Source organism: Bombus affinis, chromosome 8 (genome assembly GCF_024516045.1).
Source record: "Bombus affinis isolate iyBomAffi1 chromosome 8, iyBomAffi1.2, whole genome shotgun sequence".
NCBI lineage: Eukaryota > Metazoa > Arthropoda > Insecta > Hymenoptera > Apidae > Bombus > Bombus affinis.
In genome coordinates, this window is record NC_066351.1 from 623,195 (window position 1) to 695,283 (window position 72,089).

The 72,089-nt window shown below is 39.4% G+C and overlaps 3 protein-coding genes and 2 long non-coding RNA genes across 12 annotated transcripts in view; 2 read left to right on the forward strand and 3 right to left on the reverse strand.

The window, feature by feature from the left end:
• Positions 1 to 2,693: 2,693 nt before the first annotated feature.
• LOC126919427 (homeobox protein orthopedia-like) lies at positions 2,694 to 29,023 on the forward strand. Of its 2 annotated transcripts, none has more exons than XM_050728726.1 (6): positions 2,694 to 3,176; positions 8,595 to 8,735; positions 9,579 to 9,760; positions 23,358 to 23,538; positions 24,039 to 24,233; positions 27,743 to 29,023. In XM_050728726.1, exons 1-6 carry the CDS (start codon positions 3,131 to 3,133, stop codon positions 28,069 to 28,071), a joined length of 1,074 nt encoding a protein of 357 aa, XP_050584683.1. In that variant the 5' UTR covers positions 2,694 to 3,130; the 3' UTR covers positions 28,072 to 29,023. The 2 variants fall into 2 exon arrangements, with proteins under 2 accessions (XP_050584683.1, XP_050584684.1); XM_050728727.1 differs by having other exon boundaries at positions 2,704 to 3,176; positions 24,054 to 24,233.
• A 2,016-nt stretch (positions 29,024 to 31,039) lies between these two features.
• LOC126919397 (peptidyl-alpha-hydroxyglycine alpha-amidating lyase 1-like) lies at positions 31,040 to 36,295 on the reverse strand. Of its 5 annotated transcripts, none has more exons than XM_050728599.1 (6): positions 35,990 to 36,295; positions 35,673 to 35,712; positions 34,943 to 35,512; positions 34,450 to 34,863; positions 34,153 to 34,362; positions 31,040 to 32,870 (listed from the first exon to the last, which is right to left on the reverse strand). In XM_050728599.1, the coding sequence occupies exons 1-6, from the start codon at positions 36,083 to 36,085 to the stop codon at positions 32,662 to 32,664; spliced, it is 1,539 nt and encodes a 512-aa protein (XP_050584556.1). In that variant the 5' UTR covers positions 36,086 to 36,295; the 3' UTR covers positions 31,040 to 32,661. The 5 variants fall into 5 exon arrangements, 4 of the variants coding, with proteins under 4 accessions (XP_050584556.1, XP_050584557.1, XP_050584555.1 ...); XM_050728600.1 differs by having other exon boundaries at positions 34,261 to 34,362; positions 35,589 to 35,712; XM_050728598.1 differs by having other exon boundaries at positions 34,186 to 34,362; positions 35,589 to 35,712.
• A 6,162-nt stretch (positions 36,296 to 42,457) lies between these two features.
• On the reverse strand, positions 42,458 to 44,098 carry LOC126919457 (uncharacterized). Its single transcript, XR_007711632.1, has 3 exons — positions 43,378 to 44,098; positions 42,800 to 42,961; positions 42,458 to 42,661 (listed from the first exon to the last, which is right to left on the reverse strand). It is a non-coding gene; the product is annotated as an uncharacterized LOC126919457 (long non-coding RNA).
• Positions 44,099 to 50,062: 5,964 nt separating this feature from the next.
• On the reverse strand, positions 50,063 to 53,451 carry LOC126919484 (uncharacterized). Its single transcript, XR_007711672.1, has 2 exons — positions 53,381 to 53,451; positions 50,063 to 50,699 (listed from the first exon to the last, which is right to left on the reverse strand). It is a non-coding gene; the product is annotated as an uncharacterized LOC126919484 (long non-coding RNA).
• A 6,453-nt stretch (positions 53,452 to 59,904) lies between these two features.
• Positions 59,905 to 72,089, forward strand: part of LOC126919370 (protein madd-4-like) — a 243,243-nt gene continuing 231,058 nt past the window's right edge. For all 3 annotated transcript variants that reach the window (XM_050728485.1, XM_050728487.1, XM_050728486.1), the window contains exon 1: positions 59,905 to 60,580. In XM_050728485.1, the coding sequence (XP_050584442.1) occupies positions 60,557 to 60,580 (24 nt within the window). In that variant the 5' untranslated portion in view covers positions 59,905 to 60,556. The remainder of the gene's footprint in view (positions 60,581 to 72,089) is intronic.

Sequence of the window (72,089 nt, forward strand, 5' to 3'; positions counted from 1 at the left end):
GGTTACACCATTTTCCATGGACAGTCAGCGTTTGTTCGACCAGGCACATCGCCGCGCGGCGCTCCAATATTTCTCACCGTTCTCGCTCCACTAGTGATCGAATACTATGGACCACCGACGTTAATTATCTTTAATACCATTATCCATGTATTTCCATGTGCTAACACGAATGAATTTTTAAAGAAAAAGAAAAATCTTTTTCTTTAAAAATCTCGCGGAATTAAGGTTTGTGCTCGCGCATTACTTCGCGAATTTAAAAAATTAGACAAACAGATTAATTTCAATGTCTAATTTCTGCCTGTGTGATTCGGCCTGTCGATGGACCACTTTGAAAGCAGTAGGTCTCGGATATTAACTCTACGCTGTAAATTATCTTCGTATTAATGCAAGAATGCCGAATAGTCGAACGATGAAGCGTTTCTGCCGTGTTTATTAAATTTCTTTGACATCCGCCCCTTCTGGAAGCAATATGGCTTCTTGGTATCTGCGCGTGGCATTTCTGCAAAATTTGCTTCTTCTTCGAAAGATCGTAATTCGTCTTTGAAATTTTTTATCGCGTTTAATTGTTTTTCCCACAGTGACCGTCTTTTTTTTTTTTTTAAATTGCAGCGCGCATCGATGGTAAGTTGCGCGTGCGATCGTCGACAAAGCAACAACGATTAACTGCATCGTTATTCTGACAAAAACGAATTTCGGTTATTTGTCGGCGCGTAGTATTTCAACGTTTATTACGAACTTATTTCTACACTGAAATAACCGTTCCCGGTGACGCACGCCGCTGGACAAGTATGAATTTTCGCTTCGACGTTCGGGAAATAAAGCGTTTCGATGTTTCTTTTTGCTCTACCATTTTTCATGCTGCATAAACGGTGCAATTGAATATTTTGAATAACATTTATAAGATAAAGAAACGAAGCATTCGTAGCGAAGAATAAAATAAGTTTAATTTTCATCTGCAAATTTTTTTTTTTTTTTATTTCAGCTTGCCTATCGGTAGTTGCACCTAACGTATTTTATCCCGAATATTTGTCGCGATAATCATAAATTAATTTCTATAACATGCTTATCGTGTAAAATCCAAGAAGCATAGTTGCATCAAAGTATCGTAGGACCTAACAGACACCTTATACTTACTATCGTAATCCTAGAGATAATAATGGTAATTCATCGACAAGAATACGTATGTAGATCGCGTAGGATCGTGTCACGCCATACCAGGAAGATGCGTGAGGATGCTAATCAATAAGTTAAACACACGACGACGTTGTAACGCCAGACTACAATAGTCTAGCATGAACGTACCAGAGTCTCGATCCACTGCCTTTTAACGCGCTTATAATCATCTCTGTGTACGCCCTTGCGCGTAACGATAAAATACACGATTCGATGCTCGTCGATGGTAATCGCTATCTTCCAAGCATTACGGTAAACATGTGCCTTGAATCCTGATAAACGGATGCAAATTTCAAAGTTCGCGTATTTAAAGGTAAGAAAAGTTCGAGAACAAGGTTGCGTCGATAGGCGAGTAAGCAAAGTGATCGCTGGCATATTGTCCCGTGGTTGACGTTGAAAGCGACGCGGCCGACTTCCGTCTTCGCTGGGCGGCCGCTACCTTATAAAAAGGGTAGCTATTGAATTAAAAGGACGTAGTGAATAAAGTGGCCGGGCTACGCGGCAGCGTACAGCCAGGCGAAAGAGGGAAAAAAGGCGAAAGAGGGAAAGGGATAAAATACACGGTGGCTGTCGTTGGTGGCGACGATAGAAACGAGGATAGAGGAAACGTGGAAAAAAAGTTGGAGGAAACGAGAAGGAATCCTGCTCTCTCCTTCGTTCCGTCTGGCCCCGATGCGCACCCTGCAACCCCCTGCATCCACCGGACGCCGTGCTTACCGGCCATAAAAATAAAATTTCAATAAATCTCCAGCAGAGGGTAAGCTAGTGGGGCATCCAGAGGGCGGGCTACTCGCTCATTGGAGCTGCGTCCGTGGCGGTTACCGCCTACCGCAAAACAGAGACAGCTAGACTACAGTAACCTGGATAGAGTTTACCTCGGATATGGACAGCCCCGCCAACCACCGTAGTCCGTGAGCAAAACTCTGCCACTACCGCTTCTCGATTTCCTTCTTTCCTTTTTTTTCTCCATTTCTACTCTTTTCCTTCATCCCCCTCTTCATCCGCCAGACTTTGTTCTTTTTTCCTTCGTCTTCTTCCTCTTCGTCGTCGTCGTCGTCGTCGTCGTCGTCGTCGTCGTTTCATATCGCTTTATCTTTTCTTATATATTCTTCTTCCCGCTTTTTGTCCTGACAATCTGTCTCTATCGGTTCTCCAGTCGCCTAACATTTCCCATAAAGCGTTACCGGAAGTACGCCGATCTCATTGGACCGCTTCACCGAACCTTTGCCCGTCTCTATGAACCCTCTTTTCACAACTTTTAGCCTTTCCAACTTCCTGCCAATGTTACGGATTAAACGTCCAACAGACCAAAAGTATCGAAAGTACCTTCCAATCTTGATCATAAACGGCAACGGTTTTTTGCTCCGGCAAACCATTCTTCCTCCCAAAATCCAGTTTTACATGCGAGAACGAGGCATTCTTAATTGCTTTAAATCGCCAAATCGTCATTCTCAGAACATTTCGCAAGTTCGAAACGCTGTTTCGTATTCAGGTATACGTATCGTTTGCAGGCTCTTCTTTCGACTAAGTACGTTCCTGGCGGCGACGACGAGTCTGAAGCACGGCAGCGATTTAATATCACGCCCACAAGCCGGCTACAGGAGTGAGAACGATCTGGCGCGTGCAACGGGCGAGAAGAAGAGGCCCGCAAAAGGGTGTTTCGCGCGACAGAGAGAGGCACATCGACGGCTATCCTCGGCGGTGGGGGAGCTCGGATATGGCAGCTAGGCAGTCCGCTGTTTGCCTTGCTGGGGCACGGGCCGTTCCATGAACACGTCTCGTCGTGTATACCGCATCTTGTCGCGTTCTATCCACGAGAAATATTCGCAATAAATATTCGCTTTGGTCGTATATAACGTTTCGTAGCACGGAACTTTCGAGGGTGGCTCGCGGTGACACGCGGATTTTCTGTAACCCCGTCCTATCTGTGTCGGGAGTTGCACTCCCTGGGAGCGGCATGCTCAACAACATCTCCGCCGGCGGTTCGGTACACGGTATTCCCGGTAAGTAATGACAGAGATGTGCGACCAAACGGTTTTTTATTCCTCGACGAATCCCGTGTGCTGTCGCTTTCGAAGTATATTTCAAGGAAATTTACGCGGCGAACTTTCTCTCGCGCGATTACACGTACGATAGCTTTCGAAATCGAATCTGTGAAGTTGCACAATTTTCCAGGATGCTTAGCTGCAGGATAACGTTAAGTAGAGATGTTCGAGACTCTGCTGAAATTATTTTCTCTTATGTTTTGTGCTTTGATTGTGAAAAGTGGGGAATAACGTCCTTTGTGCTGTGCAAAGCTCGACATTGATTTGATGACCATCTTTCGCTTTTTTTAGTCCTATGAAAGGGTATGGCATTGCTCGACTTGCGTGTTTATGGTAATTGAGCTTAAGATGGTATTTCGTCGTAGTCCTTGCCGTGAAATGCGAAGGATCAAAGATTTTTTATCGTTTTACGTACAAGTACTTTTCGGTTATTAAATGTTCTATTTGCGAGGACGATGATCTGTGGTGGCAGGTGAAAAAAATCACTTTTTTTTCTTCTCTTCTTTAAACGTGTACCGCAACAGTGTCGAAGCAGAATATTTTTATCGTACGAAAACGTCGAGTGGTTTTGAAAGTACGGCTTTGGAAACTTTGATTCTTAATTGTATAAGTTACGTTATATTCAATAACTTATTCGTGGAAAAGAATTGCCCAACCGAATTCCAGTTATCGGGAAACTTTTAATATCTAAGTAGGTTAAAAATGATATTTTAAGCGATAAACATTATTCTTTTGCATAAAACATATCTGAACTTAAAATCTCCTTTTATTAACGTTTAAAAAGTAACATTAGCCGAAAACATGGAAACGTCAAAAATAATACTGCCATTTACGTTTAAATTTACGGTTGTTAATTATGAAAGAACGATTCATATAATACTAACCACTAAAAATCTGTTAAAAAATAAGCAATTCCACGCTTCTGATACCGAGCGTCCTGAAACGTACACATTTGAGCAATTATACTTGCGAATTATATTTTATTCGTTACCTTAACTATCCCCGTTATAGTATAAAATATTCATAAACTTCGTGAACGATAATATATTCATTCGATTATTTATTTTTATTGTGTGTTGTCAAGCTACGCTCTGAGAAAGCTTTGTCCGACGGCGCGCCTTCCTTTACAACTACATATATGCAAAATATCCAATGTCAATTAAGAAGATATAATCTGAATATTTTAGCAATAATCTTCGTTAATAATTAGTCACCATGCCTCCTCCCAAGAAATATTTCCTACTGAAATTAATTTATTGTAATTATTAGTAATTGTAGTGATAATTAGTAACAAAAGTAGATGAAAATTATGCAAAATATTTCGCTCAGCGCCATTCGAATATGTTATCAAATTTTGTTTGTTCCTGCCAGATACGTCGTACGACATAAAAAATCTGGAATCGGGATGAAACATTTCTACGTATTCTATTCGATTTCTAATGGTTCGAACATCGGTCAATGTTTTTATATAAAGCTCTCAGATTTTGTAAAAAATTTTCCAGAAAATCCGAAAGATCGACGAAATACAATCGCCATTCCCATTCATCCCCATCAACGATCATGCAGAAATTATACGTCGCGTGCATCAAACGCCATAGTAGACTCTCAGGTTTTTGCCTGTCGAAAGTCGCGGTACACAGGCGAAACAGAAGGGAAAAGTTGGTCGAACGATAAAAAGGAAAACTTTGATTCGATAACACGTGGCGGACGCCTGTTCGCTTCTCTCCCGCCCAAGGAAACCGCTTCTCGAGTTTGATGACCTTAATTACTTCAACGCTGATTACATTAGGCGGGAAGTTAAGGAACGATTTAGAGTTGAGACTAGTGGTAGAAACCGAGCAAAAGCACGACGTGTCGGTTCAGTTAAAGAACAATTAACTGTCGATTTTTGTCGCCACGTATAACCTCCTTCGTCTTGGATTCATTTATCGACACATACAAATTTTTTCCACTAAAGATATCCAATATTTTTAACATGACGTGCAAAATATTTTTCCAACCTAGTTTTCCTTTTTTTTTTTTTTTTCTTTTTTTTTTAATCGTGACATTCTCTTTTCACAGAAACGTGACGACGATGAAACCGACTTCATTGAAAGCGTTAATCTCATTTAAATATTAGATCGGTGCATTAATAGTATATACTGTTCGTGATTTTTCGCGTCTAAATGAATATCAGTGAATCGAGTAACGCGATTTATAAATTTATTAATCGAACGTTGAAGAGGATTATACCGTGAATTATCAACTTTTTAAACTATCATTGGTGCACGCAAAATATCATTCCTACGACGCGTTGTTATATATTCGAGACTCATTTTGTCCTTTTCCTGATTTGTCAGTAAAGAAAAAGTAAAATACATGTATATTAGGTTGCCCGAAAAGTCATATTTCCATTATTATATTCGTGCATATTCAATAATTCGATAAACTAATATAAAAGAAAACGCACATTTATTTCCTTATAAAACGAAAGGAGCATTTCGGACAACCTAATATAAATGGAAAATAACCATACGCAAGTGGTTTCGTTGTCTTAGGATGCCATACTTTTAATTCGATTAAATAATCCGATAATCCGAACAGGTAGAATAGGATTAAACAATGATTCTTAGCGTTAATGAGAGGCGAACGGTTGCGAAGCAAACAAAAGGTTGCAGCACTAATCCTCGCGAAGCGGCACTTTCGCACTAATCATATCTTGTTTGCCAATTTTTATCAAAACTCGCCTCGACCAATTAAGCGAATTGAATTTCCCAACTCCCGTATAGATTTAATATTTATTTGCCCCTCTTTATTTTTTGTTTTAAATACCGTTTAAATTTAAAAGAATGGAAACTCTCGTTTATGATATTGCGTACCAAAGGACGAACGGTTCGCGACTTTTGCCACACATACTGTTTCATTCTTTATATAAAATATGCTTTTTTTTTTTTTGTCGCCGATTCAAATTGATCTTGATCGAGACGAATTAAATTACACGGGTCATGGCGCGGATCACATAGTGACAATTCAATTCAACGCGCTCTTTTTTAGTGCAAGCTTCGCAGCTGCGGCACAAAATTGTTGGAAAATTCATGGAAGAATCCAGTATCGGCGTTCCCTCTTTCTCCCGCTTTTTTCATCCGTCGTCGTCGTCGTCTCTCTCTCTCTCTCTCTCTCTCTCTCTCTCTGCCTCTTCATCTCTCTTCACCACTCTTTTCGCTGAAACAAAAATCCACGATGAAGAGATCAAAGGAACCTACCGAATTTTGGATGGGCGAGAGCGACGGTGCTCATAAATACCGGGTCTCGACCAGTAAAATCGAAATAAAATCATCAAGATCCATAAAAATAAAACGAAAATAAAGAACAGTCATAAAGTTCATTCATACGGAGTTCCCATTGAGTAAACGGTTGCTGCACGCTGGTGGTCGCCGAGGATCGTGCCCTTTCTCCGAACCATGCTCCTCGACACTTTCAGATTTCTTCCGCCGTTTCATGATCCTTTCGATTCGTCGACTGCTCCAACTTTTTCGATCATTTCTAATTCACGCACGTCGAGCATGAGATATTTTTATGAATCTAATTTTCGAATCTTATCGGATTTTTCATTACTTTCCTCTTTCTCTTTCTCTTCTTTCCTTTCTATGTTAAAACGATTTGCCGTCTGTATGACCTATAATTCAACGAAAAACCAAGTGAGAAATAAAAAAAAAAAGAAAAATAAAACTTTGGAGATATTCTATCTATTCTATATTCTATCTATTCTATTCTATCGCGAATAATGTGCACGATGGAACGGAAGAAATTTCCAAAGTCATGGCGGACGATTCACAGTTATGGTCAGTGAAACATTTTGCAGTCAATATTCATCGGATATACAAATTACATTAACACGATACGCGCATACGATGCACGAGATATCGGTGCGATAAAAACTGAGATTTGCATAACTTGGTAAAAAGAACGATGATCGTTCGATCTCTCGCGAAAATATGCGGTTCGATCGAAATTTTCCAACTATTGCCGCGATCTTTCCAACACCAGTTCAAATTCCACGCTATTTAACGTTATTATGCGTGTACAGTCGCATTAAGCATTTTGGATACACGCCGGCCCAAACGCGCCGTATGAATCACTATTAGCCGACCGGATTATAAAATATCGATGCAAAACTGCCGGGCCGGTCAGCGTGTTTATGAAACCAATAAAATTCCTTGGTTACTATATTATCGTTCCGGTGCAACGCGTGTGACTTCATAACGTTTGATGTACGATCCGACGCTTAATTAACAGCATCTGTGGTATCGAGAGCAATGTTGCTAACTGCGACGATGATCCTAATGCAGGCGACTTACCATCCAGTGATTTGAGAAATAACAGAATATTCGGGAAATCTTTATAATCAATTTTTGTGCTCCACATTATTGCAAGAATAATATTCGAGGAAACAGATGTTTGATTTATATAAATCTACCTTCCAACGGAGAGGATGTGGCTTTAATAATTCTTTCATTGTTATCCAATAGCATTCTTAGACTTGACGAATCGTTAAAATTTAACGTTCCACTGCCTACATAATATCGTTGGTTTGCTGAAAGATAACTAAAAAAAGCAGGCTAGCAAACGTTAAAGTCGAAAATGACGATCTATTCAAACACTTAATAACGAGAGCAAATATATCACCGTATATATATTTGCTTACTATTGAAAAATAATTAAAACGATCTTTTTCGAGACTGCATAATATAATATAATAGTGCTCTATTTGAACAAAATTGTCATACATCCAACAAAGAAAAATACTTCGCTTTTACGATTAATTTTGCAGATAGGTAACCCCTTGTGTGCCGTCTAAATTTCAACTTGCTGTACCGAACACGATTTTTCCACTTGCTCTCCATTGTTCCTCGAGCTCGTCACTTGCACCATTGTTTATTGATACTCTGAAAAAATCCCTAGATCAGCCTCTTGGAGGTTAGGAACTAGTTTAGTTGATTACGTAATCGGGTTTGACAAAGCACAACGACGCGCGATGGCCGCGCAATCACCGTGTCCCCTGTGCGGGTGTTTCAGTCGTTCTCCACCCACGCATTCTAGAAATTTCCTACAACCACGTAGCTGTGAGTGTCCGCGCGCGCGAACACGTGTCCATGTGCGATGGCAGATCTCGATGTGTGTGTTTGCTCGCCTAGAAGCCAGAGGCCGGTGACGATTCTCGCACCTTCGTGCTAAGTGGTCCGTGCTCCCCTCCCTACCGGCCACTCAGCTTCTGCTCCTATACAAATTTAAACTACATAGAGCAGAAAAGGGAGTGAGCACGACGAGGGGCCGGTGGCGGCCGCGAAGTAACAGAAAACTGTAATGGCTCGTTTTTTTCGCGTTTCGCGTTCGCAGGAGCGAAGGATCTTCATGCGCAGGACCTGAAGAGACACGAGAAGTTGGACGGCGTGCTGGGAGTGAATTTGGGCACCGGATTGTCTGCCGGCAGTGGCCTCACGCTTCATCAGGAATTAATCATGACGATGCCTGGCACGGGTAAGCGTTTTACCGTGTTCGAATCTGTATACCCGTTTCTTTTCTTCTCTTTCATTCGTTTTGTTCTTCGTCGACGGCCAAGCCCTGATACCGTTCCGCTGTAGAATAAATTCTAAATTTCGCTTTCTCCCGTGCAAACTATTCACGGTACACTTGGCCCGAAACCAATGGAAGATCGTATGAAAATCGGCGAATCCAGCCTCAAGCTGAAGAATTTGAAACAATAAGTCCGGAGGGGAAAGATTATGCCGATGATAATTGAAAATTTTAAATGATTCTTATTAACGGTGGACGACTAAAGCATGGAACTTCATTTGTTTGAACTTCTCAAGGGACAAATTTATGCATATAATTGAAATTCATGTAACAAGACTTCAGCGATTTTATTAAAAGATCATATAATAAAAGTTCTCGTTCGTATAAAGTAGATTCAACCATAAAGTAAAAGTTTATTTAATCAGACACTGACCAACGTTTCGTTTAAATAAACGCTGTCCACGTTTAAACGGAGTGCTACTGTCCCAAAAAATCAAAATGGGAAAGTATATAATGCAAGAAGAAGAACAAGATTTTATGCATATATTTTACAAATGATCATTCAGATTCCCCCAAATTCAACGAAAGCCTATACCATTTCTATCGTAAAATCATGTTCACTCTACTACCTTCAGTTAGAAGGTATCTTCAGTTAGAAGGTACCTTCAGTTAGAAGGTAGTAGAGTGAATAGAATTTCACGGATTCTTGATTAGTACACTTTCATTTAATCGAATTATTCATAAGCAAATGAAGGCAGATAAGTCTGATCGAATTGAACAGATTGAAAAATTTATTTCCTATCATAGGAAACGCGGCTGCGATTGGACAAGGTGATGACAAACCTGCCAAGCAGAAACGCCACCGAACGAGATTTACACCGGCCCAATTGAACGAACTGGAAAGGTGTTTCAATCGAACACACTACCCGGACATCTTCCTCAGGGAGGAGATAGCTGTGAAAATTGGCCTCACAGAAAGTCGAGTGCAAGTAAGTTTCGCAAACCATCCTTACAGTTTGACGATATAAACTTCTGATGAAAAAATGCTTCAGACAATATTTTCATTTTTGATCAAATGCTCGAATAATTCTGAGAAAACAGCCGAGGCTAACGAATTAAACACGATGAAATTCTTTCCCAACAATTTCTCATAATATCTCAACCAGGAATTCAAGCCGGTTGCTCGATTCTATGTCGTTGTTTGAACAACAAGAGACACGTTTAATAGGCATAACTAGGTGGTACCGCGAGTGTCTCAAAATCAATTTCGCTGGCCTACCGTGGCTTTTCGGATTAAACTGAAACTTGGAGTAGCGTTAAGCCTTCACCCTACGGGGTTTCGAATTTTGGTGGACTTGGACTTGCTGTGGGGTAGCCGCAAAACTTTCTCCAAACTTTCCGTATCTCTGTGCGTACACCAAATTCAAAGATCATTGGAATAACCGCGAGAAATTGCGCAAGAGATCACGTTACCGAAATTTCAATCATTTTTAAATACCATGCAAATTTATTCGTATTTATTTAACTTGTCCAGAAGGATATTGAAAAAGTATCTCAGAGGATCTAAATATTATAATATTCTATCGTGAGAATATAACGATGAATCCCTTGTACGTGTATAAGCAAGGTATCTGTTGCGCTAATGAGATATTTAAAGACATGGGAAGTATTTAAAGGTCAGATAAAAGACAATGAATCTCGAGAAAATTTATGATCGCTATTAAAGAATGAAGCGTGGACCGAAGCTTTAAAGCGGAAATTGATAAAACCGATACTCGAGTCTTGACCAACGAGATACGGTTCGCGCTCTTCCCTCTCAGCCAACAACTGGCTGCAGCTTTTTTAAGTCTCCGGGGCACGTCTAGAAAAACGAAGCTAATAGAAATTCATGAAAATTTTATTCGCAACTCGGAAGCGTCAGTCAAGCCGGGCGTCGTGCCGCATATCAAACAGTTTTTGCTCGTCTTCTTTTTCCCGTGTCCACATGCATGCATGTGGAAAACGACACTCCTACCGGAGTCTTGATATTTTTCATACGATGGTTATCAGGAAATTCGTTCGCGGTTATTACGAACGTTAATCTCGCGGTTCCATGACATTACGATCGACGTGCTCCAAATATACACGACGACAGCAGTTCGGATCGTTTAAATCCACAGATTATTTTCGTCTACTGATTTTCTTCGTTCCTCAGTCAAACGTTCACCCTGAACCCTCGCCCTCCCATCGGATCAACCGATGGCGTAATATATCCCCTAGAATTTCTTTCGTTCTTGCTCGAACGTCTTCTCTCTATATTCTTCGTCATCCCTCCACTCGAGAAACGTCACGATGCTTTCGAGCGTAGCGTAACTTCCTATTGTCGAGTCGTCGAGCCTCGAACATCCGGTATAATTATTAAAGAACGAAGGAAATCACTAAACGGACGACGAATCGTCGGGAAGGGGAGGGGGCAGAGTCGTCGATGCGAACGAGAACTCGTCGCAAAGCTATACCTCGAGACGCAGGTAGATACGCGTTGGGGAAGTACGGCGGACAAGCCGGAGAGTTGAGGGGAAAGGAGAGAAAAAGAGGGAAAAAGAGGGAAAAAGAGGGAAAAAGAGGGAAAAAGAGAGAGGGTGATCCGACGGTCGGTGCTCGGGGTTGCTGGCTGCCTAATTGAAAGAGGTTTTCCATGGGCGAGGGTAGACATCAGAGCGAACGAAGCGTTTCCAAGGAAACCCGGCGGCGGGCTCTCGTATGGAGAGGGCCTCAGGCACCAATGGGGCTGCTAGGGAAAGGCGCCGGCGCCCAGCGTCGCTATACTATCGAGCGTCGCTATCAAAGATTTCTTGACTCGCCATGGCGGACCGCCGTTCAACATTTTTACGAGAGCTAGGCCACCCCCGTTCATGTATCGGAGTGTGCCGCGTGCACACGTGGCTCTTTTGCGCCTTGTGCATCGCGAGCATTCATTACCTATCAGCGTTTTCGCATTTTATTCCTTTAAATGGAGATGCTTTTCGATTAATTGTCATTCTATGTCTGTTTCGCGAGAGAACGGTAAATATTTGCTTTCTTGTTTGCAATATTGACTCTTTTCAGTTCCAAAACTCTATACTTTTAACGGAATTGTTACTATTTAGCTGCGATAACAGTTGCCTCGAATTTTCTTGGATACAAGAGAATTCGATAGAACGATTGTTGTAATCTTTTAAAGCCGATATTTTTAGAGCAGTAATAGCTTTTACGTGTAGCGACATAAGCTACTTATTAAGTATTAAGAATTAAGAATTAAAGTGATCAACTCTATTGTCAGAGTTTTTTCATATTTTAATATAGAAACACGTAATTACCGTGTACTTGTTCGAGAATCAAACGATTAACCTCGGTGGCTTTATTTCTACTTGAATCGTGTATAGATCTTATCAAATATCGTTAGAAAATATAACAGTTTATGGATAAAGTAAGCAGAAAAAACGTGAATATTCGATATTGCGATAATACCAAAAAAGAAAAGGGTGCAGTTCCTACTTTCTAACCGGATAAGATTACTTCTAACCAATTGGAAAGAGGAAGAAATGCTTTGCAAGTAAAACTATCAACAATTTCACAAAATACACGTACTCGATTCGTATAACGAAGGAATGTTCGATTCAGCGTAAAGAAAGAGAGGGATAAGAACGATAGCGAGTCAAACAATTGGCGCGAGAATCGTGGAACGCGAGTCGCTATTAAATTATGTTCTTAACCAGGTAATTAGCGATACCGACAATCGCCGAAAGAATACTTCGCTTATGAAGTTTTTAGAATTTCCAGCGCGAACAATCGGCACTTTTTAATCGAGCGAAACAGAGTCGGAACATGAACGGTAGTTGCGAGGCTACGAAATGGATCAGGGGAACGGCGTCGGACGTAGCTAAAAATTAACCAACGACCGGTTTTAATGCGATGATAGCGTTGGCGGAGGAAGCGGAGGAAGAGTTTTCTAATTACCAACAAAATACTTGAAATAGTGTAATGAAATATTACGATTTATCGATCTGTTGTAATTTATTACTACTTGAAAAGAGATGTAATTGCCGTTTCGTCTCTAATTGCTGTTAATTAACAACTATTACATTGCTTGCACGATAACGCATTCGTCGGAACTGCTTTACAATCAACAATTACTTCGGTGCGGCATCACGTAGCCAATCCCCAGAATTATGCGATGCATTCAATTAGTCGTTAATATAATAACCTTTTCAATTGTGGCACTCGTTTAGCGTGACCACGGTCAAGCGACCGGCCTCTGTCTGAGATAAACATCGGCCATGCAATTTTTATCGTGATAATCGGAAATTTAATGAAAGCGAGGCCAGTTCGTATGAAAATCCGTCTCAATCAGCAGCAATAAAATAATCAAAAGCCGCTAACTTTATCGTTAAAAAATTCACGCGCCCCTCTACTCACCTTTCACTTGGTTTAATTAGTAATAATGGATGTAATGAATTATACATTAGACCGACTTTTATTATTTCAAATAAAATATAAATACACCCTTTATTTGTCCTTTCTTTCATTCACTTTGCTTATTTTCCTTTCTCGCTTATTTATTTCCTCTGTTCGTTTGCTGTTTGCGATTGATCCTCTACACCCTACCAATCACGTTTTCTATATTCCCATATTTAAAAAACGAAACGCAACCAGATAGAAAGAAATGAACATAGAAGCGGAGGAAGGAACGGATTCGATAGTCTCTCTCTCTCTCTCTCTCTCGATTCGTCCTACGATTTTCGTTTCTCGCGAACCATTGTCTGTCGCGGTCGATCTACCAACCCCCTTCGATCCTACGAATATTATATTGGAAATAATAAAATCGTGGAGTGCGTTGGCGCGCGACATACGCATTACGCGGCCGTCCAGGGAAAAATGCCGCATCGTCGAGCAAAAGTTCGACGATATTCGAAAATTATTCGTTGCAAAACGGCGATTCGACGGCTATAAATAATTTCACAGCTCTCGTGGATGCGCGAAAAATGCCATCTGCGGGGAACGTCCAAGGGCTTTTTTTCATCCCTTCTCGAAACCCTGTGTTCGTGACCAGGGGTCAATGGCTCTTTTTGTGTGCGCGCGCTCGTTCGCTTACACGCTCGTATCGTTTCCAGCTCTCGCGTTTCGTTACATGATTTTAGAAACCTATACACAAACGCACCGTTCCTTACCGTCAATCATCTCTAGAATATTAATTAACCGATCTCGATGCTTCAAATAAAGCTCAATCATTGGTGGCGGTGCGGCGATGAACATGTCCGCCAACCCGTACGTGATCGTATACGCGCGCGCACACGTGTGCCCACGTTCAGACAAAAAGCTTTTTTCAGCCAGACATTTATCGCGAAGCCGACAGTCTATTTTCGGGGACACGTATTGGCGCTTTACGGTTTTAATTACGCGTATTTTAATCCGCCCAGGAGACATTTTCTGTTTCCAGAGCGGCAACCGCGGAACGAGCTTTATTAGACCTGCACACAGCCGATTTAAATTTAATCATAATGAAGAGGCGATTAAAATTGCAATCGTCCACGGAATAGAACCCATAGCGGCGAGCAGTTAACGTCTGCTAACAGGCATTTAACTTAACTGCCTCAGGTAACTGCCCGTTTCTAGGCTGAAGGGTCCTTTCGATTACTACTGCTCAGAAATTTTATGGGACACGATCTTCCGTCGATAGCCGCAACCTGTACGAAAGCTTCGCGACAAAAAGTAGGAAGAACAGAAAAAAAAGGAAAAAAAGAAAAAAGAAAAAAGAGGAAGAAAACGGGGATCCGAGGGCGAATCGTTGTCGCTGAACTATCCCATTATGCCGATCGCTCGTTTTCCGCTCTTTCGTTCTCCGTTACCCGTCCGTATCTCCCGAAAAAGTATTCAAACGTATTCTTAATCGTGGATTAATGATTTATGGACCTGAACTTACGACTTTGTTCTCGGGGGTTTGCTTTCTTTTTTTTTTTCTTTTTCTTTTTCTTTCTTTTGCTGATGCATTCCTTTGATAAAAATTATCTGCCGCGAATCGATTTTTATCGATTTTGAAATTACTTTTAAAAATTTTCGATGATTATTTATTACGATTCGGATAATATTTAACAATGCCAAGTTACGATTTAAACGTTTCTACAGATGTATTTTTCTTCGTATTTTCCAATTATAGATTATATTTGAATACTTAAAATTTGAACAATTATTTCTTCTATTATTCAACAAAGCAATAATACGATCCAACTGCAGATCATGTTTGAATATTATATTTCAACTCGCTTGGTTACGATTACACTCGCTCGATAACACGAAAAATAGATTCAAATAACGTATAATGAATTCGACTATGAACCTCCGTGGCCTAATTAAAATGATGCAAGTTTGAATCTGTGTCTACGCCGGCTAAAAGTCACATATGCCGTTGTGAGAGACGGTCTATGGTGGCGGATGTTGGGTATTGCTTTCAAAGTATCCCACGGGAGGTGGACGAATGGCGGTGTCATTCGACCATCCTTTGGGACAAACAAGTGACTGCACCGAGGGTAAATGTAGTTCGTTATTGTCTTGTCCTGAGAAATGGGAAATGGTTTCAATGTACGCTCGCAGCAGCGGAAAGCTCGCGACGCTCGAGACTGAACTTTCTTCGATTTATAGCAACGAAATTTACGATTCGCGCTAGCGATTCGAATTTAAACGATAAACCTACTTCAACGAATAAAAATGTTCGATCATCGTCGTTCGATTAATATCACGTGACACGTGTTGAGAGAAAAGGATTATTCAAAAAAGAAAAAAATACGCAAAAGGGCAATATGGAATTATGGGCTCGCATTGGCGGGCATTGAATCGAGTATCGAAAGCCAGGTATGATCGATATGCAATTTCCATCTGCAAAATTTCCGCCCGTAAACTATCACTGATCATTTACCTGGATGCGTCCAGCGTATAACCAGACACGTGTACGCGGCAATCGAGTGTTTTACGATGGCGCATCAAACATGCGCGCGTCAAGTTTCGCCGCATCGCGAATCACTCTCGATCACGGTTCTGTCCCGTGTTAAATCACTGCCACATTGTTTCTGGCCCGTCTGTAACGTATGAACGTCATCGAACGAATATCGAATACGCCCCGACGGCGAGACGTGTCCGGAAAATAAATCAACGTCCTGCTGGAATAAGAATACACTGGCGCAACAGACATTAGTCTAACATTAGTCTAATATTAAACATGAAAAATGTTCGCGTTTCGAAACATCTTTAAATATATTGCTAAATAATGGCATAGACGTGTGATACTCCTGTGATAAAAGTATGATTAAAATATAGACGGTAGTAAGTTTCTTTTTAGATAAATAAGAAAATATAGTCTTCTGTTTAAGTTTACCATTCGTACGGAAAAACATTAATTGTCCAACATTAACAATTACAACTGCAATCTACACACGCGCTCTGCTATGATATTAGCACGACTAGCGCTGTCTCACCGCGAACGTAACAAAACAGAAAGCATAACCGTGAACAACATTCGTGCAAATGTCCCGATGAAATAGTAAAAGTTCAAAGAGCACGAGATGCCGTCTAGTAGTAACCGCCAACGTGACAAACGCTTCAGCCTACGCGACTCGACGAAGATTCAACGCGTCTGCTATGCAGCAGCCTATGCATTTTAAGGGAGGGGTGATTTTTAATGCCGTATAAATATGCATAGACCGCGATATTAGCTCTTACGTGTCGTCGGCCGAAAAATATCACGCTGGGTACTGAACGCACACGGCTGTAAACGCGCACACAAGCGAATCAACTCGTACGAACACGCGGAGAGAAAAGCATCCCCGTGTACATATGCGGCGGCTAGATATGGAGGAGAATTGGGGTTCTCAATGGATAAACTATGTCGCAGCAATGACCCTAGGGAGCATCATCTAACGCCCATTTTGTTATGACGTCTACCGGTCCTGAATAATTTCACACCCGCGAAAATACACGGTCTGCTAGGGTGGAACCGATCGTCACCCCACCAAGTCCTGATCTTCACGCTTAACTTTCAGCCATACAAGATGCACCGGTTCAAACCATTCATGCGATTTTAGTAGGAGTTTCTCTCTCTCTCTCTCTCTTAGTAAGTACAATCCTATGTTCTTTATGAATTGTTCTTAATTGAATTATTATCTCTTAATTAAGAGCAAATCAATTTTAATTAGATCAATTGAGAAGCTTGTGAAATTTTTCAACAATTCGGATAATAATGAATAACACGGTGGGATTGATGTTATAGAAAATGATCTATATGTCTGGACTTATTGTCGAATTGAAATTAACCGGTTCTATCTAAACTTTCGTCATTAGATTCACAAATTTATGACCCTTTTCTGATATAATTACATATGCACTCTGTAATTATGTAACACGATGAATATTTTGTTCAGAGAATTGAAATTTAATGAACAGTATATTGGCAAATAGCTTTGGAACACGTCTATACTGGTAAATAGAGGATCTGATTGAAACACTGCGGATTCTATACGGCGCGATTGATAGATCGTTCACCGGCGGAAGTATAATATAACGGCATACAGATTCTTGCGAGCGCACTTACTTCAAAGAACAAAATCCAATTCCACGAGCAATTCGGGCTAATTTCATGACAGGCATCCTAAGCTAACTATATTGCATCCGTGAAATAATAATAAAGTATAAATGGATCAAGTTTACGGTTCACCGTGTCTGCGAGAGCTGCGAGTATGCGTTTTATCGGTAGTTGCGCAACCTTTATGAGGTTACCCGCACTACGAGCAACAATGTGCATCTCTTTACTTTAACCTTACTACCGGTATCTCGAAACTGACTGGGAGAAGTGCGTCTAAAGCAAATACAACGATATAACAGAATTTTCTTATTCGTAGTATGTTAACTGTTAACTGTACCAAAAAAAAAAAAAAAAAAAAAAAAAAAAAAAAAGAAAAAGAAAAAATATAGGGAGAAATATTTAGAATTGACGTTGCTCGAGTTTGCGGGTGATTCTCGAATTTTAATTCCGTCGTGACGTTAGATCACGACGATCCACTAATGGCGCAACGAAAATGTCCCTCCTGACGACGTAACGCAACATGAAACAGTAGGCGGTCTGGGTAATGCGTCTTGCCACCCTCGGACAGGAGCCCGACCACCGTCATCAATCAGGCTCGCATCGTGCCAACTTATGTAGTATTTATTTTCATTAAATATTAGTCGCCTCCGCCATCAGGCTGGATCCCATCGTTTTCCCTCTCTTTCTTTCTTACATATATATATATAATATATAGAATTTTCCTTTTAAATGAAACGAATTAACAACGAGATCGTAGCTGTCAACGATCGAACGAACAAATCGTATTCGTGAACTGTTACTGGAAAATATTAGTCGAACATTGATCGAAATTCAAATTCAATATTAACCACATGTAACTATTTTACGATTTTTAATCTCGAGAACGAAAAAACGAAAACATCGATCGAATATTCAAATGTCCCGACCAACTCTGGAACGAATACCATATATATAGAAAATTTTCGGCTATTCATTGTCAATTTGTAATTGCCGGTTTGACTTCCGACGCTTTGATTAATTTCGTCGTGTCTAAACTATCGACAGTAAGGCATCGATGCAGTTTCGAAAATAGCAACGTCATTCGAGATTTGACGTATCGAAGACTGTCTGATCAGTGATTGTCCGTTTCTACTTGGCGCGCGCGACAGAGTCCGAAATTTCACGATATTCGTCTTATTACGATCGAGTGGAAAAGATTCATCGTCGAGGGACTAGAGAATGGCGGGTGATAAATTAAGTTTTCATCGCAGAAACGCTTCAGCCCTCGCAGGATCCCGAAAAGTCTAGCAAGAGAAACGTTATCTCGGCTCGGTTTTGCGGCGATTCCAGCCATTTTTCCGCGAAGCGACTCCAACTATTCTTCAATGGCGTGCTGAAAGCTACTTCTATATATCTTAGGGTCTTGGGCAGATCCCGCCGCTTGCCTTGATGGCAAGCTCAATTTATATCAGCGTCCGTTGAAACCCCCTTTACGAGGTCTTCCACCGCCTCTTCTACCTCCTAAACCTCACCCTAACCTCGAGCCACCGCTGAACTCGCCAAACCTTGCTTCTTGCCACCTCGCCATAGAACCCCCTGAGAGCTCGAAAACTCTTTCCTCGGGTTAAACTAAGCTATTCGCGATTGCGCCGGAGAAATCCACGCGTTGAAATAGAAAATCGTGCTCCAATATACATATACACCGACTACTTATATAATATATCCTGTACACAATATACTAAATAATCTTCTTTATTCGTTGACAACTTGATATTGGTATTATTAAAGACTAAATTTACGAGAGTCGATTTTTCTTTCAACTTGTCGCTTCATCCGCGAGTTCACGTGCATACGATGAATCCCAAACAGGGATAATCGTTTATGCAAATTCAGTGTCAACTGGGTAGGTGGCTGGATCGTCGGATAAATTTAGCCGGCATCGATAGGGAAACGGCAAATGTCGTTTGATAAAACGCATAATTGACTACATATAGCAGTGTCCTAACGAATCTCCATATTTATGGAACATAATCTATCTTCGGACTTTGAATTCCGAAACGATGGACAATAGGAACGAAAAATGATGAAAAAATGTTCTTAGTGTCTGTGAAAACGTGATCGAGTTTTCAGTAAGCGTTTTCGATTATGCGTTTTACTTGAACGTCGGCTGGCAATCATCATTGCGACTGATGCTGATTATTCGAAAGCGTTTGTGTTCGTTTCCACCCTCGCCGTGATTCCAGGTGTTTCCTGGGAACAGCTGCCGCGGCGCACGCGCCTCAGCAACGGCGATGCGGTGATTGATCAATTTTTAAAAAGCAATGTTCCTAATTGACCCGCCGGCCCGTCTCGAGCTCAGGTATTATGGCCACGAAAGGCATCCGTCGAGCAACCTTAGTCATCGAAAGGTGTGTTCTGCGATTCGATCAATCCAGTTGCCTTTCTCACAGACCCTTTGCCTATTCGGAGCACCTCGGACGGTGTTAACGGTCGGCTGCTCAAACTTCTTCGTTAAATATCTTTTTATATCCTTTAATCTTATATCAACAACTTTAATAGAAAGGAAATAATTTTTAAGGTATGAAAGATAGAAAGTCTCGCAGTTTGTGCGTTGAAAGAATTTCATCCAAGGTTGAGATCGAAAGGCTGAGCTTCAGATTGATGCATAGAAAACTTCTTCGATGTATCAGCCACGTTGAAGAAGAAGTAATTTGCTCGGATTTATGATAAAAATATCAAATTCTCATAACTCGTTGGTCACGTATATGTATATCCAGAATATTTATGTGATTTTCCTACATAAATTTAGATGTTCAGGAATAGTTTCAGCTATCGAAGAGTTGTGGCAAACAAAAATATAACATTTATGGGAGATTAAATATATCTCCTAAATTCCATCTAGGCAATCTTTTAATGTATGAATTATTTTGAAGGAAACGGTAAATGAAAATTTGTAGTAATCACATTCTAAAAATTGACAATTCTTCTAAATTTGGAATAATACAAGCATTTAGTTGTTGGAACGGTATAGCGGACCAGGCAGAAGTAATTTCTTTGGTTATGGGAAATATATGACGATGTTTCGAAGAAGAAGACATTGCAAGTTTATAGCCCGAGATATCCAGGTAGTTGAGCAACAACCATTCCGTGATTATATTATGGATTGTGTAGTACGTTGAGTAGAACTATAATATCATCTGTTTGACGTCGTTTAATGGCGATAGTGCACGATTTTTAAGATAGATGAATTTAATGATCGCTGATCTATCATACTAGGTATGCAATTAATGCGGGAACATTCTCGCTAACCACCTTTGTCCGCGTGTCATCATAGAGAACGATAGTTTCATTCCTGTCATAGTGCGGCCAGTATCGTGATATATGTGTAATTAACACAATTTCATAGATATTCGTGATCATCGAAACGGGTATGCTTTACATAAACGTAGAACGATTCGACGATGACGATTATTAACAACGGTACGATAGTGTTTTATCATGATTGAATAAAACTGAAATAAAAGCTAACATTTACTCTATATTCCAAAGTTAATTAAATAGAAGATAGTATAGAATAGAAGGAAGTATTATAACTATGACATCCCAATATAAATCCGAAGAAGAAACTAAAACGTTTTTTCTAGCCATTTTCAAGCAAAAGGATCATTATTATTTGCAATAATTTGTATTATTCAGATATACAGTAACGTATAGAGTACACGTGATATTCAACAATACACAAAGCGTCGAATGTGAAATACTCGCTAAATGTCTTGAGAGCGAGGCAAGTTTTTATTTATGTTTCATTTTTCTAATTTCACACATAAACCGTGAATTTGCATAAATGTCTATTCATGACACTTTAAAAGGAAATTATTAAACAAAATGTTGCAATTCCGACGACAGAGAACAACAAAAGTGTTGAATCGATTTAGGTGACACAAACAACTAGTTTGGTGATTGTCCGGCGCTCAGCATCCAATATCGTCGACGAAAGCTCTCGTTTTGTGTGCAGTTATTTCGTAACAGGAGTCATTAGCATTCACCTGCGTTAATTAACGGAAGTTCTGGCGCATGTATATGCAGGATGCATCAGCCATGCGTAAGGGGAGGCAAAGAGGGGGTGGAAGGGGGGGGCGCGATAATGCGGCATATATACATCGACAGTCCCTTGTGCTTTTTCCCTCTTTTAGTTTGTATCGTCAATGCTCACGTGCCGTGTAACAGCAAATTATCCACGGGCTTTTAGCTGTAGTTCTAGCGTAGTTGTGCCGTGAAATCGGCGCAACCACGCCCGCGAATGCCGCAAGAAATACCGACAAGACGAACGAGACCGAACAAAGGGGGAAACAGATTTTGCATAATTTTCGCGATGGTTTCCTTCAGTGAAGAGGGGAGCGAAACCGAGCAAGTCTTGCCAACTCGAGACAAGAATTGGTAGGACGTTACCGACGATCGTCATGTGTGAGATTTCGATGGATAGTATTATCGCGAAACGCTGCGCCAATGGTCTATAGACACCGATTCGATCCCAATGCACTTAACACCCATCCGGCTCTAATGCTATTCTCTCGTCACGAGCATTCATCCTTGAGTTGCAACAGACGTGCCAGATGTTCCTAAGCTCCGCCAAATGAAGCAAGATATCCCGACATAATATCTCAAACATCGAAAAGTACCGTATCCGAACAAAAAAATAAAACAAATCATACTGTATTAAAAATGTTCCCATAAAATCTACGATCATCGAACATTTTAGATAATTAAAATTGTTGAACACCGTAATCCTACTTACTTCGCACTATGCATAAGTACATTTTACTGTTCTAGCGTCTTCTGAATAAGACCAACGTAACAGAAAATTCGCGCACAAATTTTGCATTACGTACGAGTAACCCGATACGATAGCGGTTTTCATTCTATCGTGAAACTTAGCGACCCATAATAAACCGTCTTCGTTGGAGAAATCCGGCGATCGCTTTCTGGCAATGCCTGGAGTACACTGGAGCGTGTAAATCCCATATATCCAATTAGATTCGTATAATCCCTACATGTTAGCAGAGGGTGTCTCCACCCCTCGGACTGGCTGGCTGTTTCGTTCTCTGTTGCCCCCGGAAGCAGCCACGGTTGCTCCCACAGGTAACGCGTTGCTACGTGTGCGTCGGAGGCGCAAGCGCGCATCCTACTCTAATGCTAAAGTACTAATTTATGGGCACATATGAGATGGCTATAGCGCGCTTTACCGTGCCAGGAAAGGGACTGTAGTCCGTGGAACAGGGCAGTGGGTGGGGATGTAGGACGAGGGTATATCGGAGAGCACAGGGGTGGGCTTTGCATGCGATATCAATAAATCAAGTCCCCGGGACCCTGGCAGCTTAGGGGGCCACTACGTGGCCAGAATCAACAGCTCATAACGTCGGCTAATAGCTACTCGCCGTGGGGTCGAAGATATTGTCGTAACGCCCAGGGACATCTTAACGTCTTGCCTCGAATTTGCTTTCGCGCGATCGTGAAAGAATGGCCCACCAAAAGAACATACTATTCGGAACACCGATTTAATCGTATCACGAGAGACAAATTTATATGTATAAATTTATACGTATAATTATGAATTTATATCGGTAGACGAAAAACAATTAACCATAAATAGTTTCCAATTTCTAGTTCTAGTTTTCGATTCACTTTAATTATAGAGATAAGGCGACTGCGAGGCTTGCTTTCACGTAGGCGTGAAAGAATCGTCCGCCAAGAGAATATACGATACTAGGAATACTACCAGTTTAGCATAGTAGACATAAGCGAATTTATAATTATAGACGGAATATAGAAATTATCGTAGGTTTTGATTTCTAATTTTGCTTTCAGATTCACTCAAAGGTTATACGCGTAGTAAGATTACGGGTATTGGAAGATTTTTCATTTACCTGTTACGATCGTCGGGATCAATGTCCTATCGAACAGAACAATTCGAATCTTCATGCACGATAGGATAAAGTTTGATGGCGTTTGTGCGTTTCCAGGTGTGGTTTCAAAATCGTCGAGCAAAGTGGAAAAAACGGAAGAAGTGCGGTCCAGTTTTTCGTTCGCCGCCAGGTCCGTTGCTGCCATCGCACGGCTTGCCTCCTTTTGGACCGATGAGTTCCGACCTTTGCGGTGCTGGAATGTTTAGCGGACCCCCTGAAAGATGGACAATGGGAACAGGTTAGTTCAGCGATGGTTGTTTCAGTAAATTAAATTTTCCATAGAATATATATCAATACGACGCACATCTGTTTTTAAAATTAAGATCGATCAAGGTTCAGAGTATCCTGTTAAATTCGTATCCCTGTTAAAATCGTCGGAAACGAAGGATGGAAAAGCGATCGCGAGTAGATTATTAAATCTACTGGCAACAAATTGCCCGGTTTTATCATTAATTATATTCAATTCGTCGTGTCATCTCATTATCAGGCGTTTCGCACGCAGTTACGAGGGAGACACGTTGTCTTAAATTGGCGACAGTAGACAAAGTCTCGACAGTATTCCGCTTCTAATTTAATTTCGTGTGTCCATTGTGCCGGACGGGTTAAATTATCCGTACGTACCGTTGGTTTTACAGCTGTCCGACGATTCGTATGTGCCGTTGCTCATTCATTTCCTTGATCGACAAACCCTTGGTTGTTGCCCTTTTTGAAACGAATCATGCGGCTGTTTGATTAAAGCCGCTTGTTTTACAGGTCTTGGACAATTGGGACAAGGAGGCATGGGAATGGGTGGTTTCGGCCAAAGTTTAGGACAACTTGGTCAGCAAAGTACGGGAAGCCTCGGCTCGAGCTTAGGTCTTGGTAATTCTGGACTACCGATCAGCAGTCCGTCGCAGGCCGTCTATCAAGCCAGTTATGGTCTAAATTCCCTTGGTAAGTTAACCTTATGCATAGATTATATTCACCTAACCTGCAACCCAAAGAGGATTCTTTAGACGTAATCAAGTTCGTTTATAATTTGCTCTCGTTTAGGAAACAAGATTGTTTAGATTAGATGTTTCGTGTTACTTTAATAGAAATGGAAATTAATTGTCGAGTAAAAGCGAATACTCTTTGTACAATGTTAAACCGCGAGTCGGAGTGAAGAGAAGGCCGATCATATTTATGCAATTTTAAATGACAACTCAACGTTTTACAGCACGTGATTCTATGAGGTCGTTGGAAACGGTATTCCAGGGATAATAAAGTTTTATGTGTTAGTCTTTAAAACGGTGATTTAGACTTGGCTCGATCACAAACGGATCTTTTAAGAGAGGAATATTTTGTCTATCTCGAAAAAAGACGAATATTAACGTGCCGGACAAACGCAAACGCTTATGGGCGGTTCGATAATCGTCTTGCCAAACTTTTGGACCGTGGCCCTCTAAAAAAGACGATGTGCAAACAGTATCGAGGAACCCGGTACCTCTTTGACGAAGTCGTTAAACGTTACGGTGCATTATCGCTCGAAGGGGTTATGCGCCTGCATGTAAGGAATTTGAGACAGAAACATAAACTCCGTCCTCTCGTCTGTTTACGCAGGCAAACTTCGAGCCTGGTCTCGCACCTAGGTGCGAGATCTTTCGCTGTATGTTTACCATAACATCCCGATGCAACCTGTCTTGGAGTTACGCTTCGGCTTATCCAGGGACCTTGTACCTTCGAAGTTGCTTCGGAAGACGAGACGTGTGTGAAATTCTTTGTCTCACAAAATTCTACCCATCGTACGAGTTCGGTCTCTCTCTCTCTCTCTCTCTCTCTCTCTCTCTCTCTCTCTTTCTCTTTCTCTTAAATACACGGGTGATACGGCCGAAACGTTTTAAGAGAACATAGGCGCGAAGAAACTAAAGAAATGGAAAGACAAGTTGAACTATCGACCAGTTTTCTGTTTCTTTCGTAGTTACTTTGACGCGTGGTCATTAAAAAGGGAAAAAGGGAAAAAGGAAGATTTAGAAAACTTTGTACATAACGAAATAAGGGTTACTTTTTCTGACTAGATCTTATTAAAGGGCTGCCCTAAAAATTCCAACAATTGTCACAACGAAATCCAAGACCATCGCTATTCGTTGCAAAAATTCGACCGTCCTTTTTGGTATCTTTTTCGATTATCCGCTTTTATAATTTGCTTAATAATTTATAATATTATATCAAATCTAGAAATCACTAAATGCATATTGACACGTATAAATGGATTAATCCCGACAGATATATAATACCTACACCGTCCTCTGCCGAGGTCAACAACTCTTAAGATCACTTTCTGCAATATACATACATTTTTTTTTTTTTTTTAGAAAATCCTGCTATTCGTCGGATATCAATTCTCGTTTCGGAGAGCTCATTCATACATAATTGTCTCTACAGCGACCAAACGATAATTGAAAAGGAATAGTTGTAATAAGGCGAAGCAACGTTATAAATGCGTTCGAAAAAGTCATTAAAAAAAGATTCATAACCGGATACGACTTCATAAAGTTTTCAAATGATCTCCGTGTATCCCCTTTCGTATTATATTTGTATCATCATTGCCTGTCTAGCAACTAGGTTTACCGTGTATCTTCCGATATTGTAGTATTCCAACGAGGCAACGATTCGATTTTATCGAAATCTATTATTCGAGACGAAATTCTATTAGAAAGGGTTAAACCGTGTAACGAAACTGGCTTTGTGTGTAGCACAATTTCACAATGTACGCACTAATGTGAGCGTGTCTGAAACGCGAACACGTACCTGTGTACATACGTAACACGTACAAGGTGTCAATTATCACGTATTATCGCCGCGGGGCAGGTAGCGTCGACCAAAAGGAGAGAAAAAAATGCCGTTCCACAGACGTAATTCACCGTCCGTGTGATTCGTGTGATCTCGGTTTAAGGTGGACGCCAATACTTGCGAGCATGAGCCTGACCGCAGTCAGTTATCCGCTTTTACTCGTTGGTAATGCCTAGGGCAAACACCTTTTAGTGAAACGTCTTATTTTTTCGGTTTTCGATGATGATTAGCATCGAACGGTAGCGTGGCCGAGGTTTGCCGGTGTTCAAGTCGATTACGAAGCTCTATTTTGTTTATTCTCGTCTAGCAGCAGTGGACGAGAGAACGTCTATAAGGTGTGAATTAACGTGGCCGAAAATGCCCGATTTTCGAGTTGCGCACGACCTCCTCAATTCTTTCCAAGTTCCTATAACAACGACCTATTTCCACGAATGGGATTTACTTATTAAATCGATCCTTCTTTCATTCCAAACCACGAACAATCGGATACTATTCTTAATAATAAGAAGGATTCATGGAATAACTCGATGCAAATCGAATAACTGGTCTCAGCGTTTTACGAAAAAGAAAGATTCTAAAAAAGATGTTTCACAACCCCACTGGTTCGAATTGTCGCAGAAATGGACAAAGAAAGACTGTATAATATCAGGTGCGTCGATGCCATTAGCTATTCCATTCTTCATCGCTAAAAGGGGCGGGCACGAATAGTCCTCCGCAAACTTGTACTCGCGCCGCAATACCGTCATAAAAAGATCCCTTTTCCCCGTTGTCTCTCTCGGCGAGCCCACCAACGTGGCGCAAGAAAAGGCGGAAACGACTTTACGACACCCGGTAGCACACCCCACGCACTTTGTAAGCCTACTGTATTAATATCTCCTGCGAAGAAAGGAAACGTTCTCTCGTGCACCTGCGTTATCGCACCTGTAAATTGCCATATCGCTACCTGGCCCGACTAAGGGATTCTAGACTGACTATTCTAGACAAACATTCTAGATAATCTTAAAACGAGGTCTATAAAGTGAAGCGCCGATGATATTTATTTTCTATAACATTATAAGCCTAGGTCCGATACAGACAGGCGGGGCCTTTTTCTCGCGTCTTGTTGCAGCGCTAGCTTATAGTTATACAGAAGATGCATTTTCTGAACAATCAAATTTCTTATGATATCGTTCTACATCGATCGTAGCTACATCGTTCTCTAGATATTTCATTCGCCAGAAGGATAGTACATCGGAACACGCATTTATCATAACCATAGCCTTACGGAGCAATGAATAATGCACACGTAACGACACAATAACGTTCACCGCCAGATATGTGACAATCGTGCAGGTACACATATACAATATATCGTATGAAGACTGCAAAGGAAGAACATGATTCATACCTAAGCCACATTTTTGTTTCTTCTTATATCGTGGCAATTATAAAATAATAAAAGAATTTTATTCTAAATATGAAAATAATGTCGTCCCGTTATTTTTAAATTATTCTTATACGAAAAGAATATGATTTGCGCATGTATCACATGTTCTTCTCATACAGTCTGCGTCTGCATCGGGTCTTATTCGTAAATGAAAGAAACACAGATGAAACACAGACACTTGGAAACATGATATTGCAACTTTCAGGGGGTGTTCACGTGTCAGCGTCCCGGGGCTCACCGCCAGGAGGATCCAGCGTGGGCGGTGGTCAGGGTGGCGGGTTGGGATCGGCCTTGAACTGCGGCCAGGGCTCGCCTGGAACGACTTCCGGCAGTGGAGGCGGTGGCGGTGGTGTTTCCTGCGTGGCTGCCGACGTGAACGCAACCGAGGCGTCGGATTGGAGAGGCGCCCATAGCATCGCAGCGCTTAGGCGTCGTGCCTCGGATGCGTCGCAGCAATACAGTCCACAGCCACCGCCACCACCCGCAGGACCTCCTCAATATGCCCAGGATATGGAGTACAATTCCGTTTACTGAGGCCCTGCCAGTTTTACCATTAACTCGACGATAAATCCTATCGGGGAAATGTTTCAAGGATTCCCTTCGTGGATGGTACCGAACGGTCAACGTGCAGGGTAAATGGTTCGAAGTAACGCGTAACAAGAGGGAAGGACACATTGTGCCAGGATGTTTCTCTCTCTGCTCCTCGTTATTGTCACTCGGAAAGCATGCATCTCTGTTGGCCACGACAGGTGTACGATTCCGATTTTTAGCGATTTCAACGACGGACAGCGTCGTAGCACCGGATTCTGTCTGTTGAGATGGTCCCGATGATGATAATAAGTATTCGTTGTTATGTTATTTTTGTTCTCGAGTTATGTATGACTAAAGAAGAAGGGGAAGAAAAGAAAGAAAGAGAAGGAGGAGGAGGAGGAGGAGGAGGAGGAGGAAAAGAAGAAGTTGGGTGAAGGATTTTCATGTTACGTTACTGAACTGACCGTGACAAAATGATAAATTCAAGTTACACAATGGACATGTATAGAAAGTTTGTCACTGTTAGAAACTAAGTCAACAACAACGAATTTTAGTTGTCTCTATGATGGTTATAGAAGACACGTACTATTAATATTTGTTTTATTCTTGCTTGGCTGGGTCAATTTGCAATCATGAATAGGATTCAAGCGACTGTAAAATTTCAGCGGTGATGCTGATGTCCGTTTCTTCTGACAACCATACGTGTGATCGTGATATTTGAGAAAAGTGAGTCGTTGGACTGAACAAGTATGAATAAACATTGCGAAGGTCCTCGAAAGATGAATGATGTCAAACGCGCGAGCAACTAAGAGAAAAAGGCTTCGTTAATTAAAGATGTAACGTACTAGTGACTTCTTCGAGAGAATTCGTGTCACATTGAAGCTGTGCAACGCTGAGAAAATGCAGTGATCACTTCATATAGTATACATATATTAACTTTATCACGGATACTCATCGGACGATTTGCTACGTTCCATGCATTTGTAACATGGTTAATTCCAAATTGAAACTTTTTATACCGATAATTCCATCATTGTGTGTTATAGTTGAAACGGATGTGTTCGATTTTATCAATATTTTACAACTCTATGTAACGTTCGCTTCGTTTACTTCCGCACGAATTACTTATAGGTAAATCGATCGATTAATTTGGTGGAAATTTAAATCAATTGTATGAACGAGAGTTTATTTAAACATTACGAAATATCACTTTACATCTCATTTCGAAGAAATCTTGCGAATCATAAATAATAAATTCTCGCGCCGTGGCACGGTGTAATGAAAAAGTATACGACAAGTTATTATAGTATTACGTATGACATTGTAAATATAGTAAAAAGATTGACGTAACAACTATGATCGATTATAATTATTACTATTAAATTTAGCGATATCACTGATAACTTTCTGCAGAAATCTAGTTCCGTTGGCTTACGGTTCCCTTTACAAACCCATCTTTTAAAAACCAAAGCAACAGTACTTTCTTATAATTTTCTGCAAACCCGCTTCACCCAAACTTGATTTTATTTCCAGCGAAATAAATAAAAGGGAAGGAGCCTGTGCAACGATCGCTTTAAGCTTTAACAATCGAAACCAATAATTTGTATAAATTGAACGTTGAATATGCAAAAGGGCAAGAAGCTAACCTTTCTCCGTTCTCTTGATACTTTGAACGCAAACAGGTTTCATTCTTGAAGCACGTCGTAATGTAAGTAAATGCACTTGCTCCAAAAATACAGTATGTGTGCGTGTAACGTTGACTGTTGCATGGGAAGAACAATACTTTGAGTAAACTAAAATGCAAGTTAGCACTTCCGCGTATTGCATTTCCCCAATACCATCCTAGAACGCTGCAACCTATAGATTGTTTCTGTTGTTGTACACCGGTGCGTAAGTTTTGTAAATAGAGTATACGTCTAACAATTAATAATAATTGAATATTGTAAGCGAACACGACATCATATTTACGAACGAACGTGCGCAAGTATACTTGGACATTGTGATATTTTAGGCTCGCTGTTGCACTTTTTCGACAGCGACGAGCCGTGTACATGATATTGCAAGAGGAATAAGCGGTACCACATTAGTGATCGCGAGTGACGACGAACGTCGATTATTCTAGTTACGAATTTATGGTAGTCATAGGTAAAACTTAGTGATAAATATGAAATGAACGATATGCAGTTGTCAGTGTATTACTACGAAACGTATACGATTTTTAATGTACAAAAAAAAAAGAAAAAAAAAAAATAACGGTATAGCTGCGAGGCGACGTCTTTTCGGAATTTCATCCTGCTGGTACGATTTGTGTTCGGGATGAAATAACCTATACTCGAACTGATCTTAGCGATTCTTTTGTTTCCTCTTCTCCTGTCGCTCGTTTGTTTTTCTCCTCGGAATATTCTCTACACACCTACCGACTTGAACGTTTTTATACGTATTTAAATAAAATTAAACACCTGCGTATACAAGACATTTACAAAGTGTCTCGCGAAATTGCGTTATGTCTCTCGTTGAATAGTACGAAAGATATAATATTTATTTATCGGCTGCGTGCGTGGATAAAGCGATTTTACGAAGATCGAGTCTATCAAAGTATCGTGCTTGCTGGCGATTGAATTAAATTGCATGAATATTTTACAACGATATGATTGATTGCGTATTCCGCGTGAACGTTCTCCTTTTTTCTTCGCCCGTACAGTTCACAAGCAATGAAATATATTTGATAGAACGTGTCGCAAAAGAATGGACTGACTTTGTGCATCTTTAACACAAATCATTATCGTCAATGACCTTAATTAGTGATAAATAGAAAAATTTTAATTTTTATCGTTGTATAGTTGTGTATAGAAGACAACTAAGTGTGTAAAATAAATCATTATCAAAAAATCGGATTTCTTATATATCTTTAATAACTTTGCTGATCGAACCCTAAACAATAATCTGACAAATTTTTACTAGAATACTTAACTTAATAGTAGAAACACCGTTTTTATTTGAAAATATACATTTTCATATTCATGGATACGTACATTCATACATTACGTTTGTGGCAATGGCACATAAAAATGTTCACAGGATATAAGATAAATATAGAGATTAACAGAAAGTAGAAAAGAAGAAATATAAAGCAAGTTATATATAAACGTTGTAAGTATTGGTACATTTAAAAGTACTAAAATACACAGTCTCAGGTACTAGAAAAATACCGTCAGTGTCGAACACATTTGAATAAATGATAATTTGTTGATATTGATTAAATACAAATTTTTCGGACATACATAATATAATAATAATTATAAATTAAAATAATTATATGTGTATACCGTTTTTCGTACTTTTAAAGGGATATGTCAATAATTTGTAATATATAGTTGCATAATAATATAATTTATAAATATATATAGTTATTGACATTTAGTACGTACAACTTAAGTTTGGTCACTTTTTAAGTGTTATTTGCAAGGCCATTATTATCAGGTATGTTATAATTTTGCGATAAATATTTTTTATGTTAATTATTTATATAAATTTTGAACATACATTATATATATATATATATATATATATATATATATTGATCTTTTATCCTATTTTGCATAAACAGGATATTTTGCATTTGTTATGTATTGGCTGTTAATTCTAACATTATAAAAAATAGTTTGACATAATATGAAATGCGTTCAAAATAATAATAAAATCTTTAATCTTTTAAACTTCAAATGGCACCTCATCTTTTACATATCTTCATAGGAAAATTTGAACTCTTATTTTTACCATTTACAAAATTTATTATTATAAATTAATGTAAAAGTTAGTGTAAATATTAAACTAAATCAAATAAATCTCTTAAAAAGAAATACAAAATCTAAAATATCGGCAGTTGTTTGGAAACACGAATTGCACAGTAGTGAAAGACAATATAGATATCTATCAAATTGAATATTCGATAAAGTATAAGCGCGGTTTGGTTCAAATATTGATAACACACAAACGCGCGCGCGCGCGCGCGCACACACTCACACATATATATCGTATCAATCGTATCTCGCTTCTCAAATATCTCTGAGAGATACGTTTTAATACTTCTTCGAGTGTAATTATCATCTAAAACACGCAGGAATAATGATCTCTATAAAATTAAATCGAATGGACTGTAATACACGATTATCCCTAAGCTAGGGATACAGCAGATTCGAATAATCGCGCGGTTGTCTACTTTGGGCTGTCATAATTTCAGTTGAATTTAGTTAGTGCGTAGTGGCGGGAGTCAGTACCGGTCAACGACAAAAAGTCTTAAGTAACGAATTCGATACTTTCTTAAACAATATAATAAAACGATTACGTATACTTAACTCGTGATAACGTGAACGTGATAATAAGTGACCTTGTGTGAAAAGGCAACAATCGTGAGGTATTAACTGGAACATCTCGCAACTTGAACATCATAGTTCGTAAAATTAGCATCATGGAGATCCACATTCAAATCTACACGTAAAAAGCTTAAATTGGAAGGTAAGACTGTACAGTTTTTTAAAATAGAGGTACGTCGTCAAAATCATATGCTTGATACGTTAAACATTTTAAACGTTATTAAATGATTTTCGTAATACTGTTATCCGGATATTCATCCTCCGAGGTTTCTGGTTCCGTGTTCAATTTATTAAAATCTCGCGGATTCGGTCGTTTCTCCGTTGTCTTGAAACTCTTGCTTCTTCTGTTTTCCAAGAGATTCGGGAGTTTATAGTTTTCACGCCTCTCAGCCTCCCAGCGCATTCGTTTGCGCATTATCAACCAACATCCTGTTTATAAAAATAAACGGCATTAGAACATTTCTGGGAAATAATCGATTATTTCGATTTACTCGTACTTGATAGCAATGGCGTCACAATCGTTTACTGTTATTTCCAGGTCTGACTTGATTTAGAATTTCAACCAAATATGCATTATACAGATGGAGCGAAATAACGTCGAAATCTAACCGCTCTATGTATTTTTAAGCATCGTGCACTATATACTGTTCAATATTTACACAATCTGTCGAAAGTTATTCAAGTTAAGTAGGATAATGGATAGGGGAATAACAGAAAACATTGTTGAGATGAAAACATGTATATTTTCTCTTACAAGATATGGATATTTAAAATAAATAAACGATCACATACAAGAGGTAGAAAAGAAAAAATGCAGCCTTTCAAAATCTAACACGCGTATAAAAGACATCAAAAAAAGTTCAGATTCAATTTGGTGTGTAAATTCATTACACTTTGATTTGATATAATACAAGATTCAATAATAAGACTATAAATAAAAAATATTTATACATTTTAAAAAATGTTAATCAGTATTTACATGTTAGTTCACTAAACATTCTATAGTGTAAATGGAAGTCAAATGAAGTGGAATGTTAAGTAAATGAACTTTAATTAATTAATAATAATTTATGACAAATGTTAATCATTTCTTATAGAAAAATATGAAAAATGGAACTGCTCCTTTGCAGAATAAATGGGACAAATATTAATATTGCAACATGATGATACATTTGTAAAAATCAAACATGATTAGAGTAAAAACAAGAATTAAAACAACGTTTGTTCATCTAACCACTAAATTATGCATTTATATACAGCTTTCTTGTACTGGCATAGTTTCCAAAGCACAATATAATGCATTGACATCTCTATACTGCATACATCTGATACTTAGCAACTTTGTTTTCCATAGATGTGCTATTTTAAATAAAATAATAAAATGTATGCGCAGCTAGTACAAAAGCTTGTTAAAACTTACTGCAGCGACAATGTTAAAATCTAAAAGAGAAATTAAGTTGCAATTGTTTGTAGATATTAACCTTCAACCTTCTCTTTCTAATTTCTAAGTATGTAGCATCTTACCAAATTTCTTTTTATACTGTAGCAAAGTTAACTACTTTCGATAGAACCACTACTAAACGCTTCATTTCTGCAAACTAATTAACATGCGTGCACAGCTATTATTTGATAACCCAAAATCAGTCAGATCATTATTCTTAGTGGAATAGTTTTGAGAATTCAGCAGGAGATATATCATACTCAAACAAACCATCTCTTTTTTGAGATCTTGTTATAATCATACCAATTGCTACACAGAGAAAGATAAAAGCTAGTATTGCTGTAGCAATGGCCAAGCCTAATGCTCCTCCTTCAATACCTCCAAGGCTCTGGTTAACATAAATGTCCGTTAAAAGTGCTGGTTTCTGGTGAGGATTTGTGGGTACCATAAAATTTCCAGTTTGTATCGATGTATTTATCACTGCGAAAAAAACGTTATACATGTTTCGTTGAAGAAATACAAAGCAAATAGGTTCTATTCTTATACTTCAGTGATTTAAAATCTTACTCTGTGAAAATTTATAAGCAATATTTTTATTTAATTCCACGACATATATTTCTGAACCATCCTGAGATACAGCTATATCATGCGGACTATCCATATCTTGTCCTGGACCAAATTGAAGCAATATGTCTCCCGAATATACATCCAGAACAGATCCTCGAACATGTGCAGCGTAATATGAATTACGACCATTAATCAAATAAAGTCTTCCTTTGGCATATGCTACGCTATATATTAATGCACCGATTATGGTATGATTCTTGTACTCTTTGTGGAAAGTCCCATTAGTTGCATAGAAAGATACAATTCTGCCATTTTCTCTATCAGCAACAAAAAGTAAGTTCAGTTCACTGGCAAGTGCTAAAGCATGAGGTATGTTAAATGCATTTTGTACAGGAGTTTGTCCATATATGCTTCCTATAAAGTAAAGTATATTACAGACTATATTGTAATTTAATCTAAATAGTTAATTTTCATATAAAATGCATATAACTACCGCGGCCCCAATGTAGAATTCTTTCTCCTTTAGCATTGAATTTCAGAATTCTAGTATTACAGTAACCGTCGCTAACAAAAAAGTCACCATTATTTTCTACAGCAACTGCTGTTGGTTTGCAAAACCGTTTGTCATCATTACCAGGCACAAAAGCTTCTCCAAGAGTCAACGAAGGCCTTAAATGCTTTTCTTGATTGTATCGTCTTTTTCTCAAACTTGATAAACCTTTCATCATTTCTATATCTTTAGCATCGAATTTAAATACCTGATGTAGAGCTACATCGGTAATCCAATAATTTCCATGCATGTCTATTGTCAAACCATGCGGTAAATAAAATTTGTATGCACCCCATTCTGATAACTTTTTTCCAGATTTATCTAACAAAACTACGGTGTTTTCCTGAATTGGGCCATCTTCTTTATTAAATATATTTCGAATATTAAATGTAGTCGAGCCCCATACTCTGGATCCTCTATGAAGTATCCCAATGTTTCCACTTGGATCTATAGAGACTGCCGATACCTGGCCAAATTTGATATTCTTGGCCCACTGAGAATCCCATTCAATATCTGAATATATGAAGAAACTTAATACATATAATATTTATGATATTTTAAATCTTACTTTGATAAATATTTTATTAACCTTTGGAAAGTGTATCTGAAGCTTGTTGTTCAGTATTTATATTTACTGTACTTTTGTCATTATCGGAGAACTCTAAATACTCACCGATACCAAGTGTATTGTCAGGCAAATGATCTACTGAACGCTATAACATTAAATTAATGAAATTAATTATAGAACATAAAAGTATATATCCGTTTGTTAAACGAGATAGAATGTCTGTGTCTTTGTTTCAAAGGCGCTGAACTTCTTTAAAGTGTCAATACAATTAAAAAGTAATCAATTTTATTAGAATTTAAATTGCTATATACAATTCTATATTAATACAATAAATAATTCTGAGCCTGTTATTCCATAGCACTACACTTTTTAAACCTCATATCAATCAAATCTTCAATTTCGCATACATCTGTTTTATTTACCTTAAGGTTCAAATAATCCAGAAAACCCGCTTCGGCAAGACTTAAAATAAATAAAACTGAAATGCAACAGGCAATATCATATTGTAAATGCACCATTTTTTAACGACACAATCATTAGATTCCCGTATTCTAAATATATTTCATTAAAATTGCTATGTATTATGCGTCTAAATGTTGATCACGTCACATAATACAATCACAAGAAATTGATAGTTAAGCAGAGATACGAATTATGCAAAATTCATAATAATTTTTCACACCACGCCACGCGTACGGTTACTGACGTATGCAACAGGAAACACGAATAGCCATCTGGTGGCAACTCGTCGGGATACATGTAATAAACGATTACATACCTATAAGAGAGATTTATTAATTTATACAACATTTTTATATTATTTCCATTAGAAATACATGTGAACATAGTTTTTAGTCGTATGGTAACAGCATACTAATATGCATATAAAATGCACCTAAAAAACTAGGACAACTCATGTTCGTGAAATATATTTTTTGAAACTTCACTTCCGTGTCGGTACATAATGTATTGATTATTTCTTGCGAAGATTGGTGGTACCTATTTACGTATCTGTTATTTTCAATGCGTAAACGATAATTGAATAATTGATGAATGATTGGAAAAAGGCTCGATATTATAATTTTTATTTTTGCATTTGAAATTATAGACACATATAACGAATATCGACAAGAAAAATAAGGAATAATATAGATAAAGAATTGAAACTAATTTAAATATTTTTATATTACGCCAGTCATTAATCAAAGCATTGATAATTTATGTGTGTGTGTGTGTGTGTGTATAACAATATGAATTGCAAAATATAAATATATTGCTAATTATTTTTACACTTTAACTATCAATAAACTTTTTACCAAAGCAACCGATAAAATTGAATTGAAACAGAATTACAAATATTTTGAAGCACGTGATTGTTCATAAATTGGAAATTTTGGAAAGTGTTATAAGAATAAAATTGAATTATCGTCGGTTGTGGCATACATTTTAATTTTAAATAATTAAATGGAAATTAACCTGAATGTATGGCCCACGTGTATACAATCTGTATTAGATTGAAAACAATTTTTCTCCGAGAATTGATACAGATTTCGGATACAGTCCAATTTAGTACAAGCATAAGTTTGTTAATTATAAATAAAACTGAAAAAATATATTATTATGAAATATGCTAACATATTTTCTTTAAAAAATAAAATTTGCTTTTAAATATCTCAATTTTTACTTTTTAATTATTTCTGTTAATATTCCGACCTCTTACAATTTACAGTTCTGTACAAAACAATAAGAACGCTTCTATAAAGCATCTATGGTATTTTTCCCTGAAATACATATCGTTCAAAACATTGTCAAAACGATTTTCTTTACTTAATTCATTGATCAACGACCAATGTCGGTAACGTTACTCTTCAATTGTACCTACATTTTACCTCTTTGCTCTTTATTTTAGTTATTTTCCGCTGCAAGGCATTACTTGTTCCATTGCCACTCTTGTCGAAACGTCGAATAAATTTAAATTCGTATCATTCATAAAAGGGATAAAAGGGAGGATAGGGAGTAAAAAAGTACGAGAAGGAAGGAGATATGGAAAGTCGGAAAGAAAAAAAGAGAAGCGAAAAAGTGAAGGTAAGGCAAAGATAAAGCAGAAAATGGAAACCGAAACCTGTAGAAAATAGTTTTTAATTTTACTTTCTACTTTTATTCATTCCAGACTTTTATATCCCATCGTTCCAATACTCCACTCTAAATCCATTTTACCACAACTTTATCAAAAGTTCTTTACTTTATCAAAAGTAAATTAGCTACACCTCGTTTGAGTTTGTTACAAATTTTGAACCATTAAAATTCTAAATTTTAACTAATTAGATCGACTAACTGTTGCAAGTAAAATAAAGGAGGAGCAATAAGATAATGTTTATAATCGAATGACGGGTATAATGAATTTGAATTATTCTAACATTTAAGTACATATATTCTACACTGACGATGATATGCAATCTCTTTGCCATAGTTAATTTAGGATTTTTAATTGTTCGGTGAAACAAATTCAATCTGTCAAATTAAATATTATCTTAAAGCTTACATTCAAATGACAAATATACCTGCTGTTTTATAAATGAAACTTGCCTATCGCGCGAACCATTGCTGCAAACGATCTTACCATCTTGTTAAGAACCACAGGCGGTTAATGTAAACCAAGAGGCGGTTAGTTTGTATTTTACTTTCTCTAACAATTATCATCCCTTCTGCATCCAGATGAAAATCTTTTTAACTAAGTACACGTCTCTCGGGACGTTTTCTCTTTGTACACTGCTATAATGTATCGTTGATATTTCTTAGTTGATCGTTTCCGTTTCGTTCTGGCGCGAAGTCAGGGTCGAGTCAAAGGTATTTTTTTTTTTCTTTTTTTTTTTCTTTTTTATGCTTGGTATTGCATTGTCGCGTTAGACGTAGACATATTACGCACCTATGGCAGCTATTTCGATGAAACGTTCCATTCTTAACATCTCACAGTTAAAAGGGGTTGGCAAGTTTTATTGTCTGAAACTGTGAATCATTGCGACTGTCTAATGGATCTCCAGGGCAAACTGACGAATGAACTACTCGCTCGAGTAATCAGATAACAATATTCTTCAAATGGGGTCTTCCTCGGAATCATATATCGCGTTGTCAGAATTCTTCAACGAACATAAAACGCTAACCGCTAGAAATATACAGAGTGTTACTTTTCATTTGTTGCTTATTCTGAATTTCCGAATCATTACTATTACTATTGCAATGGCCGACCTTTTCTCCAATATCATTAATATTATCTTCATTGATTATGTTTCTTTTTTTCAACAACTTTTTCCAACAACAATTACCCTTGTTCGTGTTTGTCTCTCTTTAGAAAGTATTTAATAATTTAATATCAGTTCAATACATTTCAATTCTTTTAAACAAAACACTTATCATATTCCATAATTCTTACATTACAGAGGAATTACGTCTAACGAACCCCTTCGCGTACTTTAGCGAGTCAGACTCGCGATAAAGATTTTGGCCCGAACATGGATATCGCGAGTCTGACTCGCTAAAGTACGCGAAGGGGTTAAATCATACAGTGAATACAGTGAATTTCACGATAAAACCGATTAATCTCCATTTGACAATAAGCCACGATATAGATCATTTTTTATAATATCGATTTCATCGTGTCGCGAATCCAGCTTATGATTATTAGAACGCTATTATCATCGAAGAAGTCTACAAATTTGATACACGATGTTTTTGTTATAAACTTTTCGACTGGTTTTGCAACAAAGTCGACATAAATATACCATAGGAGAGAAGCAGTTTCCGATTTTAATGTCACCTTATAACTAAAGAGAAGGATTTAAATATAACATAATTGACAGTGAAAACGACCTGTTAGGCTGAAATATGTAAATGGAGCTTTAAAGGGAGCTAATAAGTTGGCAAAATTTTGTGAAAGTAAAAAGTAGAATTATGAAGATAGGTATTATTTCGATATTATGGCAGCAATATCTGCAAAAAATGTTTGCGTTATACCATTCTTTTTCTTGAATAATGTTCAAATAATAATAATAATCTTCGAAGAAATTCGATAAATTCCTCCGCTCGTACGTTAAAAATTCATGGTTTCCAGTTATTTATTTGGTATAAAAGAACGCCCACTTTCCACCATTGTGCCATTATACTCGTCGCACTAGAGCCTTGAATTTTGACACTTCTGTCGTTATATCCGGCCTCAACCGAGGGTCATCAACCCTTAACAATGGTGCTTATCCTTTCGTACGACTAGAAGGGTTGCGTATTCGATTTTGTTCTAATCGACACGTCCTACCCTTCGCGTTCTTCTCGTCTTACGCTGCAGACGACAGTGATTTCTGTATTGTTGTCCGAGCACAATTGCCGAACGAAAATAAACAAAAGCGAACATGACTGGTGGTGTCTGATACTTAACGTCCAACGATTCCACGCCTCTTCGAGGTAGTCGAAGAGAAAAAATTGACAACCACTTGGTAAAATCCTTTATCTTCTTCTCGGAGTATTACTTCGATTTTTGTTCGTTTGCTAAGGGTTAGATCTCTGCTTCCACTAATTCTATAAATTCAGCTCACAAATAATTCCACAAGACCGGAAGAAAATTCTATAGGAAGCATTCTAGTTTGCAATCCCGAGAATCCTAAAGTAAAACACTACAGATTTCTGAATTTCTTTCTTATTAAATATTATATTTTGTTGTCGGTTCGATTCCGTGCCGAGATTTTTATTCGTTCTAAAAAATTTTCACTCACATGAACGATGGATCATCATCGATATGCCAAGCATGTATCATTCAGTGCAAATTCTTTAACGAAGCAAGATCTCGCGGAATAAAAGAACGAAGCGGATTACTGGCAATAATTTTTCACGCTCTCGAACGGAATCCTCGAATCCTTCGCGGTGTTGCTCTTATGACGAGCGACGACGACTATTCTTCTCCGCATTTCGTAAATCCGCGCGATCGAACTGCGACAAACCTTGGCCAAGCCTACGCTATTATCACTTTGAGATCGAGACGGCGAATATTCCATGGTTCTCGAATCGGTTGCTTGATTTTTCACAATCAGATGAAATCTAAAAAGAGGAGAAGGCAAAAAAAGAAAAAAAGAAAAGGAAAGAAAGGAAAAAAGAAGAAGAAAGAAAACGAGAAATATAGGGGAAAAAGGAAAAGGGCTAGAAACGTAGAAAAAAAGAAAAGTATACCACAGAGGAAAAAGAAAGCGATTCACGATGCAACGAGATTCTTTAATCTCGTCCGTCGTTCGGTACGTATCTGTGACAGATGTTCACACAGGTATCTGCACGCCTATCGAGTTTCGGTTTTATGCTTTTTAATCTTTCAGTCGCGGGGCTAAAAGAATCGTCGCTGGTTCTGCACTTTTCTCTCTGTTTCCCGTTCGAAATCATCTTTCTTTATTCCTATGCACGTTTGCTCCTTTCTTTCTCGAAAAAAATGCAAAAATAAGCGCGATACGAGACGAAGTGGAAGAAGAATCAGAAAGAGAAAGCATCGCGGAAAGAGCGGTACACGGGCCCGTACATCAGACGAGCCGCATTCGTTAAAATATTCGTATAAAGGAACCGTCAGCATTTGCGACTGTGATTGCGACGAAATAGAACGACGGAACAATTTAATGCTTTTGCGTACGTTATGCGGTAACGATATAAAGATAAAAGAGGAAATGCTCGAAGAATAGAGGAGAGAAAGAGAGAAGCGGAAAGCAAAAGTAGTTGGTCGATGGTAATGAAAAAGGCACAATTGCTTTGGAATAAGTTGATTACGAATTGTTCCATAAAAGTGATGGAATAATGAAATTGAAGCAGCAATTGTATAAAAATAATCGTTAGTTTTTCTATTATGATATATACAAATAATTAACTATATTAAACGTATTAAACTTGTTCCAATCTCTTGTCGCGTCTTCTTACATTTCGTCCTTTTCACATACGTCGTGTGGAATTTTCGGTTTTTTTGTTTTTTACAAATTTTTACAAATTTTTCCTTCTCTTCGACGAAAACACGTGAATTCGTCGGCAAATTAGAGAATAAAAAGGGACGACGGGAGAAGGAAGATTGGAAGAAAATGCGACAGATCGAGCGTCAGCAGGGTTTTCGATCGGATCGACGATATCGAATCGAGAAAACAGGATCGTACCCTTCGACCATACGTTAAATTCAGTACAGACGATCGATAACACGTGCTATACAGGTGCTGCAATAATAAATTATTCGAGAGCGAGGCGCGAAATAGCGATCCTGTTAGATAACGTCACTGAGCTAGAACATGCTAAGATTACCGTGCGATTTCTATTTGCTGCTCGTCCTCTTACCTCCTACGTCTTCTTTAAATCTCGCTTCCATTCATTATTTTAAGGGAACATGCCGATAAAAGAATCCATTTTGTACGGTTGCGTTCCATTGAATTTCATCTACCCTTTTCTCAATAAGTTAAAAAGGAACGACGATTAAAAGGAAATGTCAATACATTTCGCTCGTCGAATAGTTTTCCTAATATTTCGTTCTCGATAGACTGATCTAGAAATAGTAAACTCGAGTTAATTATTTGCCAACAGAGTCACGAATAAAATGTTTGTTTTATCTTCTCATCGGAATATCTTCTCATCGCCTTCATCGCCAGGCCAGACAGGGGAACTATGATAAGTAAATTTTATTGTTCTTCGTTTTAATATTTTTGTCCATCTTTTCACGTTTATCACCGTTTATCGCCGTTTATCACCGTTTATCACCGTTTATCACCGTTTATCACCGTTTATCACCGTTTATCACCGTTTATCACTTGCGGCGAAATATCTTGGAAGCAACGAATAATATTAGTTTAATTTAATTAATATTAGTCCGCATAAGTATAATAAGTAAATAAGTAAATCAATGACACTTGCTTTTAATGTCAATCGCACCACATTTTCTTGTTTGTTTCTTTTTTGCGAGAGAAGGGAAGAATGCAATTACGCATTCCCGCTGGCGAGATATGTGGAACTCGCCTAAAGCGATATGCGGCATACTCGTTAAAAATCCTTCCTCCTTCACCTCTTCGAACGTGAGCTCCGGTTTTCTGCGTCCCATCCTAAGATTTACACTTAATTATGCAAGACGAAAACACGGAAGCAGATGGACAAACATATCGATCGGGTGATGTAGCATCGCGAAACGTAGTAAATCTAACTAATCGGATAGAAAACAAAATCGGCAGGAAAGTATTTACGACGCGTAGCAACAAGCCATTAAATTAGATTACTCGTCATTAGGATGATGTGTATACATTTTTTTGTGACGCCTGACACTGTTGTGACACTGAAGAAGTTCTTGCTGAGCCTCGTCATCATGCAACGGATGGAATATCCGTTATGGAAAGGCCGTTCGACCTCTGTAATGCAAAACAAAAACATTTTTTTAAATTATGAAATAAATGTTTTATATTATACACATCTGAAAGCCGAACCAGGTTAATTATTTAACATATCTAATATATGTGGCGGCACTCGACCACGAAAATTTCCAACGACATCGCGGCACAAACAAAGCGTAAGGCCGACAAGCCTAACGTACCATCGATATCTCTGCGGTTCTTTCGCCGAATATTCGGAAGAATGCATACGCGTCAACCGAGCTGCGAAGTACGATTGTTATTGATCGTTGTTAATCGTTAATCGTGGTTTATCGTTATTTGTTGTTAATTGTTAAGAGTTTAATAAACGTTATTATTGAAAATCAAGAGTATTTCTTGTGTGCACAATCACAACACATACCTACATATACACCTACACACATACCTACATTTACAGACTGCGTGCATGTCCGTAAGACGTCTCATCGATCTCATTGTATTGGATAAAGAATACATAGTATTAGAAACTCGGGTTAAATTTCCACTGGTTCCGGCATAAATTTTACGCCCGGTATATGCTGCCTAAAGTTAGAAGTTTGCCTAAATCTAGTTGCTTGATCCTTATGCAAGGTTAAGGACGAGCGAATCACAGAGCATTCCGGATCTGGTCTGACTTTAAGGGGAGATACCGTATCATGTATAGGTTACCCTTCGTACAGGCGGAATAGTCTGCTACAAAAAACGGAGAAACTATCTGAAGAAATACTTTGTCGCACGTTTGATTACGTTTCGCGGTAGTATCTCTTCCATTCGAAGCGAATAATCGAGTATTGTACAAACATTTCTGTATGCTTTTCGTCTGGATTCGAACGAGTTATTTTTCGGCTTCATTCGGAATACAGATTTTCTCAATGTGGTGGATATCAAACATGTTGTTTCAAACGATGAAACGAGTTAGTACTTGATATAGTCGGATGTATTTAAAATCGTTCCAACAATTACAGAATACAGAGTTGCTCGATCCTACTCGATATACGGATACTAGGTTATGATTATTGAATACTGACTACCGAATACTAAATACTTGGAGCATGTGTTTGTTTATTTATACTGGTCCGGGGAGTACCGGAAACTTTGAATTCGACTCCGGTTGACGGTTGCACGTAGCGGCGATATTGTCTTGTCCGAAGTTTGTTTACTTTTAAATTTCCTACATCGTAACGATGTCAATACTCCGAGGCAAAACAACGACTCACGTGCCGCTACATGTATTTCGTCGTTTTCCTCGTTTGGTTTATCACGAAGCACCTCGAGTCCGGCAAAATGGTTAGATTCACGATTATCGCTGTTTTCGCCGCATTGAATACACCATCTTTTGTAGCGTTGACATCTTTTATTTTAAGTCGCGCGCGTAATCTAACGGTCTAACAAATGGCAAATATAGAAATCACGATTATATGATTAAATATACGTAATAATTATAAAATAATATTAATACGTAATAATTTTAATTGACCAAAAGCTAAACCTAAATCTAAACTTAAATCTATCTCGGTATTATACATATTTAGGGAAACGCTTACAGGCAAAGATTAATAAATTATAATGGACATTTCTTACATTTTCGCTGCTTGTCTACGGATAAATAAAAGTTTGCAAGTTAATTTGGAATTTGTGAAAGCTTATTCTGAATAAAAAATTTATATAAATATCCTTCATACTATGAAGAGAGAGAGAGAGAGAGAGATAGAGGGGGGGGGGAGGAGAAGAGAAAAATCCAACTTTGTATATCGTGAAAATAGCATAACTTTGAAAAGAACTACATTATAAAGCATTCATATCGGAAATAATAAAATAAACATAAGCTAACTTGTTGTCGCTCTTACACCGATCTTTAGAAATGTACAAGAATCAAGTATACTGTTCGCTTATTATATTCTTATGATTACGAAAGGTACATCTCATCGTAAAGAAGTCACATAGCATTAAAAAATATTTCTTATTAATAATTCTTTTAATTAATTAATACTAATTGATTCTAAATTCATTTTTACATGGCAATAATTTCATCATAGCACTTTGGAATATGAAAATTGCGACGATGCACGATGATTCGAGCTACAGGGTCTCGGCTGGTCGCGTTAATGTACATTTCAATTTCAATAATAATTATACTTGTGATTTAATTAATTTTAAAAGATCAAAATTTCGATTTAAACACAAATTTACGTGAAAATCAAGAGATAAATTGACAAGAAATATGAACGAAAAAGTAACAATTTTCAATATATTATTTAAATAAATGGACTTTATAAAAATCTGTTCTCGTTTACACAGTCATGTTCGTGTCATTCAGGAATACATTTGTAGTGCTCATCCAATCAGTGAAGTGGTGTAAATACAACTCCGGCATTCATCCTTCACTTTCACTGTGGAAGAATCATTCGCGGTAATCCTGCACAATGAAACAATGTAAATTCGGCTTAAGAGAATTTGGTAGTAATACGTACAGGCATATCTAAAAATGATCGAAATCGAGAACCCGTCGGCTTTCTAAATAATTACCTATTAATAAGAATTAGAAGCAGGCATTAGCGTGATATAATCGTGAAGGCAAAATTTCTCTCTCGTTGTGCGAGATTAACGAAGAACACTTCTGGTAGCTAGAGCGGTTGATATTACGTAGCCACCACGGTGGAAATTAATTACGAACCTCGTTGCCTCTCACGACAACGACACGCGTATAAAGACAGGCAAGAAAGAAAGGAGAGATTATTGTTATTACGTTGACTCTTGACGGGACTCTTTATGTACGCCGATCAAGTCCACGCGAAGACACCAAAGTCGTGGAGTTGGCGTATCTATCGTGTAGCTAAAGATGAAAGACAGCATTTTACAGTTCCTTTCGTATCTTACGCATTTTATTACGCTCCAGTGGAATGTTTCTGCTATTACAAGAGTATAACAGAAAGCTGAATAAAGATGCAGATTGCACCACACGTGTGCACATTTCCTTTCGTCGAGAAAGTATTACGATCGCGCAAATAACGGTAATGGCTGTTAACGACCGCCACAATTGTTACAAGCTAGCGGCAAGCTAACGTTGGATAAGAATTTTTTTGTTAAACCGAATAGCGCATCGAAATCTTGGATTGTTTTTAAAGTAGTTTCTCTGGATCTGTGATATCTTAAAGGTTCTTTTGCACCGCTTCGACCACGTCGCGCGAAAACTTTCGCCTGACAACTTTGTTCTATAATCCGACAACGATGACTAGGTATTAACTCGGGGGTATAGTTTGAAAGATTCGATCTTGCTGGGTAACGCAGATTATCGATAGATTCATAATTCGATATCAGACCATGTTATTCAGAGAGTTTGATGACGTTTAGACTCGTGAGTCTTACGAAGGATCGAAGGTCTTAAGGATGCCGATTTTTTCTTTTCTTCTTTTATTCTTATTCGGGTTCGTTAAACTTCAAAGGAGGTTCTAATTCTTAAGAAAGAATTCCCGAAAAAATGTTGCAGCAGTGCAAACGTCGCCTAAAGCTCGTCGGACTTTTAAACGAAGCACGTAAAACGAGCTTCGGTATTTTTCTTCGTTCCAAGAGCTTTCCACAGTTCCTTTTCTCTCTCTCTCTCTCTCTCTCTCTCTCTCTCTCTCTCTCTCTCTCTCTCTCTCTATCTATCTCTCTGTTCTTACTTTAATTAAATACTTTTTTACGGAAACACTTGGCGATTCAGGATCAAGGGATGGAATCTCTGTGTTGATACGAGATTGCTGCTAATTAGCGCCCGTTCTTCTACGAATGTATAATTTATTCGCCCATTAGGCTGACTATTCCAATATTAAATAAAGTAATTAATATATTTCCACATCGACGACGAAAGGATTTTAATTGTTAGTTATACGCTCGTCGCGTATTCAGCGGGCGTATTCGTTTCCTATTAAATTCGGGACGTTCGAATCTCATTCCCTGCTTTTCTCTGACACTCGCTATCGGTCGTCTCTTTGAAATAACGTTCCGCCAGAATGTGGGTTACATTTTTCTCCGAATAGGAGAAGGAATACTTCCTAACACGTACTGCGACCGCATTACGCAGAGGTGGGTGACACGGACGCTGGCTACAAAAGCGGGAGGGTCGAAAGGGTGGCGGGAGACGCGAATGACTCGGGTAGAAACGGAGAGACAAGATCCTCGGAACGAGCCGCATTCTTCAATAAATGCCGTTGCTATTAGGCTGTATTCTTTCGTCGAACAAATCACGTAGATTTAAGAAATGGGTCGCCGATATATTGCCGAAGAGTCATCTTGTCCATGTCTTATTTGCCGTACCGACATATAGAGGTCGCGTCGTGCCACATTTCCTTCGATACCGTAATTATTTTTACCCTCGAATTTTCAAATTTCAAATGTCGCTTTTTAGAATGAAATTTTAACTACTGTACGTAACTTGCTGTCTGAGAATTTTGTCAAGGAATTTCGTGCCACATTTTCGAAATTTAACTCAAACATACTCTTTTGTAATATATTTGATACGATGACAATAAGTTGACAATAGGATAAAATTAACTTTCATTGTACGCGATACAGATTTTAGTGAGCACGTACTTCCAAGTTATATATGTATGTATATATGTGGGGAACGGAAACTGAAAAGTTGTGGGGAAACATCTCATAATAAATAAATAAATATATATATATATATATATATATATATATATATATATATATATATATATATATGTATATAAAGTTTTACGATATAGAGACAGGTATTGTATGGAAATTATTTTTTAGCGTACAGTATTCGATGTAATGATAATCGAATATACAGTGAACGTGCTAACCGGTGGTTCTGGCCTTTGAATTTCAAACTTGGGAAAAATATTTCATTTTCACCAATTTAACAAATCACAAATTGCAACCACCAAACCCGATTGATATTCAGTTTTCGGTAAACATTTTTGATTTTTCATCGGTCTGACGATATTCCTCTCGTAAGCAATCGTGGCGAGATAATATTGAACGTGCCTTACAAGAGTGGAGCGAGTTGAAGGAGGATGTAACATTGCGGAATGTGGATTGCGCTACTATTCCCAATGCGTCTAGCTGCTCACGATATAGTCGTAATAGAGTAGCCAGGGACGGATGAAATTTCGAATGGTATTCGGAGCCATCACTCTGAGGTGGAGCACGTTTACGTGTCGCGAAATTAAGCAACGACCGTGTAGACATCGAGCTAATGTAGATCGGATTACAGAACTACGGGCAACGTTGCAGAATCGTTGCGTCGTTTCCTTTGAAACTCTATGACGATGAATACGTACCTTTAATTCTCGTATCGAGTCACGGTCTCTGACATTCGACAAAAATTTTCAAACGACAATTTGTCTATAATGTTCGTGAATTTTCATTCACTTTTTTACCCCTGCATTTTTGTCCGAATTTTACCAATTTTCCCCTTCGAGTCTACCTCGACTATTGCAACGCGATTTCTAATGCCATTAACGGTGACAGATATCGAAACGGCATTGAGTATAACCCACAATGCGTTTCCTGAGCAAACCGGAAGTAACGTTAGGTGGAAATGTGGGTTACATTCTCATAAGTACAGTCGTGATGCTTCGTAGCCGTATTAGAGCGCCCACGGGCGAACGATGAGAGGGTAGCGGAGAAGAAGGGGTTAGAAAAGGAAGAAAGGGATGGGTTAGGATGGAGAAAGGGAGAGAGCGACGAGGACGCCCTCAGTGCCCGGAGGTAAAGGAGTGGAACGTGAAAGGGGGATGAGCGTAGATGGCGATGGAGATGAGGAGATCGTTGGAATGGGAATGGCGATGGGGTGGATAGGAGGGTATGGGGTGTGTACAGCTGTATATATGCGGTAGTACGGGAGGACGACGACGTCTGCTGGCTGGAGCCACGCTGTCGCTGCTGTGGCATCGATCCACCACTCACTACGACTTTTTGCCACGGTTCCAACGAGATCTTTAACCCGAAAACTGTTCCGCGGCATGGCCAGTTTTCGTTTCGGAACGGCCAAGCGGTTTTGCCACTGCGAGCGATCGCCGTTTCGACAATCCCTTACGATCACGCCCTTCTATCCTTAAAGTATGCTCCCGTTGTCTATCTTAGACTTTGGTATTTCTTAGTTATATTACCGATTATTTGTTAATAGTTGTAATCAACGTCTCACTAAACGTAGAATGGATATTGGAGTTTTATTTCTCATTATATGTGCTCTATGCTACGAACTTTCTGTAAAGAGATCAATGATGTCTACTTTCAGAGCGTCGCACCCACCTGTATAAAAGTTCGCAACGACGCAACGCCGTGGTAAAAACGATGCGAATATGATTGCTTCGAAACGAGACACGTATTCTGTCTCGGCGATGCTGAACCAGGCATTCAATCAGACGCCGATTTATCAGTTTGCCGTTATAACGTAATCCTTACCTCATTTACGCAAGTCGAATTACACGACGATGGTTACTGTCAGTTCGAAACTCGATTCAACTAGCACCGTGATTGCTTCGTGTCTTGACTTCCGTCGGCGTTTCGTGGAAACAGCGTTTGTTCCAAGATGTACTACGCGTCTTGAGATTATTATTTTTTTGAATTTCTCGACTTGAATTTCTATCCTGCGTAAATTAAAGAGACCTTTATAAATCTTCGTAAATCTTTATTGGTAAAGTTTGCGAAGGATCGGATTACGGTTGAAAGAAACAGGGACCAGTTTACTGGCTTCATTTTTCCATAGATTAAATATCTTCACCGAGAAGTCTTTGATAATAAAATTTCCTTGACTTTCTGCATACTTCGAGGAAACGCAAAGAAACGCGTACGCTTGAACGTTACAAGCTGTATAATTAACGTAACAAACAATGCCGGTGATACTTGGCAAAAGTTTCTGACAAATTACTTGACACTTTGCCAACCAACTGTGTCATACAACATCGCGGAATTTGCATATTTATACTAAAATTAATTTAACTTCCAAACTACCTTCCGATTTCGGATGAAATTCCTGTAACAGGCTTATCGGACGTTATTTTGCGTTAGAGTCGAGTTTGCCCTTGGAACAATTGCAAACTTCTTCAAAAGGGGAACGAACGAACGAACGAACGAACGAACGAACGATTCGATCAAACAAAAGAATTTATTTGAAAAAAGAATTCTCGATCGGAATACCATGATATATCGTTTACGTTAAATTCAATATTCGTGCTTACAAATAACCGAAAAATTCTACGCTTTAAAATATAAATAAACGATTGGATGGGGTGGAGAAAACTCTGCGTTCGATGGACGATGGAATGTTAACTGGAAACATTAATTTTCATTGGAAGCGAAAATATTTGTGTAACAGTTTGCACTCTTCCATAAAGTGTCGCGTAACGACAAATGCAGCGCGAAGTAACGATGTTTGCGCGTGACATTATTGGCTGTTACGTTGCTGCAAATTCATTTGCACGTTACGACGTTTCTGTGTCGTTGTTAAAGCTTTCATTTTTCATCCTCCCCTGTTGTATATACACCTGTCTCCTGCTCTTCGAACAAGCGATTCTCGAACGCGTGCGTGGCCGGCACTTACGGCTGTAACGTAATAAAATTCCTCGTTGAATCTCAAGCGGCACTCCATTTTCGTCGGGGTATAATTTGTCAGCGTGAACTTGTGCGAAAAGTTCGAATTAGTCTTGGCCGGTGCCGTGGTCGTCGTACTTCCTCAACTTTCCTTCGTGTGTATGCGCAGTGTTGTCCCGTTTTCGCTTTGAATCTGCAACGGAAACGATGAAACGTAAATCGAAGGATTTTCGTTAAACCGTAGATACGATTTGAATTAATTGGTAGATTGTTATTTTATGCGAATATTTATATTTTTCCTAATACGATTCAACTGTTATGCGAACAACCAAAATCACGTCGCACGTGAAGTTTTAATATTTGAAACTTTCGCATACGTTTCAACGTAAAAGTATCTAAAGAATGGAGATTGAAATTTTCGCTAGAAAGCAAAAATCAGTTGTTAAAAGAAACATAGAAATACTGCTCACACTAGATAAATAGATAAATAGATCTAAATGAAGATTTGTTTCACTTTCTAAATATTATAATATTTGTTATAACAAGTACTCTACTTTACACGTTTTACAGATTTTTGCATCTACGCACATTCTGTACTTTTTGCACGTTTAGATTTCAAACAGATGCAAGTTGAAACGACGAGAATCGGTATCTTTTTCAAACGGAGAGCATTCATCCCGTAATTCGTTAGCGCGACGCATTTTACCGAGTGTTTCGTTGCAGTTGCACTGTCGAGGCAACCTATAGGAAAATCATCCATGGATGATTTTCAGAGGATATCAGAGCTTAGGTGGAGAGCATGAACGAATTAAGTGAACGACTAAGCACTCGAGTCGGCCGAAAACCAGAAATATGACGATGTCTCGAGTTTCTTGGCGCACCGTTGTATACTTTACGATTGTAGCCGTGCGCTACCGAGCTTTGCTCGAAACACGAGAGAATATTCCGGAAACGAATAGCGAGGGAAAAGCACAGGCCACGAGAATAATGCCGGAACATATTGTAGTATCGGTCAAGTGTTTCACACTACTGGACGTGACCTTTACAAGAGTGTACAGTATACCTGACGAATGACATCATGAGTCAGCCGCGTTAATTAGCGAATTCAAGGGTCTCGCCACGTAAGTGGGTCTCAGGCTTTCAGAAAGACTAGCGGAGGCAACAGTAAACGCTTTCAATGCAAAAATGACGCCTTTTATTACCGACTTTACTAACGAAGAGAGAACTTTGAGAACAATCAGGTCTTCAACCTCGGAAAATTAATCGGTAAATCGGCCTCGGTATTTCTATTATCCTTCTTCCTTCTCTCTGCTCCTTCGTAATTTCTTTCAATTCTTTCAGTCTTCTATTTCGTTATTCGGCGGCTCTACAGCGACGTACATCTTAAACGATTAAAACCAGCTTTGAATTGCGAAACGGATGGAAAGTTTCTATTGAAATTCAATTACCGCCGATTGTATCAGCATTCAGCGGTTCGTTGCTTTTTATCATCCAGCCCGTACTCGTTACGCGAGTCTTTAGCTTCGATTATAACTGTCATAGTGGCCGACTGTACGACTTTGATTATCGGCATATCCGGTCGTCCCGTAGCAATGTTTCCTGCAAAAGCATAGAAGCACGAATTCGTTGTTCATCTCATCTGAAATTCACTGTTACGACAGACGAAATAAAGTTAGCGTGTAATTAAGTTTTCAATGACCCCGCGTGCCATCGAATTGTGCAAGGATATTATTTTATATAGAATTTTATCAGCCGCTAGAAGACGTATACGCGTTTACGATGTGACGCGTAAATATGCAAAAAAAAGGTAATAGAGAAATATATGAAATATTTAAGATGAAATATTTATCATTAGATTTACAAGATAAGTGGTATTTTTATTTAGGTACTGTTCCTTTATCAGTGTCTGTAAAAATATGAATTTGCATAAACATCGCAACATTAAATTTAAAAGATCGCAACCATTTTATTGTTCGATGTTATCATAGGTTCTACGTTTTAGTTAGAAAACGTTTTCCTTCTTCCATCGTGACGAAGATTTTCAGCTTGATTCTACGGATAAAATAAAGATTTTGCTATCAGGTAAAAAAAGGGAAAAGTTCAAGTCTTCCTCGTTACGGAGCACATTTCCGTGGATGGGAAAAATTCTAGTGTTCGCGTAGCCGCTTATACTTCGGCGTCATCGTTTTCACCATTTTCCTCGAGGAAGGTAAACGCGCGCCAAACCGGAACACCGACGTTTCCGTGATGTGCTCTGGAAACCGCTTTATTCCCGCTTTCTTACCCACTTTTCGTTTAATATTCACTAGTGTTTTTCTCTTTTTGGTACGAAGAATACGAATTCTTTGAAGATAGCAGTTGCGAAGATTATCGAAATATCTATCTATCCTAACTCCAAAGACGAGAGTAAAATTATTCGTTCCATCAAAGTTTCAAGCATTATCAAATCGAATTGCGCTAAATTATACAAACAGACAGTTACCAATTATTCACTTTTAACTTATTTTTTCAAGGCAAGAGATAAAGAATTAACGGTAAATCTTCGATGCTAACTTTAAGGTTACAGCTAGGCTATTTTTTGATCGAATAGCATCGATACGCAGACTATTGTCCCTCGGAATACAGCGTATTTCAGAATGTATCGCGCAAAAAACAAAAAAACTCCCTAGCACCGTGTGTGCAGCACGTGTTTCAATCGTGAAAACTGATCACGCGTTAAACGCATGGTTTGACTTGCTCCCCGAGTCCATCGTAATCTCTCTATCTCATATTCTGAAAAACGCGTAGCGTATGCCTGTTCCTCGCCAGAAGCAGACTGTATCTTTATAGCTGTCGCGCCGCGACCAACGAAATCACCTGCGGAAATTCACTTACGCGAGCAAACTGGCCGTTCCAGCTCGCGCGAAAGCTCGAGCGCTCTGCCAGCGAGGCACAATGAACAATAGACCTCATCTCCTTATATCTACACCCTGGTGCGACACACACGGCGACTCTCACGTACGAAAACGTGACACGCGCGCCTACAGGCGTCCAACACCGACGTTTCAGAAAGCGAGCGTGTTGTCCTCGCGTATAATGCCGACGTTTATGCGGTGCACGTGCGCGAACAGCTGAATTTTAAAATCACGGATTCGGCGGCGCAATTTGTCAGGAAATTCGCGTGCCGCGGGATCTCCACGTGGCACAAGTCAACCAAAGAGATGACGAGGATGGCGGCAACGACGTACGCGAATCGCGAACCTTTCCGCGTCCTCCGTTTTCTTGACAACATCAATTTCCTCCGGCCGAGGACAATCAATTCTTGCCTGCGACGATTTCGTCGCCGACAGACGACGAAATAGGGGAAAGGGTAAAAAAGAATCGTCGATGGATTTTTCCGCGACGACGGAAATACGACGGCGAAGACGCGCAACGTCTTTTATTATTGATGCCTGGCAAAACCTTATATTCCACAGCGTAACACAGCGGGAATTTTCTCGTCTATCGGCCGGCCGATGATGGCATTTTGAACGGTGGCGAATATCGTGCTCGTGACGCCAGAATTGCAGATTACGTTGAATTTCTTCGATCGACTTCCAGCCAAGCGGAACGACTCTCGTTCCACGCATTTAATTTATCGATTGAACATTTAGCGCGGCTAGGCATGCATTAGTATATCCAGAAAGATGTTTAAGATAGAAATTATCTTTATACATATGCATATTATTATATATAGATAATTTTCATTCAAAAGATATCAAGTATGAGCTAGATAGAGGGAAAAGTTCGTCAGATGATATATTCTAATCCAGTCTAGTGTAAACTTTGACATTGATTATGATTCGAAAAACATGAAACCGCAAACATGAATACTTTTGTACTTGAAATTCTTAATGAAATTCTTTGATCGTTTTCGCCGATGTCTAGGATCGACTATGTAAACATTCCCCACATATTTTGCCACACATTGTAGGTATATTACGGTGATTCCCAAAGAGATCCCGCAGTGTTCGGTTGAGTCTTCTTTGGAAACAATAAGTTTGCTACACGTGACACTTACAGAAATACAAGATCTAACTGTCTTTTCGCTCTATCGAATCCAAAATCCTTGTTAGAGGTTCAAAGTTTTCGTCTCGTTTATGAATTTTATATAGAATCCATCCCCGCTCATTTGACAGGGATTTTTTTCACAAACTCGTTTCTAGATAGCGACAGTTTTATCGCGACCGTATGCTCGCGAACCTATTTGTCCGACCTGTTTGTACGTAGTAGAAAGGAAGCAAAAGCAGATCGGGATGAATTTCGTACACCTGGCGAGAAATGAAACAGACCAAAGACTGCGTGTACCGTTCGTCCATCGCGAGACGAGATAGAACCAAGCTAAATGGACAGAACGAACAGCCATGGTTACAGGTGAGTTGGCAGTCAAGCAGGTGGAATTTGCTTTGTTCGAACTCTGGCTCACGTAGAAATCGATTTCACGCTTAGAGCGCGCGCGAACTCTTTTATTTGCGTTGTACGCGCACCGCGAGCGAAACCGCGCATCGGATCATTTGCACGAGATACAGTCTTTCTTTTTATCCTGCTTTCTTATTTTTTCGTTGTTTCGTCGTCGGATACGCTTGTGTGTTTTTCCATTTCGTTTTGTCTCACATTTCGTCACATTGTTCGTGCACGAGATTTCTCATCTATTCTTTGAATTCATTCCAAGAGAACGAGTGGTTATCGAGTAGTTTAACGTTTGCCAAGCAAAATCGCAGGATTTTAACTCTTAGAAGCTGATAAGTTTTACTATGAAAATGTTACACTTATGCTACCACAAATGGAAAAGAGTTTCGTTTGTATTTCGATTTATTTTTCATAATCATATTTTAAATTATTACCCTGTATTATATTACATCCATATTATATTACATTACTAGCAGGAAATATCAACATTTATATACGTACAATGTACATAGACAGCTACCGCAAGTTTCCAGTCCAGAGTGTAGTTCTTCCTCTGTATAACTTATACATTAATAAAATTCTTCTTTTACAATGTTATATTTTACAAGATGCGAAACATATTATTTTTCTACGGCACAAACTTTTATTTTCAGAAACTTTCTGCCTCAACTACATTATCAAATTAAACTTTTGCCGGAAGCTGTTGGCAGTCACTTTAAGTTTATCGTCAGTTTGACTATAACGACTTTTATTGTTGCAGTTTAGTTTTCAAATTAAAAATTTACCAAGAACGAATTACATATATTCTTCGAAATATTATAAACGTTTGTTCTTAGTTATATAATATGGTAAATTTGCAATGTTAAGAGTTGTCCGGACCAATCAGGTGACAAGAAGATCATTATTCGATTAAAGTCCGCGGTTCTGTCTCATTTTCGTTGAACGATTTCATCCGTGTGATTTAAAGCACAACGCAAACTCCAATAATTGTACTTTCGTAGATCGGTCTTGGAACAGGGTAATTTTTTCGCTGGGAAAAGGAAAAGCAGTCACGTTGACTTTGATATTAAACGTTTCCAACGGCGAACCGGTATAATGAGATTTTCATTTTTATTCGGTAATTGGAGCTACTTGGAAAGTTTCTGATTTCCCATCCCGCTTTCCCTCTTCCTTGCTCACTTCAGATATTAATAGGAAACTTTTTTAGTCTGAAATAATAAACTTGGAGCAGTTTTAACGCAAAAATTTTACCCCGTTCGATATGTTCTCTTTCTCTCTCACTCTGTCTGTCTGTCTGTCTGTCTGTCTGTCTCTGTCTCTGTCTCTGTCTCTCTCTCTCTCTCTCTCTCTCTCTCTCTCGTTGTTGCGCATTCATATTTCATTCTTTCCTTTTTCATTCTTCCTCCTCCTCGTCTTTCTAGATGCAATGCTGTCATTCATCGAAATTAATACAGTGGAGAAAGAAAGAGGATTTTATACGAGATTGGTGACGCTCTTAGACCGTACCAAGCGTTTATCCACCCCTAAAGAAAACGCCCGGGACTTCGTATCTTAGGGGATGTCAAAGACTTTAAGGCAGTTACAGTTTACGCTTTTCATCGATAAACTTCGATACCATTCGAATACTGTCATCTTTCTACCCTACGATTTATATAAGAATAACGAATATTAGCAAGGAAACGTAAGAAATAAAATATCGAGCTCCGTTGCACCATCGCATATTAATCAATTATGACTGGACACAGTGACGAGTTACAAGTTATAGATGACAGAGTCTCTTATAATTTTACATCCACTATATGCGAGAGAGTTCTGATGTTTCAAATTTGATTTATTTTCTATTCTTTTAAATATTATATCATGTTAGATTCAACGATTTAATACGAAGATTAATAACATTCTCAATCAACTTTTTATATATTTCGTGCTCCATCTGCATTATAATAAAAAAAAAAAAAGATATCCAAAGGATAATATGATAAATCGTTACAAACCAAAATATAAATTGCACCGGCAGATCTTGAATGTAAATGTAATGAATAATTCGCGAGTATTAATAAACGTTGGATTGGCTGGGGCGGATCGAACGTAAATAGTGCAGAAACTGAATGCAGCTAATTACATATATCAAAAGTTAATATTTAATTACGATTTATTGATTGATCGTTTGGTTATACTATCAAATAATCATCGCGCTATTACGAGGCTGTCCATAAATTAATGTGATTACATCGACACAGGGATCAAGTATCGAAACGATGATTAAATTCTATCATCGTTCCGATTATACCTTTATATCTGTTTCGAGATACAGAAAGATGTTTCCCTATTGGTAGCAGAAAGACCGACTTTCCACGTTTCTTTCCGTTTTTGCGTGACCTTTCTTCGTCGATGTCTCAGGTAATAAGAGAAAGTCACGAAAGAACGTGAAACACGAAGAGTGCATATTCGATTTAAGATGTCGTGGGATCCAGTTTATCCGGATACCGTTTATCTAAAATGGCGATCGTCCGAACACAGCTTATCCGAAATGGTATACGGGATCTTGTCTACCGGTATGTCGTGCGCGACCTTGTCTTGTATCGAGCACACGTCCTGCGGAAACTAGCATGCGTTGTAGTTATCGACGCGATGCAGTTCCGAATATCGATACGATGCGAAATAGTTTTCATTTCCCCTCTTTTCTCTATTTTTTTCTTTTTTTTTTTTTTTTTTTTTTTTAAATTAACATGTAGGCACTTTGCGATAGAAAAACGAGAACAAAGTCTTTGTATTGGGAACAATACGAATTCATTTCGTTTTTTATTGAGAGATTAATCGAATGGGAGCCAGTAAAAATTCTGTTAGATCTAAAGAATACATACCTGTCATCTGTGGATCGATCATCTGGAATGAAGTTGCAATTTTGAACGATGATGTAGCTTTCTGCTCATTAGAAGAATCGAATTATAGTCTTCCAAAGAGGAGTGTCAACTTGAAACGTAAGATGTAACCTTTTGCTCTTAGAGGAAATTCTTTGCAATTTTCGAATTTGTATATGCGCTTTTACAGAATGTAACTTTACATCTTACTAGATTGATGCATTAATAGATTGCCGAAATATCTCGAATACCTTCGAAACAGTCCGAGCAAGTAGATCACACGGACAAATCACTGTGAACTCAATCGAGCCGCGTTTTTACTAAATATTTATTTTCCCGGAATCAGAAATTTATATTCGATGTCCTCACTCGTCGATAAATTCATCAACGGGACAATTTGCCCCATCCATATTGAAACTGTAATAAATATGGGACAATCACACGCGAATAAAAATCGTTTCAAGGCATCTATTTCCTCTATTGTTTCGAGCAATCTATTTTATCTGTTCCTTGACAAATGAATTCCACAGTGAGGGATGATTTTACCGGAAACGCGGAATGAGCTCCGCTAGATCTATACGTTGACGTTTAACCTGGATATAAAAAGGACAAACCGTTCGACCTCGCGCCGGGAAGATGACTCGATGCGTTTCCAATTGGAATTTCGCATTACGCCGTGTATTTTCCAAAAAACTGGAGAAAAAACGTTTAACAATTTGCACGGTTATTTCCGTGGAACGCCGGTGGCTGCGGGTCGCACGCATCATTTCTCATGTACGCAACATGCACGCAGAACAAATAGACGTTCGATTCAACCTGCATATACGCGTACGTACACATGAATGGGGTCAACGTTTCGATTAACGTTCGTCAAACAACGCTGCGAACACATCGGTGTACACGACAGTAATCATTTCCGTGCTGACCGATTTTTTGACGTGATTGCGACAACCTTTCAAATAATACCCAAGCTCTGCAACCCTTCCCCTCCTCCCTTTTATCCCTTCGCAGCCAGCGTGGATTTTCAATGTCGATAAATCTCCATCGGGGCCCACCTCAATCTCCGTCACCCGGAATCCATCTTTCTCCGAGACGTTTCACAAAAGATATTTCCTTTGGTAAATCAGAAGATTCGTTGAACTGTAAAATTTTAGTTCGTACACCGCACGCGGATCGTTCCGCTGCTATTTACAGCCCCTTTTTTCTTATCCACCTGTCGGTAATGTCAATACGTATCCAGCCCCGCATTCCGGACAACTTGTTTAGCCTCGTGTTTCGACTCTTTCCCCCGATGTAAACAACGATTGGCAAAAAACCACTGGCCTGTAATTTTAATACCGCCTTTTGCATAAATAACGATTTAATTTTCTAAAGAATATCTAGTCCTATAATAATCATCTGCATTGTTAGAATAGTAAGCACGTAACAATTCTCCACAGCGAGGTGTAAATATCGTCAAGTACTCTTTAGAAATGATTTGTTCATCAATCATTAGGTAAAAATACCTGAAAACGTCTATCTTACGATACAGATGTTTTGACATGTGCTCTTCTGAAACCTTTCTTAGAAAAGATCTCTCAAACAGATAAATATCTACTACCTAAATAGGTTAGATAACCATACTTGATTTTCCCTAGGTGGTGATCGAATACGTTTAAAGATATCCGAAGAAGACCGTATGCCATGGATGAACATATCAATATAGATATAAAATAAATTCGACGTTCGGTCTGCAAGATCCTCGCGGTTTACATTAACCCGTCTCTCTCGAGCAGTTCATCGTTTCGATCAGATCGTCTTTGTCCGTGCTCTTACCCCTTCTGGTTCTCGACTAGCCAAACCACCTCTACGGCAGCACTTTATTCGAACCTCGGCCTCAACGCGATGTGGGTGGACGCAGAGTTGGTGAACGCGCAAGGGGGCGAGAAAGGGAACGAGAGAAACTGGGAGAGAGAGAGAGAGAACGACAAGAGAACGACAGTGGGGGTGCACGAGGGTTGGAGTTGGCGTTGGTTAGATGTGGAGGGGAGAAGGGCATAGTGTATTTCTCCGCGAACCCCTCCGGCCCCCACCCTAGCCGCACGGGCGCCAACGTCAAGCGCTTTCGAGACGTTAAGGCCGACACTCGTGCGGCGCACTTCGGCCCGACGACATCGGCCAGGATCGTAGACACGTGCGTGTGCGGTAACATCCCCTTCGTGGATCGTCGGGGATCGACGTGATTCACTCGCGACGCCACACGAATACGGCGAGTTCGTTCGCGCACGTCGATTCGTCGGTCGTGGTTATCTTTTTATTTACCGAGCAGCGTCGCGTGTTCCCGTAATTCGTGAAAGTTCTCGTGTCCGTTTGTCACGGTCGAATTTGTTTTCGCGATCGCGTCGTAACACGAAAATCGTAATAACGAGAGTCGCAGCTACGAGAACGTAAAAACGCATTGACCGTCACGTGGTATCGCGAAGCCAATTGGTCTTTCGTAGCGATGTGTAAACCGCACCGCGAGGAAGGGTGAGAAACAAGTGTGACCTATGTAAATGTAAAGTGAGACACTGCGGCGTGATCCGTTCTTGAAGAAGGGTTGGACCGGTTCCTCGATGCGCCCTTCCTTGGAGGGCGCAGCCTTTACGCGGTGGCAAGTCGAAGATCTTTGACGATAGCTCGCGGAACGCGCAGAATTTGCAGCACGTAGAAACGGAATAGCTTCGATAGAAGTCAGAGAGCGGACGAAGAACAAGCTTGCCGATCGACGACCGGAAGGATCATGAAGAGGCCTTACCTCATCCCCGTGAGTTTTTGAAAGACCCTTTTTTATCTGTCATTCAGGCGAACGCAGAGACGTCCGATCGGAGTGTTTCAGGGCATGAGCGTGTGCTCTATTTTCGATTCTTTTGCCTCTTTTGTCCTTTTGATTCTTCTATGCGTCTTCTCCTCCTCCCCCTCCTTCTCTTTCTTCTCCTTCTTCTCCTTCTTCATCTTCTTCTTCTTCTTCTTCTTCTTCTTTCTTCTTTCTTCTTTCTTCTTTCTTCTTTCTTCTTTGTTTGATTGTCGTTACTCGCGAGTTGACAGTGAAAACGAGCCTGCATTCTACGAAGAGTTTGTTACCCTTTAACACGCGAAAGCTCACCGTTTCACGCTCGTCTTGCCTTTTTCTTGCTTCTTGCCAAAGATCAAAGACCAACGACGTCGCTTTAATCTGCCAATGGCGGAATGGCGCATGTTTCCTCCTCCTCCTCCTCCTCCTCCTCCTCCTCTCACCGATGGTTCTTGCTTTGAAAAGACGTGCGCCTTTCGAACGCTGTCTTGTCCCATGGGCGAGCTGGTCCTTTCGCCTTCTTGTCTATCGCTATTTTCTCTCTTTCTCTATCGTCCCGTGGTCCGAGAACGGCGAAATTAACGAAGTGGCCACGTGACTTTCTTGACTCGAGGGCGAATGAGGTCAGTCGGTGCACGCGACCCGCACAATGTCCATTTCGAGACCTTTCGAGGCTTAAGGGTTCCATCCGGAAGTTTTACGAATGGAATTCAAGTTTTTCGTCGGCCACCTGAGACCTCTGGCGGGTCAGTCCGCCTCTTCGCTTCTGTTCATCAACTTTTAAATGGCCACTTGGAAAATTCATTCGAGTCGACAAAGAGCTCCAATGTCACCACCCTACTTCCGATCCTATTAATAACGTTTAACGAGCGTTAATTAGTCTGATGAAAGCATGCGTGAAATTTCATATATTCCTATGCTATTTCAATGTCGCAAAATTTCAAGGTACGTGATACATTTGCGGTCAAAATGCCATTCGGGCCAAAATGTAGGTTATAGGGAAATACGAATTTAAAAGTCACGTAGACACGAACTTTGCAACCTGGTTCCGTAACATTTAGGTCGCTAGTAACATGTACGTACTTGGAATCGCGACAAGAGGATAATAATCGAAGGTTTGAATCAAAGTGATGATCAAACTAGTTTAAACCAATCTTATTGATTAATAAATCTCAACACCAAGCCCTTTTTTCAATATTACCCTTCATGTTGCGCACGACACAAATTTTTATCAAGTTTGCTTTTAAATACGACGCAACCTCGTGTAGATTGAATTTACGATATAAAGTATGTACGTTAAACAAATATTACGTGTTGTCAAACCGTCACAGTGATATTGAGGAAAGCCGCTTGTGTCCTAATTAATACCTCCGTTAATGTCGAGAAGTTAGCAACGAGCGCGTTGGATTTCGCATCAACGGATTCCTAGTTAGTCGTAACTGCATCCTCAGTTTCTGAAGAAAGTTATATACCTTTCGGATCGTATTGTACGAATTTCGGGCCATTGCTGTTTGTTGCTGCAGAAACTTGGTCGGAACTTACGAGCGGAGCTTCTCCACGTACAATAAGACGGAACGGATGAAAGAGGGGAGAGAGTGGTTCTAGAGCTTGTGCAGCTCCTATACCCCGTTTCAAAGGAGCCTCCCTGAAAAGAATTCGCGAACGTGCAGATATTCCGACATATGGCCGTCCCTTGGACCCCCGTTTCACCGATGACTTTGATTTTCCAAACAGAACGCTCGAATTCCCGCGTTTATCCATCGAAACTTTCAAACGTATCGATTTTTCCCACGAGATTCGTATTTTTAACGCGATCTTCTATGGATTTCGCATCTTTGTGAATCGTGTCTGTTCGAAATGCGACTTGAATCGCGAATGCAAATATATGACAGGATTGTTAACTGTAATAAGAATTTAAATAATTATGTACGTAATATTTGGCATTGTTTGATAAAAATATTTGAATATAATAAATATTTTTGCAAATAATGGATAGATTTATCTACCATTCTCGATAAACGTTCTCAAAAGAAATCGTAATTAGAAAGGAATCTAAGAAGGAAATGATCGATTTCGTTTTATTTGTTTTCCGTTTGATTGCTTAAAAAGTTGTTCCGTCGGTTCGATATTATATTATACAATATTATATTTCAAAGACCTGCACCCGGTTATGGTACGACGCTGGGGTTGTTTGCAACACAGGAGAGGAAAAACTGTGAAAACGACGCGAGACAAGCGGCGAGATAAAGAAATTTTGACGCGGCGATTTCTCTTCATTTACTCTTCTTACCGGCTCTACCCTGTAAATTGCGCTCCATGTAATGCACTACGTGAACGTCGAAATTTACATTTTTTCTGACTTTAACCCGTAAGGATGCCGAAATCGGCAGCACGAAGACGCGACTCGACACGGTAAAATTTCCATTTCTACGACAGAGCATAGTAAACTCTCGTGACGAGGCTTATCGTATTTCCGTTCTGGTCCCTTGTTTTAAAACTGCATGAATATTTCACGAACGGTTCAATCTTTCCACCTAGGTGTCGCCAAGACGGTACCTGCTCGCCTCGAAAAATATCCGACCCTGTCATGAGTTTTCCTTGTCGAACGAGCAGAAGGTAATAGACCATAATCTCGAAGCACAATGACGAGATCTCTGTTGCTCGTGTCGTGGAATTTTCTCACCTTCTGCTAAAAGAAGCTTAGGAATCGGCTACACTGGCCGACAGAAGTCTTCTTTATTGCTTGGCTGATTTTGCGTGGCCCACCCTTGTAGACATGGTCGCCGTAAGGAAACGTTACGACGTTCCGACACGCTTTCTTTCTTCATTCTGAACTTCATTTCTGTCTCTTTCGTTGGTGTATACCTGGTCGAAAGGACTCGGACGAAAGGATGGCATCACAGACAATAGCTTTGAAATCAAGACGAGCCAATCGGCCGCAAACACCCGCAAACGGCAAATAAAAGTTGGTAGGTGTGAACGAGACGAACAGATAATGGAAGCGTGAAAGCAGATAAGTCGAAGGGCGAATCGAGATTATGGAAAAAAGTTTCCAGCGTTTGTCGTGTTAATGACGACGCCACTCTACGCCCGCTTTCACTCGTGATAATGTTCGCGATTTCTCCTATACCGCATTAATACTTGACGCGAAATTATTTTTGTCTATCGTGCACAAGCAATTATACAGTGAATAGAGTGATACGTGCACGTTTCTTTCATAGGTCTATTAATAAGAGGATAGAAAGAAAGAAAGAAACAGAAAGGAATGGAAGTTACACGAGAGCTTCGTTTATTTCACCGATATTCCACTAGAAAACGGAGCTATTCTCGTATTGCATGAAATATTCGACTATTCTTTGGGAATGCGGAGGTGACCATCTTGCGGCTATTTACGAGACCGAAATGATTCACGAGGTAGCGGGGAAACGATGCTTGCGGACCGGTTATACTGATTCAGTTTATTGGGGATATTGCTGTGATTCAGCAATGAGAACCAGCGGAACAAACAACTATATTTACGTAGATTTCGTCTTGTTTTTTAAATTCTTTTTCTCACAATTCATCCTAAATTCGTCCATTCGTTCTAAAGATACTAACTTCTTTAAACGTTTGTATTTATTTGTCATCGTGGTCATTAAAAATATTTTTAACTCAATTTTCATACTCAAATCGACAAGTAAACTAGATAAATAATAGCGAAATTATATAAATTGTTTCGAAAAGAGTTTGTGAACCTGGCTACGAACCACAATAACCGTAGATTCTTACCTTAGATTATTCAAGTATTTACGTTCATACGTCATTTCTACCTTTCGTACAAATATTTTACTCCTTATTAAAATGTAGATAAGCAAATCCCGCGAATGGTAGTCGAATTATATAATCTCGAAAAGAGTTTGTACACTTGCATACAAAGCACAACAACGGTACAATCGACCGAACAGAATGCGCCAGTTTCTCTGACAGTTTTTAGACAATTTGTCGCGGTCTATGATACAGCTTGTTGGCCAGGTGATGTACATCGGCTTTTGGCAGAACGTTGTCGGTCAGCGACGATCTCGCGCTTTGTCCCCGGAACTCGGACAAATTTGGCCACGTTCGTTTTCTAACGAGTTGGAACGTTCAAGTCCACGAGCGGAATTACAAACGAACGAAGCTGGTAGCCGAGCACTTTGTCTCTTTCTCTATTCGCAACTTGTTGTCTCTTACCTATCGAAACGTCATTTGAAACGTGGTATGTAATTAGAGGTTCGTCGATGAGCATCGGCGATATTACCGTCCGATATCAGATATTCGTGGCGGAGAATCGAGATACGCAGCGTGCTTGTGTTCCTCGCCAGTATCACTTGCGTCGATCGAACTGCTGCCATTATCCAGCAATCTTTGTTTCGTTCGAAACTTGTCAAGTTTTCAAATGATTCGAATTCTCTTCGTTTGCGACGGCTCCAAATTTTTCCATTATTTATACTTCAACGACAAAGTAATTTGAATAAGATTAAGCAAATAACGTACGGATGATAATGGAAGCATATTCATTAAATATTCCTCTTAATACGTTGACTAATTTAAAAGATATGATTCGAATAAAATCGTTGTTCACGGTAAAAGCGATTTGTAATTTGCGAGGCCTCGTTGGATCGTTTATCACCGACCTAATTTATACAAAGTTATTAACACTGATAATTCGTGATTTGTTACTTCTACTTGTATTATTATTACCTCCATCGATCAAATTATGGACATTGTACTTACATCAACTCTTGTCACGGTGAATTTAAAATTCGTACATTATTCAAACGATGCAAATCCTTTTCATTTATTCAACATTTATCGGAACATAAAGTGTTTCGTTATTAAAAGTAAAATACGTATTTTATATACGTAACAGTGCCTGGATAAAGATTTTAGATAGCCAATTAAATTATTTCAAACGAAAACGTATGACCAAATGAAAGTTGGCGAATGCCGTCGTCCATTTCCAGCACAATCTGGCAAATTACACGGTGCCGGTCATTCAAGCCAGGAATAACCGTATTTCGTGGAAAGCTGATTGGCGGTTTCTAATTAACGAGTTGTTTCTGACAATTGAAATCGGGATTATCGACGATACAAGCGACAGCTGTGCAAAGTGAGCGTACGTCAAAGGCCTACCTAGTGACTTGTTCGCCAGTTTCTAGTTACACGGTCGCCCATGGGAAATCTCGCCGAGCATCTCCTGCAGTCTCTGTAGTCGCTCGCGAGGCATAAGGAAACATTCTATAGACGTGTCTCTGCCAGCGACTTGTGCACCGAGAGATCGCTAATGGCTGCGAGAATTTCTACGAGAAGTCTCCTCGGACCAGGCCTGTCCCTCCTCCATCTGGTTTGCGTGGCGAACACCCAATGTATTCCGGTCTCGTGTCCTAGTCGATCGAGTCCTTTGATTAAATTTTCTCGATACCCACAGGTAATTTTCTCGTACGATTACCACGATAATCAGTACGTCTGTCTATCACGATCGAATATTCATCATCTCGACGAGAAGCTTTCTCAATGAGGTGAACGAAAAAAATTTGAAAACGAAGAATATTATTATTCATCGTAATTTGATTCATGGAGTTTCGATTTTTTCGACTCTATTGGATCAATCATCTGGATAAAAAGCTTTTTCATCCTATCCATTTAGGATTCGTAGTAGTTCAACGATGGTTTTGTATTTCTCAGGTTCTTTAGAAAAAGTAGGGCAAGACCGATCAATGATTTATACTTGCAATATCACTACACTGTGAATATTTATGCAAATTCGTATATTTCGGTAAATAAAAAATGGTAAATGGAATACAAAAAGAGATTTGTTTCACCCTTTAAATCTATAAATATTGTACATATATTGCATTTCAATGTACACGTGTATCTCGTGCTTGTTGTAAATAATATTAAAATATCGAAGATATTAAATAGTTATCAACGATTACACCTTTGATCCAACTTAACTTCCTTCCGTTTTCAACTATTTTATATCAAAATATTCCTTTGTAGTTACAAAGTGACATTAAAGTATAAAGATTTGTACTTATCATGTCTTTCCCCGTAATGCAACTATCGTTACGGAGCCGTAGAATTATCGTGTAGATTCGATAGCTACGTTCCTAAATTCTGGAGCATTTTTTTCCTCTGGCGGTATCGCGCACACGAACGACGCATCGATACATCGATATCGGGCTGACCTTGTTCTTCTGTTCGATCTTATCGGAGCTGCTCGTTCTCTCCCTTGTGCAAATACAAATTGAAGGCGTCAAAGAATCCGGAGGCAGCATTGGCGATAAAAAATACGCTCGTTACCGTAGTCGTGGAGGCGGAGGAACGATCGTCGCGCGAACCGTTTCGTCCCTTCGATCAGTCTTTATTCGGCGGTAAGTGGGCCGTTAATGGGTCGAGGAGCGGCTCGGCCGGTCCTAGCAGCCACTTTACAGATTGCCCTCGAGTAGTAAGCTGTTAAGCCCCGGCGCTGTACAGAAAATGTTTTAAAAAGCAAACGGCAGCCTGCCTAAAAGGATTACCGGCGTGACGCGTGTGCAAGAGACGACGTTTAACCGGCGGTGGTAGCTTATCTGCCTCTTTTCCTCTCAACGCGAGCTTCACAGTGTCCCTACGCCAATCGAACAGCAGCAATAGTATTGTACATATACATCGGTAAAACGTCCAGTCGGATTCCGTTGATTACGGAATGATTTACGAATCAACGTGGACGATAACGATGCGATGCGATAGATTCTCCGTTCGTCGTAGGGTGTTGAATCGTTCGGTACCGCCGTCTGTATACTTTGTCCTCGAACTGTGATTTCAAGAATCACGGCGTTGAAAGGACCACCACCTTCTTGAATTTTCATCTCGTATACGAGAACGTTCGACCGTGTCGACGAAAGTTTCGGTTTTCGTAGAAACTTTATGAAAGAGACGTCTATCAGAAAGCTGATTAAATATGTTCTCTTTAGCTTCTTAAAGTTTTGGTATTCGTTGCTTGTAGAATCAACCCGAACCTTGCAAAATCGAATCGCGTGTAATTTCACGCAAAGAGATTATAGTCGAGAATTCACGGATCAAGACACGAACGCGCACACAATGAACGTGGATGGGCGTAACAGTAAAAGAAGCATATCGATGTATCCAACTTTGTGACCGGTTTACGTGCCAAAGAAGCACAATGCTTTTTCTCGGTAATAGCTTCTCCCGCGTTTTATGGATTCTCTAGCGGCAATCGATATGAACAAGACGTTTCGGATGACGTGGCCCAAGTCTCGTCCAGCGAGCCAGAGAGCGTTTGTATTACCTAAGCTCCCTTCATCATTCGGAGCTGATAATGGCCCAGTATCGTCGGCATATTCTGTATATCGTATCCTCGATTCCTTGCGATCGGTTCGCCAGTCGATAATTCCGCGTCTGCCATATACGATGGACGTTTCCCTTAAATGTTAGGTACATCTCTCCCTCTTACATACACACACACACACACACACACACACACACACACACACACACAAGCGCGCACACACATCGAGGGAGATTTTCCATCATTATACGAGGAGGAGAATGTATCGAGCGATATAATTATTTGGGACAACTTTAAGGAAATTATCGAATCGTCTGAAAAATTCGTAATGTGTTTCATAGTCGATATAATAGTGTTTTATATTTGATGAAAGTGGGAAGCATACAGCGAGACGAAATGTTAAATTCTGATTTTAGTTAGATACTAAAGGAAGGTGAGGAGAAATGTTTAAAATTAATTAATCGTAAAGGTTTCATTTTTTGACAAGACAGCGTTGGGTATCGTTGAATCTTAATAGAAATGTTCAATTCCATTTACCATAACATTGTCACGCTATCATATCAGTTCGGCTCTTATAAAACTCTTTTAATTAGGAGCCATTGAATACTCTAGGGTCTTGATGGAACTGAAGTAAAATCTACTTGAAAGAGTTCATCGATGATGACGATAAAAAGTTTTTTCAAAAAAGAACTCGTCATGTGGCAACCGGCAAAAAGTCATTAAAGGAAACGTGCAAGAAAATGCCAACTGTTTCTTACGTATTTCTTTTAACTTTCCAGACGACCAAATAATATAAATAAATTAGATTACTGTTATCACATCTTTAAATAATATTTCACAGGAATTTGGAACCTATAATCACGTTGAAAATCCATGACAGTGATTAATCTCTCGCGTGTTAAATCACAATCGTTTCCAAATCACAGGAGAAATAAAGTCGCGAGTCCTTGACGGACGTATTCGAATCTCTGGCGATCTAATGATACTCCCCTTGGCGTCGAGTATTGCGTAACAATAGACGATTTCTGCATGCATGGGTAGATTTATCGTGCGCGATTAAGCGTCGCTACTCGGTTGCCGGGCGTTCTACGATCGTCCGGCCCTGTCGCGTCGTCGGTGCGCACACGTGTCGGGAAAGCAATTACCCCGCGTAAACGTCGGGCCAGCCAACGAATCAACGTCCAAAGCGAAATTCACCCGTTGCCAGCTTCTTCCACCGTGATTGATAGTCTTATTCCGGCTTTATACACGGCTACGTTATTACGATTGTTTCACTCGTTCGTCGAAAATCAAACTCGCTCACCGTTCTCCATCGGCAGATTCCCCGCGTCTCTCTGCCTTCTAAATGCCAGTAGCTTTCGTAACGATCGGCGGTGAGTTGTAAAAATACACGGTATATTTACGGAGGGAAGTATTTCCCTGTTCCGTTTATGGACAAATGTTTGCACGCCCCGTGGAGAGAAACGTGGAGGGAAACCCCTCCGGAAAGATAGCCCCGCGGAAGAGAAATACAGAGGAAAAGGGACGTATTATGAAAATGGAATTTTCCTCGGACCCGTGCGTGGTATTCGAGCGGCTTTTAACTCGGCCTTTACTCTCGCCTTTAGTGGAAGAGTTGGAGAGGCTGGTAGAAGATTACGAAAAATCTTCGAATCTTCGGAGACTTTTGCCGGCTGCGAAATACACGTAAAATCTTTAAGGGATTGTATTCGCACGCGCGTAACGCGAGATTTCTTCGCGTTCGATAGACTGTTTCCTTCTTCTTTCTCTTCTTTTCCTCCTCATGTTTATCGTTGATCGATCCCCGAGCTGAATTTGTGCTTTTCTACTCCTTGTACGGCTGGTAACGAGGACGACGAGATTAGATATCGATTACGTCGATATCATCACGCATTGCGGATGAAACGATATTTTGTTCGGGTCCCGATGGTCGCTCAATGAGAATGGGATATCTCAAAGAACGGATAAGCAGTGACTGGTTTAAAATGGAAATACTGCCCGTACGATTACGCTGGCCCCGTTATTGTCGACACGGAACCCGTTATCGACCGTTTACCACCGTGTAATTTCCATAAGAGTACATTGTAACTCGAAAAAGTTCAATTTAATCCATTTGATTCGATCAAAGATTTTCTTGGTACGATTCGACGCGCGCGGCCACGTCCTTACTTCGATTCTTCGTACGATTACCAGCCTTCGGTTCATCAGGAATAAAATAAAAATGACGAAGAAATGGCCAACTGGTTGACTTAATTTCGAGACAGAGTAAATTACAAAGCAAATTACCGACGAAGAAACGATCATGCCACGATAGCGACGCAAGGAGAAGTCTAGTCGTGAGAAAGCGGTCGTAGAACAGCGCTCGCTTACCTACGTAACCAGTAGACCTAATCTCACGCGAGGAGGATACCTCGAGGGTGTCACGTTATGCGGACCGATACAAGCGATAAGACGCGTGTACACAAGTACGCCGAAACAGCCTTGCCGTTGTGAAAGTTCAAGGAAATGACTTCTACCAACCTGATCTCGCGCAAAGCTGCGCGAGCGTATGAACATAGTCTCGCAGTTTCTCCTTCGTATCCAGACCTTTTATCGCCAGGATGAACGTCTTTCTTATCTATCGACAGTCTCGTCGCTTCGATTGTTTCGTAGAATGTAATCGTTCCATCCTTTATATAATCCCATTTTTTTAAGCAACCGTGTTTTGAGAATTTTCGGGATTCGTGATGCGATAGCCTTCTTACGTTCGTCGTTCTTAATCCATCGTCTTCTTACGCTCGTTATCAAAATTCATCATTATCATATCGTAGTATCGTATAAATACGTTTCCTCTTCTGACTTTTGTCGTTAATGTGATCTTGTTCTGTTAGATAGGCACAGTAATCTATATCGGTATAAAAGATGCCCAGAATTCCTTCTAATTAAGAAACTTAATTAGACCTGTTAACCAGATCAATGCAATTAAAAATTAATAGAAAGAAATCAATTTGAAAGAGAGCGATTCTGATACTTAATTCTTAGCGAAAATGAAACAATCTGTTAAAAAAAGACAAATGTGACGAGATAACTTGTCTCCACCAATTAACAACAGATCAACTGCACGATATCAACAGATCAGACAGCACTGTAACGTATCTTGCGATCAAGTAATATACTGCCTCTCTCATGGTTATGGATCGGAGGATAGTGGATTGGTTATTTAAAGTATAGAAAATCATAAAAACTTGGTCACGTAGAGATTAGTAACAAGACCCGAAAGAAATGTACTTTGCCCTCGTTCCTTCAGCTTTTATCTTTTTCTCTTCGTTCCGCCGCAACTTTGCACTAATTTCACGATATCAAAGCGTCGATCAGTTACTACGTAATAACACTAAGAGTTGGTTAAGGAGAAAGGAGAAAGAGATTACGTTGTTAAAGCAGAGGGATTTCGCGAGAGTTCTACTGAAACCGAGAATATTCAATGACGGCAACCTCGTCGTCGTACCGACGTTCCGTTTAACTCTCTACAAGCGTGCGTGCTGTTCCTTGCCGTCGTATAGTCATTTCTAACTGGACCGCGCCAGTTTACAGATAATTTTGACATTGCGTACTTCAACTACGCAAATGATTGCCCGGAAAAGCATAATTAACAGGCAAAGGTTCGATGGAAAAGGTTCCGAGCTATGAATAGAATTACGCTATAAAATCGAGATTTCACGAGCGTGTTATACAGTAGCAGCCAAGTAGGCACGAATACCCTATCGGCGATGTCGTTACTCCGCCATTCTCCGTTGGATTCTCCGATATTACGATTTTGCTCGATTTTGTTCGTTTCCTGTCTCTAGTTGGAAATTGACACGGTGTTGTACGAGTTACTTTGATATTTCTGTAAAAAATAACATGTTGCTAATTTTCCGACTGAGTATCCAATTAATCAAAGATACGGATCGATTCAAGAAACATAAAGGTCTGAGGAAAGTATGGAAAAAGCTTTGAATAACGTGGACGTTTTACGAAAATACCAATGAAGTTACACGCATACGAGCAGTTATAAGGCAGGACTGGGCTTTTACGAGCCTTTATAACTGCAGGAATTAAAATTTTTATATCGGTCGGGACGACCATTTTGCCCTCGATTGGGCGTGAAACGAAACAAATTGATTTCGTAATGGCCGCACGCCGTTCCAATTACTA

Coding starts and splice junctions, on each gene's coding strand:
- LOC126919427 (XM_050728726.1), top strand. CDS start 3,131: ATGCTCAACAACATCTCCGCCGGCGGTTCGGTACACGGTATTCCCG. Junction 3,177..8,594: donor TTCGGTACACGGTATTCCCG/GTAAGTAATGAC, acceptor TCGCGTTCGCAG/GAGCGAAGGATCTTCATGCG. Junction 23,539..24,038: donor AAGATGGACAATGGGAACAG/GTTAGTTCAGCG, acceptor GTTTGATTAAAG/CCGCTTGTTTTACAGGTCTT.
- LOC126919397 (XM_050728597.1), bottom strand. CDS start 36,085: ATGGTGCATTTACAATATGATATTGCCTGTTGCATTTCAGTTTTATTT. Junction 34,864..34,942: donor AATTCTACATTGGGGCCGCG/GTAGTTATATGC, acceptor TTTACTTTATAG/GAAGCATATATGGACAAACT. Junction 34,363..34,449: donor TGCTTATAAATTTTCACAGA/GTAAGATTTTAA, acceptor TTTTTTTCGCAG/TGATAAATACATCGATACAA.